This window comes from Harpegnathos saltator, unplaced genomic scaffold (assembly GCF_003227715.2).
Source record: "Harpegnathos saltator strain DR-91 unplaced genomic scaffold, Hsal_v8.6 scaffold807, whole genome shotgun sequence".
NCBI lineage: Eukaryota > Metazoa > Arthropoda > Insecta > Hymenoptera > Formicidae > Harpegnathos > Harpegnathos saltator.
The window spans coordinates 24,784-94,939 of NW_020230657.1; the positions used below are offsets into that span (position 1 = coordinate 24,784).

Here is a 70,156-nt window from a genome sequence, read left to right on the forward strand (position 1 = left end):
AAAACGTTTACAATTTTATAGTCAACCGCGGGTGGACAATAATGCGGCAATCGCGAATTTAGGTACGACGCTTTACAATGTTAGGCCAAGGAAGCGTTCCTGGCGAATTCGGCGCAACAAGTTTAATAATTTTAACGGAGAGTGGCAAACGGGGGTAGTACAATTTTATAATGATAGGTTTTTTACTTCTTTACACTACATTTCTAACGCTTTGATCTAATAACCGGATAATATGTAAAGTTTAGCGAGATGTCGGATGAAAGAAACAAGATGGAGAATTACGACGCGATATGCCTTGTCTTCCATCCGAGATTCCTGAGAGCGAAGCTGGGCCGTGCTGCTAACGCAAAACAGTTATGAGATTCGTAGAATCACAATGCTTATACTGCAGAGTTATAAAGATAACGATTAGGAAAGTTGTTAACGGTTATAACACAACTTTCCCACACTTAATGCTTATTTTTATTGTTAAGAAGCAAGAGATGGGGAAGCTGCATAGTCTGTCCGCTATGATAAAAATAATTTGGAATAATAGTAAGAAATAATAGCCAAACCCTCGCGCAACCGGGCTGTTATTCTTGAGACTACGTAAGCAATGATAAAGCATACGCGCGCTGTGGAAAACGACGTGTCAAATTAACATAGAATAGAAATGCCAAAAAGAAAGAAAACAGAAAAGAGTAACACAATTAATACGTTGAGTCTGGCACATAAAATTTGTCATCCAAAATCGATATATCAAATTAACACACGCCGGTGTCGGAAATTTAACACAAAGTTTTCCATGTACAAAGGAATAGTAAAAGGCATTAAAGCTAACGCATTAACTTGAAATAAAATGCTAGTCACAATTACAGGTCGCCATTACGAATGTCAACATAATATCCTAGTCCATATCGAACGAGGGAGGGGAGAACCGGAAGTTTAGATTGCAAGATGTACCGCTCGATAAGGATAAAAAAAAGAAACAAGAAAAAGGGGGGAAAATAGGAGCTGAGATGTAACAATATGTATACATATATGTATACAATATATATATATATATATATATATATATATTAAACAGGGTGTCATAAAAGTCCGGGAAGAGCAGAATAACTCGAAAAATATTAATCCTAGAAAATATGTGAGGTACAGGGTTTTTATGATATTTTCCTGTCTATCTGACGGTGACCTTGGATTTGACCTTGACAGTGACCTTGAAGATCATTTCAAGGTCAGGTCAATTTTTTTAAATGGGACCCCATACTTTTGACCACAGAAATGAAAAGAGCGGAAAATTTTACGTTCGAATATGACCTTGAACACTGCCAAGTTTGACCTCTGGAGGTCATATAAAGGTCTAAGCTCATTGTAGGCTGAAAATGCGAATATCTTCGAAAATGCACTTGCTAGGGAGCAATGTTACGCATAAGAATAAGAATGTAGAGGTCAACGAGGGACATTCAGTCATAACCTTGTCCTTATTCTCAAGGTCATGAGGTAATATTATTATTAAGGTCAAACCGGACTTTTTAGGACTAAAAATCCATACTTTTGACCAAAAGTGTCAAGATTGAAAAATTTTACGTCCGGATATGACGTTTTCAACCTTGACCTTGTTCTTAAGGTTATGTGTCAGTCATATCAAGGTCAATTAATTTTTTTAGGCTGGAAACACATACTTCTACTCGCCCCCCCATATATGAAGAGATTTTACGTACGAGGTCATACTCCGATTGTTGGTAATTCCTTAATATCGGGCACCATTCTGGATCGGTCATCTTAAATTTGTAAAATCCAACGTCGGATTCGATTTCAGAAACGACTTCAAAAACTCCTTAAACGAGATCCAATTTTTGTTATTCTTAAATATCGGCCGCTATCTTGAATCGGCCATCTTGAATTTGCAAAATCCGATGCCGGATGTCGGATTCGGTTTTAACGAGTTCAAAAATCCCAGGATCAGTATCCGAAAAATTTATTCGCCACCGATAAAGTGTATGCTTCAAGGTTTTTATTTGTCTCGATTCTATCAGTGTCAAACAGATAATAGATTGTTTTTGAGTTTTCATCGATTTAACAAGTTTTGATGTCATTCTAGTCCGTTTTGAATTATTATCATATTATTATTAACGATCAATGGTACATTACTTATTATTTTTATTTAAAGGTAAAGAAACCGAATTTTTTATACCAAATTTTTGCAAATTTTTTGTTTTCAATTCCAAATGGCTTCTCTTACAGAGCATGAGAGAGTTTCGCTTTTGATGATGAGAGGATGGGGGGATAGACAAAGGTCATACAGTGAATTGAGATTGCTGTTCAATGAAAACTTTCGTAATAAAGGCGAAGGTATTTCAATATCGACTGTATGTCGCACCATCAGACGATTTGTAGAAATTGGGAGTAATAAAAACCGCCAAAAATCTGGGAGGCCAAAGTCCCAAACGACAGAAGAGAGACAATTTGAAGTAGCCCCATCATTTGTTGAAAATCCCAGATTGTCAATTAGAAAAGCATCTCAACAGCTTCAAATGAGTGTATTGTCAATTTCCAAAGATCTAAATACCATTAAGTTCCACCCCTACAAAGTTCATCTCCACCATGAGTTGAATGAGGATGATTTTGACCGCAGGGTGCAATTTTCAGAAGTTATGATGCAAAGAATTGATGAGCAACCGAACTTTTCGCATAATATCGTTTTTCCAGACGAAGCGTCTTTTGAAATTACTGGTAAAGTAAACCGTTATCATTTTAGATATTGGGACAACGAAAATCCTCATTGGATACTTGAAGCACACGCAGCGACCTCAAAAATTGAATGTTTTGGCAGGTCTTTATGATAATCAAGTGGTTAGGCCTTTTTTTATAAATGGCAATTTGAACTCAGAAACCTATCTGCAGCTTCTAACAGTCCAAATTGTTCCATCAATACAGGAGATTGTTGGTAATAATTTTGATGATGTTTGGTTCCAGCAAGATGGGGCATCGCCACATTATGACCGCATTGATCGGAACTATTTAAACCAGAGCTGGCCACGATCTGCATATTTCGGGCGAAATTCAGTAGGTGACGCCTACTGCCTCCCTCGCACCGCTTCGCGCTCAGCGGCCGGGGCGACAGTCGCGGTACACTCAGGCCCGTCGCTGTATAAGAAATCAGCTGGGGCGTCACATTATCATTAAAACTGTTTCTTCGTTTAATAATCACGTTAAAATATATATGTTTATGCATTATATATGTATGTATGTATGCATATATATATATATATATATATATATATATATGTATGTATTAATTTCCGGAGAGGAGCTCCCCCGGCCGCAGGGACTTCTTCGCCCTCGACCGGAGGGAACTCCTCCCCTAGGAAAAGCCATTCCTACGTTTGTGTGGCGGACAATTCGTCCGTTACACGCGCACAAGGAGCTGCACTCCCCCCCGCCCGAGGGACGCTGGCGTCCCAGAGCGGAGAGAAGTGCACCTCCTTGTTCCGCCACAACTGCGCAGCAGAAGCTTCCACCTTCCGCTTCCTTTTCTTTGCACACCTCGGGCCAGCAAAGGCCGAGGGTGGGTCCATACGACCCACGCTCGGCCTCAACCGGTCCAAGAGTGTCTCCCTACGGGCGGTAGCCGGTTCGGGTGGTGTGCCCGCCTGGCACACACCACCTAGCCCGTCGTATGGTGAAAGGTGTGTGAGGGTCCCTTTCGGGAGCCCCTCCCCCTCGGTGAGGAACCGAAGGGGAACCTACAGCGCCTGCCCCCTTGGAGGCAGATCTTCCCTCCCCAGAGCTTCCTTCGTCTCCATATCAAGAACCGCAGACGGGGTTCGCACCCTGGGGAGGGGCTATTTCTCCTGGTGCGGGGGTGTTCTCATAAAGGGTGGGCCCACCCCCGACTGCTCCTACCTGGCCCATGGGTCCCAGTGGGGGGGCCGCCAGTGGCCACTATCCCACCGGCAGATCCCATGGGCCTGGGATGGGAGAGTGTGCGGGGAGAGCAACACCACGCTCTCTACGCCGCCCACTTCTCCCATCCCTCCTCCGCCAGGAGGGTGGCCGAGGTCTCAACCTCCATTGTCTCTGCCTCGGAGACCCCCTCGGCCTATCCGCCGAGGATGGGTCCGGCTCTCCTGGAGCAGCCGTCGCTCCTTTTGCCGCCGGTTCTACCTGTATCATGGGTGGCGGAGGTTGAATCACTCCAGCCTCCGTCACCCCCTTCTCTATCGTACCGGCCTTATCCGGGCCAGCGACAGGGGGTACAGCCCCTTCTATACTTGATGCGGCGGCACCAACGGTCGGCGGTGGCTGTCCACCAGCCCCAGCCTCCCGCTGTGCCGCCTTTTTCCTCCGCCGTTTTCGCCGCGGGGGAACGCTCCCTCTCGGGGCAGTCCGGGGGACCGCCCTACATGCCCGGCCACCCATTCGGTGGCCGGCTTCCCTCCGTTCTTTGTGGCACAGGGGGTAGCGCACCGCTGCGGTGCACCCCTGTGCCACGTGTTCGGACCCTACGCACCTGAAGCAGCGGCCAGTCAGACCATTGTCGGTCTGGCAGGCCGCTGCCATGTGACCGTAGTGTAGGCATTTATAGCACTGGAGGGGCCGGTCCTCCAACACCCGTACCTGCGCTCGTCCCCAACCTATTACCAGCCCCCCGGCTACCGCTAGTTTTTGGACCGGTGCCAAGGGGCACCGGATCCAAACTGCCCCTAGTCCCCCAGACGATCTCCTGATTTCCCCGATCTGGAGATCATCCGGGGGACAACCCGAAACCTTAAGTACTGCGGCTCGGATCATTAATTTGGTAATCGAGTCCTCCAGTCCGACGAGGCGGAGCTCCGTCCTTCTTGCCGGCCTGGAGACCGCCGCCACCCCGTGCAAAACATCTTGAATGTCCCTAGACAGGCGGTCGGCTTTATCCCGACCGTCCTGGCCAGGAACCTCCAGGATGATCCCCCATTCCTGGCCCTTTTAATTTTGAGGCTGCCAGGCTCCAGGCCGACCTCCTGCAGGTCGACCTGAAGCCTGGCCTTGGCCATAATCTCCGTGATGGAGGGACCCCTCGGCAACGCGGTCACTGTTACGACCGGGTTGCGCGGGGAGTTCCTCAGCTACGGCTTCTTAGTGGGGAGGGGGTTCTTTCTTCGGGGCTCCCTTCCCCCAGCTTTCCCTTCCTTGGGAGGGGGTGCCGCCTTCTTTGAGGCACCTCCACCCTTTGGTTGAGTGGGGTCAGGCCGCGCCCCTTTCCCACCCTTACTTTCCCCCTTACGGGTGACAACGGTCCACCCTTTGCGCCACTCCCTTGCGGCCGCCGGTTGCCGCGGAGAGGGGTGGGGGAGTGCGGTCCCGCTGCCCGCAACTGCGGGTGCCGGAGAAGGCCAAATCTTCTCCAGCAGCCGCCCTATGCGGGCGATCTCAGCCTTGAGGCCCCGGACTTGAACCTCCAGGGCACCAAAGCGTCCATCCGGACCGCCCTCCTCCACCAGCCTCCTGTAATAGGCGAGGGCCTCCTCGATATCATCGAGGCTGTCCTTCGCGTCCTCATTGAGGGCGGAGAAAGGCCTCCCGTCGTAGCGCTCCCCCGTCCACTTGCCTGGCATAATTAGCAGATGCAGTAGATAATCTACCGCATCCAGTGCATTCGCGGCCAGGTTCCTCCCACACTTCGCCACCAGTTCGGGCTTCCGCACGGGTTGAATGCCCCACTGTTGGCGTTTCGCCCCTCCCGAAACTCCCCCCTCCTGCGCGTTTCGGAGAGGAACCCCTCCAGCCGATGAGGCTTCTTCGCCCTCGACTGAAGGGAACTCCTCCCCTGGAAAGAGTTTCTCCCACGTCTGCGTGGCGGACAGACCTACGTTCCCACCCGCTCGCGCGCAGGGAGCTGCACTCCCCCCCGGGGGACATTAGCGTCTCCGAGGAGAGGGAAGTGCACCTCCGTGTCCTTCCACAACTGGGAGGCGGAAGTTTCCGCCTTCCTCTTCCACTTTTTGGCGCTCTTGGAACCGGCAAAGGTCGAGGGCAGATCAACCCGATCCACACTCGACAGCCGATCCGCAAGAGCCTCCCTTCGGGCGGTAGCATTTTCCGATGATGTTACGCATCATTCCGATGATGCTCGCCTGGCACACATCACCCATCCCGTAGCATGATGACGACGGGGGAGTGCCGGGACGATACGCCCCTCCCGCCGTGCCCCGGCTCCGAGTACCGGGGCGTTTTTCTCCTTTGTCTCCACTACTCCATAAAATGTGGGGGTTTTACGTGCCCCCACACATACGGGTTTGATTTCGGGGTTTTCCTTCCCCTAGACCGGTTGCCTTCACCAGGCTGACGAGCCCGCTCTGCCCGCGCTGTAGGGTCCTTTGTGCCGCACGAATGAGACTCTCTAGCCCCTGGATAAAACCTGGAGACAGCTGCCCATCCAGGAGTATTATGGACGCTCTTAGTCTGGCCCCTCCGTACAGACCACCCCGGCATGGTAGAACCTGCTAGGGGCCAAACCCCGCCGGCACAGCTCTGTATATAATTGGTACACACAAGCTCCGCCATCACGACAAGGTGGCATCCACCGGGAAGACCCTACCAACCTTCTTTTTGTTCACGCAGGTGAAATCCATCATGGATACCCCCGCCCTCTTGGGGGGGGGGTTATCCAAGGGTAGGACTCTTACCGACTAAAACTTCTGCGGGATGTCTACCTGTCGGACTGTGAGGAGGGGAGTTAGGGGAACTGCTCCCGCATTCCCTCCCCAACCCCCCGGCCCCAGGGCTCTATTCTAAGAGTCCCTCGCCTTCTTGTACCGCACCCGCCTTCCCCTTTCGGGGAATTAGTGGGAGAGGTGCGGTCCCCGGCGGGTATCCCCGCCGGTTGGCCTTCTGGTGTCACCTTGGAGAAAGGGGACATCCACCCTTCCTTCTTATCCTCCCCTCTTTAAGGGAGAGGGAGGGATTTTGGGGAGGTGGGCCCGACCCCAATCGGGTTCCCCACCTCCCCCTTTCCCCCCTATCCAATCATTCAGAAGAGTGGTCCGAGCAGGACCCGGCGCTGCTCCTCCCATGCCGCGCAGGCGGCTAGGATGTGCAGCACCGTGTCCTCTTGTTCGGGGCAGTGGTGGCACCAAGCGGTGGGCTCCTTCCTTATCCGGTGCAGGTATCTCCCGAAGCATCCGTGCCCGGTCAATACCTGCACCAGGTGGAAGGACATTCAACGCCCCCTCCTGTCTGTCATTTCCGACAGACAGGGGCGGACAGCCTCGGCCGTTGCGAGACCGGACCCACGGGGGTCGGCTAACAAGCCTTCCCACCGCTCCCGGGTCCGGTCTCTAGCCTGGGTCATCAGGCCCTTTAGGCCCCTGGCCGTCAGCTCTCCCCCCTCGCGGAGCCCCTTCACTCGCCAGTAGAAGATCCTCCTCTCCTCGGCGAGGAGCTCCGCAGGGGGGAGCCGGCCGGGGTGGTCGCCGCCATGTATGATACTGTGCGGAACCCCCGAATCGCCCTGATCATTAGGAGCCTAAGGGCCTGCCTCAGCTGCCTGTTGGCCACCGCGGAGGCCAGCAGCTGAGGGGCCCATATAGGCACTCCGTACAGGGCGATCGAGAGAACCGCACCGACATACAGGCGGCGAGCCTGCCATCCTGGGCCCCCCTGGGCGCGCATCAGCCTGGACACGGCCAGGCCGGTTTTGCGCACCCTGGGGGTCTTGAGGACTACCCTGGCGGCAAGGTAGTCCTGTTTTGCCCCTGTGGCATCCCCGTCTCGTCGCCGGGCACGCGTATACGCCCTTCTGGCGCGGCCGGAGTCACTGCGAAGTCTCGCTATTTCCTTCGACCACCAATACGCTGCACGGCCCCGACGGGGGTGGGAACGGGGCATCGCGGCGTCGCATGCCGACGCCACTATCCCCGTTATCTCCCCGGCCCCTCCAGGGGGCCGGGGTCCCACTCACCTGGCTCTATGTGCCAGGTGGCCACAAGGACAGCAGCCCTGAACCTGTCCACATCTAGTCGACTAAGGGCCCATCTTTTGGGGAGAGGAAAGTTCCTCTCCTCAGGGCGGCGAGCCGACACCTGTTTTGGTTTAGGGAGGTGGAGGGCCCAGGCTATGTATCTATGGTCAGATAATGTCTCGCCCTCCACCTCCATCCTCCATTCGGAGACCATCCTGGCAGACGGAAGGGAGGCCCATGTCAAGTCAATGACCGATGACCCCCCTTCCGGCCTTATACAGGCGTCAGTGGACCCTCTGTTTAACAACAGAAGGCCCAATCCCGCCGCCCAGCCGATGATGACCTCGCCCCTGGGGTCCCGTTGCCGGGGATTACAACCCCACTCCTCAGAGTGGGCGTTGAAGTCCCCGGCAATCACGACAGGTCGGGGATGGCACTTGCGCACCAAATCCCCGAACCTGTCTAGGATCCCCTTAATGCGGGCGGGGTCGCCAAGTCCGGCTTCGTTTCTGTGGTGGGGGAGATATACCCCTACCACAGTTATAGGCCCGTAGTCGATCGCCACGTACGAGGACCCTTTTTCCCTTAAAACACAGGGAGGGGTCCCCGCTACAGGGTCAGCCACCATGGCCACCGAGCCGTCCGGGCTGCCGAATCAGTATTCGCTGTTGATCGGCACCCAGTGCCGCTCCGTGGCCACCCCCAGCCCGGCTCCCAGTTCCCGGACCCTGTGTACCCATAGGTCCTGGGCCCGGGCGCCGCGGCTGAGGTTAGCCTGTAGCACCCGGAGTGGCGTGAAGGCTAGGCTTTACACGTCTCCCCCAGGCTGTCTACCTTCACCCCCTCTTGGGAGACCTCTGGCGGCTGGGCCGCCTCAGTCTCCCCAGAGGGGGCTTCGGCCTTGGTGGCTATGACCTCCTGTGCCTCCTCGTGTGCGGAGGGCGATTGCCTTTCGGGAGTCCCTGCCTGGACCACTCCTTCCTCTGAGGGGTATGAGGAGGAGTCGTCAACAACCACAAAGGGAGAAAGGGATGGATCACCCGCTGTCTCCCCTTCCGCTAGGGTAGTTGGGGGAGAGTCCGCAAACTGCACCCACCTCATCTTAACCGTCGGGTCCTCCTCGGATGATTCGCTGGTCCCGTCCTTCCTGTCTGTCCGCTCGTCCCCTCGCCTTTTCCTTTGGGCCAGCGGCACGATCACCATCGAGACAGGTGTCGAGGTCCTCTCCGGAAGTCCCCACGACGTTAGAGATTCCCTTTCTTCCTATTCCGCTCCCGGAGCATCCTCCTGGTCCCTTGTTGCAGAGGGGCCGGACTGGCCTCCTCCATCAGCAGGGTCCGGTCCACGGGGTCCTCCAGAGGGGTTCGGGCCTCCCCTTCCTCGGCTCCCTCGACCACGGTCGGCAGATCTTCCTTTACCTTCCCTTTTCCCTGCTCTCCCTCCTTTTCATTCCTTGCATTAACCCCCTTCCTCTTCCTGGAGGAGGGAGGTTTGCAGGCAGGCCCTCCGATCTTGTGATCGGAGGGCCTGCCCACCTCGGCGCAGACCGGGCAGCGAGCCGTCCCTTGGCATCCTTTGGCGCGGTGGCCGGGGTTACCGCAGCGATAGCACAATCCGCTGCGGTCGGTGGCGCTGTCGCACCGCTCGCGCACATGCCCCGGTTCCAGGCACCGGTAGCATAGTTTTACGCGAGCGGACAACGCCACCACCCCGGCGCGAGTCCATCCAATTAGGACTCGCTCCGCGGCGGCTACCTTCGCGGCAGCCGCCAACGGACACTGCACCACTACCGAACCAGTCCCCCACCGGGAGATGCTTACCTCGTCGGCCCCGGTTGTTGCATCGAGGCCGGTCAGTCGCAACGCTGCGATCTTAACCGGCCTGCGGATGCGAATACCGGGGCTTTTCTCCGCCGCCAGCTTGCGGAGCTCTTCCGCAAGCCGGTCGGCAGCTGCCCCCGCGGTAAGGCCAGGCACCTCGACCAACATGTCTCTGTTCAGGGCCTGAGTCACCCTCAGAGATTCCTGAATGCCCAGGTCTGTCGGCCTGATCCGGCGCCCAGTCTCTACCATAAATTCCCGATACCGGTCGGGGGGGGAGCAGGTTGTGGCGACGGCCGCGCTCTTCGGCGGCTCCAGCTTACCCGGTCTTGCCCCCTTCATCCCTTTCTTTACTCCTACCTGATTGGTAGGGGGAGGAGTGGGAATCTTCTTCGCCCCTTCCTTTTCCTTCTTCTCCTTTCTCCCTAGCACCCAGGGACTATGCGTCCTCCTTCTTTTCCTCAACCCGAAGTGCCCATCCTAATCCCGCCTCAATTCCCAGCCTTTCCAGTTACTTGGCCGGGATTCCCACTCCTCCTCCCTGGACTAGTTCCTTTTCCCTATCCTTCAGGAACCTCGCCTTCGCCTCCCTCCTCTTCTTCTTCTCCTTGGCTCTCTCTTTCTTCCTGCTTTGGTCCGCCGGAACTTGGGCCTGGGCCTGACCTTCCCTCCTTCCGTGGTCCTTTGCCCCCTCCTTGACTTCCCTAGCCTAGACCAGCGCATGGGTCCCCGCTCCCTCCGCAATCCGGCTCCCGTCCCACTCCCAGACGAGGTGAGGCTTCTGACTGATCAGACCCCTCACCCCGCCACCAGGTGTACGGGCCGCAGTCGCCATAGAGGCGTCAAGGTCCCTTCGCGCTTTTCCCTGCTCGGGTTTCCCTGTTGGAGAAGAAGTCTCATCCGGGAGTCTATCATCCTAGACTGGGCAAACCCCCGGAGGAACCCCTCCCTCCCCTATTTCCCCCTACCTAAGGAGGAAGAGGAGGTGTGGATTCTCGGCACTCTCCTCCTCTTCCTCTTCTTCTTCTTTCTTCTCTCCTGTCTTATCTCTTCCACCGTTGAGGTGGACGTCTCTCCACTGGTCACCTCCGCGTACGTCCTTCTCTTCTTGGACAGATCTGAAAAGGGAGTCTAGGTGGGGATCACCGAGGCCTTGCTGGCTTGAAGTTCTCCCTGGAGCCTCGTATTCTCCGCCCGCAGTCCTCTGTTCTCCTCCCTCAGCTCCTCTGCTTCCCTTTTCGTTTCTGGCCTCTCCTCTCCCCTCTCGTCTAGCTCCGCTACTCTAGAGATCAGGGTCGCCATCGCCGGCTGTGAGGTGGCAACAGCCCGGTGCAGCAGGCTGATGAATGTTCCTGTGAGAGTTCTGGAACGTCTCGTCATCAGCCTTACTGCCCCCAGGGCTCGACTCACCTCACCGGCTAGCTCCGACGACCTAACCTCTATTAGGAGGGGCAAAGCGGAGGCGTCTTTGAACACTTCCTCTGCAGGGCGTTTATTCATCGTAGTGTGGATGCACCCCCTTTCGAGGAGGCTCCACGCCTCCTTTTCCAACCTCCTAAGGTGCTCCTCTCTTCTCTCCTGTTGCGCTTTTTCCCTCTTCTCCTTCATCCCTAACCCCTCGTCGGTTGTGATAGGTCTCCCCCTCTTCTTCTCGGCCGGAATCAAGGTCGGGGTTAAGCCTTCCACCAATTCCACCGACGAGGATCCGCCGCTTGTTGAGGCCCTTGCCCTCTTCGTCCCCCCCAGTGTTGCTATCGGTCATCTGGTTCCGGTGCCGCTCACCTTGGCGACCCCTGGTGGCTGCAGCAACGTTTTCCCCCCTGCTCTCCGAACCTGGAACTTAGATCCCTGGGAGAGGAGGACATCGATGACAACGACCGGCCCCGCGATCCTCGTCCCCGACGCCCCTCTCTCTTTCCAGTCCTTGCGTCCTCCTTCCCCAGGTTGGCCCCAAGTGCCCCCATGTTGTTGTTGGGGGTAGACTCCCTCTGCGTCCTCTTTAAGCAGAGGGGGCCGGGCTTGTTGGCCCCTGGTACCGGTGTCCCCTGGCCCACGGGGACCCTGGACCCCAGGGACATGCCTGTCCCACGTTGGATAGCCGCTCTTGTAATCCTCCGCGAAGAGCTCACCCTATCTATCCTCCGGTGAGGACGGTAACCCCGACTACTGTCGCCAGTAGTCGTTGAGGGGGATGGACTACCCTCTGTTGATGGCCCCTCGGAGGCTAGCCCTCCGAGATCCATTCGCTCTCTCTCCCCGGGGGGAGGGGAGATAGCACCCGCCGGCAGATCTCTGCCCATCCTATTCTCTCCTCTCTCTTCCTCTAAAAAATCACCTGCCGAAGTAGGTAGTGAGCCCTGCGGCGGGTTGCTACACCCACCTTTTCGGTGCTCTGAGTCCGAAGATTCGGAGAAGTTTGGTTTTCTAAATTGTGGATATCTCATTTTTTGCCCCACGAGTTCGGCGGGAAGTGGGCGTCGACCCCGGGTAGAGCCCCCGCATTACCCGGGGTAAGGCTAGTTTGTCCCTTGGGTTCGCGAGGTGCCCAAGGTGAGGAACCACTCGCGGCAGGTCACGCACCTGCCATTCATCCCCTAAGCGTGGCATGCCTCAACCGCAGGATTACGTGGTCTTTTATAGAGGACCCGCCTCGCGGTCCAGCCAATTAAGGCAAGACCCCCGGCGCCAGAGACATGACCTAGGGTTTCGGTATGATAGGCTAGGGTCTGCCGGGGTTGCCTGAGTCCCCTGTACCAGAGTGCCGAAACACCCTGGCCCCTCGCAATTGTGTCAGGTTATACGTCCTGACAAGTACGGGTTTGCAATCAGGGTTTTCCTTCCCCTAGAACGGTTGCCTTCACCCGGCTCATGAGCCCGTTCTGCCCGCGCTGTAGGGTCCTTTGGGCCCCACGAGTGAGACCCTCCAGACCCTGGATAAATCCTGGAGGTAGCTGCCCATCCAGGAGTATTATGGACGCTCTTAGTCTGGCCCCTCTGTACAGACCACTCCGGCATGATAGAACCTGCCAGGGACCGAAACCCCCGCCGGCACAGCTCTGTACATCATAGGGACATGCAAGCTCCCGCACTACGGCAAGGTGGCGTCCACGGGGGAGAGATTCTACCAACCTCTCCGCCATTATCTTTAGTGTATTTAACCTGAAAATTGAAACTCGAACAAGAGTCTCTCTCTGGCTGAAAACCTCCAACTTCTAGGGAAAAATTCAAAGAACTAGGTAGAAAAATATGGTATAAATTACCCCGAACTGCTTTCATAAGCTCAATGAGGGTGGACAAAAAAGGGTCCTCCATACCATACAAGTCCCCTCCTGCCAGTTTCTGAAGAGAGCCATACAACAAGTTTAGATAAGAAATGCGATTTCATAGAAAAGGCTTTTAAAACATATCTGGAAGTTAATAACGGTCTACGAAACTGAAGAGGAAGTTCACCAGCAGGATTCAGCACGACATTCGTGGGCATTAAAGACATTAAGCCCATAGCGATTCTAAGCGCAGAAAACTGCACTTTGTCCAAAGTAAGGGCATCTCGAGGGTCAATATCCAAAAAGGAAGATGAGCCATAATCCAGAGATGACTTGATCCAACCTTTATAGACGGCAATCAGGTTGTGAGATTGTGGGAACCTCAAAAAACACCAGTAATAGCCTTCATTACATTCAATTTTAGCATACGTTTATGTCTAATATCTCTAGCATGAGCTGTCCAAGATAAATCTCTGGAAAGTGTAAGACCCAAAAATTTCACGCTTTTACATAAGGGGACCACGGTGTTCCCAAGGCTCATCCTCAATATTCTCCTTTCTATATAATTCCAAACCCTCCTATGTCTGCGGGGAGAGAAAATGCATAATTTGATTTCTCCGGAGCCATCTGCAAACCCAGAAATCTCAAAGCTTTCTCAAAAAAGGATATGGCTACATTTAAATGGTTGAAAATAACTTTGACTAGAAGAATAAAAACATATATCGTCTGTGTACAGAAGACTTATGTCATCAGGCAGTTCTTTAAATAAGAAGGAAGTGTAAATATTGTACAGAGTAGGGCTGGGCACAGAACCTTGAGGAAGTCCTATAGTCATCTTTCTAGACTCGATCTTATCTCCGTTCACATCCATCTATATGCCTGATAAAGACCATAAACTCTATAAATTTGACAAATTTCTCCGGAAGTTGAGCTTGTCTTAAAATTTGGATTAATGTATTCGGACATACATTATCAAATGCGTCTTTAATATCCAACATGACCGAGCCTGTATGTGCGGATCTGGCAAAACCAAGCCTGACATCAAAAGTTAAATAAACCAAGCTGTCCGACGTAGACCTCCGATGAAAACCAAATTAAGTGGATGGGAGAAGCTGACTATTTTCCGCCCAATATTCCAGCCTTGAATGGATCAGCCTCTCAAAAATTTTGAGGAAAGAATTTGTAAGCGTTATCGGTTTCAAGGATCGTTAGCCTGGCTTCGGAACACAAATTATAAAAAATTGACGCCAATTGTCTGGATAAGTTCTCAAATGAAATATACGGTTAAATAATTTCAAGAAGAATAAAAGAATTGATTCCGGAAGCAGCTTAATAACGTAGTTAGAAATCAGGTCAGGATCATGAGCTGATTTAATTTTCAAGGGTGAAATAATAAAGCAAAGTTATTCTTTAGTAAATGGTTTTACCAGGGTGTCCAAATCAAAGTCGGAAAAAAGCTCATCCGAACAGGAAGAATCAGCAGAAGAAGTGCTCCCCCACTCACAGCTGGGACGAAGTCTTCCCTTAAGCACATAGTCCTCATCAAATAATGGTGTCAGAGGCCTCAAATTCGATATATTCCCAACCAGATCCTTTCCAGAACAAACAGGATCACGAGGAAGAACGACTTTACCGAAGTACAACTCTGTAGGGGAATGACTTTATCAAAGGCCTGTATGGCGGCAATAACAACTTCCGAGCTGCTTAGGGATCTAAAGATTCCCAATTTTCTATTTTTGAACGATCTAAAGATGCTCCAAACCAAGGCCACAAGTGTCAGAGAATTGTAACGGTAAAGCCCGGTGGTCCAGTGCGATCGGTCGCACACCGTCGCGCGCCGTTCGCCGCTCTCGCGACGTTTGTTCGCCGGGCGTCGGTGTTCTACTCGCCGTAGAGAGGAAGGATTTGAATGAACTGGTCAGTAGTTATTCGGTGTAATACTTTGGTCAGTCCTGCGAGGCGACTCGTTTATTTAAAAGTTGCTATGCAATGGATATAAATATATGGGCACGTGCTCGTTGGTGAAGGGTTGCGCCGATAATACGTGTTCTCCTGTGACGTAATTCTGCTTAAGTCGAGGGAGACCTCCCGTCATCCGCGGGGGCAGAGAGGACGCCCTGTTGCCACTATGGTTATTCGTTGTCCCTGCGCCATGACCCTTGTTACTGGTGGACTATGCCAGTGGCTATCTAGATAAGTTGGATATCAGTTATTCAGGGTGAATCACTGTGGTCAACACTAACGGAGGAGCACTTGTAATTCTTCACGCACAGAACTTAGAAAATTAGTCTGTGTCGGTGGCTAACTGCTGCCGACACAGATGCACGAGCACTGGTAAACTCCGCGAACAGAAACTTAGAAATTATTCTATGTCGGTGGCTAACTGCTACCGACGCAGACGGACGAGCACGGTAATTTCGCGAACTAATACTTAGAAACTGTTCTACGTCGGTGGCTAACTGCTGTCGACGCAGACGGACGAGCACTTGTATCCGCGCACAAAGACTTAGAAATTATTCTACGTTGGTGCCTAACTGCTGCCGACGCAGACGGACGAGTACGGCAATTTCGCGAACAGATACTTAGAAACTATTCTACGTTGGCGGCTAACCGCTGCCGACACAGACGGACGAATACTGGTAATTTTTGCGATGATGGTCGATTGACGAGACTCGGCTGCCGGGTCTTGTAAATTTCCCGGTATTTCGGTACGGTACTTGTGGAACTTTACTCACCGGCTGATGCCTTGCTCTTGTCGACTACTCTTGGCCGTTCTTCTGGAGTTCTGCTCTGTAGCTGGTCCCGTTCTGAGACGTCTGACTATCTGTCTGTCCCGATCACTGCTCGAGAGTGGGTTATATACCATTAATTCCTCCCGACGATCGGTGGCCGATAATCGAGGGGCTGGTTCCCCCGATTTCTCGAAAATTGGCACATGCGATTGTGCGAATTATCCCCTTCTGGGGGGCCGATCTCTCCCGACTGTTACGCTGAATTCGACTTTTCCCGGTTGTGTGTTATTTTGCCGCCGCACAGGTGTTCGGTGCTGTCGGGGGGCGGCGATGGTCGTTCGTATGACGACCGGTGGTCGTCGTCGACACGATAGTAACGAGTCGGTAATTTTTAACCCTCGTTACAGAGTTTGGGCTCCCGCAAAAGTCTCTGAAAGACTTGATTATACGTAGCTCCCTCTTAACCCTTCTGGAAGCATCCTCTAAAGCATTAAAATTATCTAGAGAAGGATTATTATAAAATCGTCTGAATGCACATCTCTTGTCATTAACAAGCTCCTCGCATTTCTTATTCCACCAGGCCACAGATTGTCCGCAGCGAGCTTTGTTACAAGTTTTTTTATAGGCACCGTTCGAAATCAAAGATTCTTTGATCGAGTCTAAAACTTTATCATAAACCTCATCGATCGCTCCAACATGAGCCGGAAACTCCTTAAAGCGTTCCACAAGGCTGTAACGGCCGAACTCCGCGGTTCAGTCGCTGCTACGCGTTTCGCGCGGATACTGCTCGTCGGAGTCCGGATTCGAGGAGGAGTAAAGCAGCGAGACACTTGATAATGACAATCGAAATAACTTAGCTTTATTGTATGCTTATTGAGATACAAGAGTTCGGCCCCGAAGGCGGTGTCGCGGGTTGCGTCTATAAGGCGCGTCGGTACGGTACGGTGCGGTGCGGTGAGCAGTACAAGCGCTCGTACAGACGGATAGGCCGTGCGGAAGGCGGGGCCTATTGCGCGACGCGTGTAGACGGTAACGACGGTAACGACGCGGTGATCGGTCTCGCTTCGCGACGCTGGGCGTCTCGGACAATTATCGTCCAATATTCGTCTCGAAATCGCTCGCGTATAAATGGTCGCCGGACCGGAGATTTCGATTCTCGATCGAACGCACACACGCGAGTCGCGGGATACGCGAAATGATTTCGTCCGTCGGGGCCGAGGACTCTCGACAGAGAAGGCGTACGCACCTTCCCTTTTCCCTACGTTCGCGGAGGAAAGCGACCAAGTGCTGCGGACACTCAGCGGAGACGGCGGACACACCGTCCCGGGTTCTTGGTCGCTAGACGGATCGCCTAAAGGCTGAGTATGCTCAGCAGAGTTCGCCGACGGACGAACCCCTGACTCGAGGCGGCGGGTAAAGGCGAGAGACTGTCGAGTACGCTCGACTGAGCACGCGTACGCACGAGCCCAGGAAGACGGGAGACGGCCAAGTATCGAGTACGCTCGATCGAGACTGCGGACGCACAATCCCGTGTTCTTAGTCGCCGGTCGGGTAGTTGGAAAGCGGAAGGCAGAGCGAAACGGTCCGGATATTCTCTCTTTCGGCATAAGGCGTCTAGATCGAATCGGCGGTACGGATCGGTCTGGTGACTAGAAGCTCGATCGCCGCCGTTTTATAGTTGATCGCGCTACGATTGATACGGCGGCGATCGAGCGGTGCGCCTATCGGCGCGAGGCACGGTGACGGCGCGTGATCGCGGCCGCGCGCGCTAGCGGCAGCGCGTGATCGCCGCGGCGCGCGATAGCCGCGGCGCGTGATAGCGGCGGCGCGATCGTTTCGATACTTTAGGGTGGCGCAAAGCGCCGTTCTTCAGCCCGACAGGTGATCGATCGGGCCGGTAGTAACGAGGTGCATCTGCGCCTCGTTACAAGGCAAGATCGGAAACCAATCTCGTCGAGGTCGGCCAAGGATAAGGAGGGTCTGCATGGAGAAAAAATGGTGTTGAAACAATTTACCTTTATCTCGATAATGAAATAATCACTGCCATATCTGTAATCGGAGGTGTTGACAACCACATTGGTGGCAAAACTCGAGGAAACTAGAGTCAAGTCGATAACACTGGGTCGATAAGTCCGATGAAGCCCAAGTGTATTTCCCGTCGTTAAGACAAAGCAGATTAGAGGATTCGATAGCTAATTCAAGAGAAGTCCCCTTACTGTCAACCTTACTATCGGCGCCACCCCATAGACAACTGTGGGCATTAAAATCTTCCATCAGAATAAAATCGCCAAGATAATTACAAAAGTCAAACAACTTGGCTCAGAAAATGACATCTCTACGGTCGGACGTATTCGCATTTAGACTTGGAGGATTGTATAATTCAATCAGAAACAAACTCTTGCCTCTAAGGTTGCTAATGCAAACAAAAAGGATCTCAACCCCATGGTCTTCACACATCTTTTCCACATCGGGGAAAGATGTATTCTTAAAATTAATGTTGTTATGAACCAAGAATCCAAGATCACCGCCATGATTAGAACGGCCTCTTCTTAAAAATTTATAGTTATTAAATCTGCATGGAACATCGTCAAAAATCTTAATTTCGATTAAGCACATAATATCCAGTTTTTAATTTTCTAGGACAAAACAAATGTCCGCGTATCATGACCTAACAGAATTCACATTCTATTGTGATATATGTAGATTACTAAAAGAAATTGAGCTGAAGTCAAATAGATAATGCTTATGATTATTAATTGTTTAGGAAAGAAGAGGTTTCGTTTTTTTGATTACGGAGAAATACAATGAAATCTGTTAGATTGGAATGTGAAATACACTTGTTATCAAAACTGATAAAAACACTATCGGAGAAAGTAAGCGGTTCAGTTGTATACTGAGATTCATGTTTCTTCTTGACAAAAAAGCCCCTAACCAGTAAGTAGAAAGGATTATATATATCGTTTGCATAATCGGCAAATAAACTTAGAGCTTTTTTGAATAGCATACTCTTTAACCGTTCGGTCAGTTCCAACATCGTGCGCGGCGCAATCAGAGCACCAGGAACGTCCAAAGACACCAAAGGGGGGTCCCCCAAACCAACCTCCGGACCGAAAGGAACCAAAGAAACGTAACGAACGGAAGTACCAGCTTCGAGATCCTCCGGACCCGGCTCAGATAGCAAGACCTTATTTATATTTCTATAGTTATCAATGGTAATATCACTAATAACTTTAGGACCCTCTTACTTCTCAAATGAAGGTTTCGCTGAAGACCCCTCAACCACGGTGGGATTAGCAATGCTTGGAGCAGAATTCCCTGTCCCGGACGTATCCCCTCTTTTTTAAGAAGGCAAACGAAAAAATTTGTTTTCCCCAGTTAGAAGATCCTAGTAAAATTTGACAACAGAAACCACTCTATTTTTTGCCTTGGAGATAGGACCACTGATGATAAGGTTGCGAGCTCTCCTTATGGCCAGTAAGAAATCCTCTTTAGGAAGAGGCTTGTCCTCTAGGACCCTATGGGCAGGGGGATTATTGGCAACTTCTAAACTAATGTCATGAGAAGAAGCTCTAGATTTATCTTTATCTTTATGTCTCGTATTCTTTTGAACTGCTTTAGCATATGACCTCCTAATAATAAGAATGCCTCTTAGTAATAAAAAATCGTCAAAGTTGGGAGGGGTAAAGATCCCCCTCAACATATTCATTACCTAGAGAGGTAGGTCCCTTATCTTTCAGGAACATATCCGTCTCCTCAGGAGAGAAGCAAAAGTGGCCATAATCTTCTTTTTTAATTTTTGCTCAAGAAAAACAGGGCACCTAACGTCTGTTTCCCTGTGCATCAAGTCACCTAATACGCTCTCCTTTCATGGTGGATCCCCCCTCGGCGCGTTGCAAAACGTGTCCAAGCGCCCAGGGGTAGACAAGAAATGGCGTCGACCCCGGGGCTTATTGCTATGATTTGCACCGGATAAGGAGGAGTAACGGTGGAGGCTAGCATACATGGACAGCAGGTCTTAAAGGATAGCAACCTTTGACTTTGAGAGACCAGCAGCTTATACCACTGATACAAGTAACAATATCTCTTTCTGTAGTCACCGTGCGCTCGGGATAGCATTAGAGATGTCGCTTCCGAACGACATCTCTTAACGTTATCTTGGGAGAGCAGAATGTCATAAGCGTGGAGTGTCAGGTAGCTCAATAGTTTATAATAGTTGCCCGGCAAGCGAAAAAACCGGGTTCGATTCCCGGCTTAGTGATTACCGCGCTCCTGATATTTTTCTCTCTCCGGAACGAAAATAAGATGCAGGTCTCGAACGCACGGCGTCCCGCCGCCACCTAATACGCCCTCCTTCTTTTATGATTATCCTGCCGTTTCAGACGGAGACAATTGATGCACTTGACCTTATCAGAGGAACATTCGTCGTCCGAATGTCCAGAGCCCGCACATTTCGCGCAAGTTAATGGGGACCGACGTCCTCTGCAAACCCTGATAGAATGGCCAAATCATTGGCAATGAAGGCATCTGATGACTTTCTGGATAAAAAGAATTAAATAAATTCTTTTACCAATTTACAGAGAATAATTTGGTAAAGTTATTAGGTGCGCAACTAAGTTCCCGCTGTTTTTCAAGAGATGGCTCCAGTAGTAAGTGCTGGTCGATTGTGACATAACCAAAACGTCATGAACCAAGCTTAGACATATGGTAAACAAACCGCTTTGATACATTAGTGATTTTGTTTTTGCGTCATATACTTTTGGTTGTGTGAAAATGTCTTATTTTGTGCCAAATAATCGTCATTTGCGGAAAGTGTTGCTTTTCTTCTTTCATTCGAAGAAAACGGCGGCTGAAGCGCATCGAGAACTCCAAAAAGTTTACGGAGATGTTACTCTAAGTGAAACAACGTGCCGTGATTGGTTCCGTCGCTTCAAAGACGGTGATTTCGATGTTGACAACCGTTCGCGTGAAGGAAGGCCAAAAACCTTCGAAGACGCTGAATTGGAGGCATTGCTCGATAAGGATCCGTGCCAAACGCAAAAAGAGCTTGCTTCAGCATTAGGAGTTACCCGCCAAGCCATTTCCAAGCGATTGCATGCGTTGGGAATGATTCAAAAACAAGGAACTTGGGTTCCTTATGATTTGAAGCCAAGAGACGTTGAGCGTCGTTTTTTCGCCTGTGAACAACTGTTCCAGCGGCAAAAAAGGAAGGGTTTTCTTCATCGCATCGTTACGGGTGATGAAAAATGCATTCATTACAGCAACCCAAAGAGAACAAAATCATGGGGACTGCCCGGTCATGCTTCTACGTCGTCGGCTCGGCCGAATATTCACGCTGCGAAGGTTTTGCTGTGTATTTGGTGGGACCAGGGCGGTGTTATTTATTATGAGCTGTTGAAACCGAACGAAACCATCACTGGGGAACGGTATCGAACTCAATTGATGCGATTGAGCCGAGCACTGCGCGAAAAGCGGCCACAATACGAGCAGAGGTACGAAAAAGTGATTCTACAGCATGACAACGCTCGGCCTCACGTTGCCAAACCCGTTAAAACCTACTTAGAAACGCTCAAATGAGAAGTCCTACCCCACCCGCCATATTCCCCAGATATTGCGCCGTCCGATTATTACTTGTTCCGTTCGATGGCACATGGTCTGGCTAATCAACAGTTCCGCTCATATGAAGACATCTCAAAATGTCTTGATTCGTGGATAGCCTCAAAAGACGAACACTTCTACCGTGACGGTATTCGAGCTCTGCCAGAAAGATGGGAAAAAGTTGTCGCTAGCGATGGGCAATATTTTGAATGATTCATTTGTAACCATTTTTTCACAATAAAGTTGCATTTTCATAAAAAAAACAGCGAGAACTTAGTTGCGCACCTAATATATTAGGAAAAACCGCTACCACGTATCTATTATGGAACTCATCGGAATCGATTGCGATGGAATTTACTCCGTTATTTCCTAGATTTATATTGTCTTTCCTAGGGGAAACGGAATTATTCCGACCGGAATCGATTCCGACGGGTTCCATGATAGGTACGCTGGACGAGATTTGTCATCGACACTGAAATCATCACTTTTGAAACGTTGAAACCATTCTCTGCATGATTTATCGGTGGGAGTACTTTCACTATAAGCTTCTACGAGCATTCGATGAGCTTTAGCTGCTGTTTTCTTCAAATGAAAACGGAAAATGAGAACTTCCCGGAAATGATGCCCTTTTGGCTCGAATTTCGACATCTTCGAATCAGATAAACATGATGTTATTGTTACAAACTTAAACGTTTATCAACTTATTATTGCGAGAATATTATTGCGAGATATCTAAACTAAAAAATAAAGCCTTTTGCAGACATTAGAGGTTAGAAAATTACATAGTACAGCAATTGACTGCCAGATGGACCGAATTAATTCACATTTAATATTATCAAATCCAAAATCTGTATCATCTACGTCCTTTAAGATGACTTTCTTTGTCACCTTATAATCCGGCACAAAAGCCACCCAAGTTTCTTCTTTAAAAAGAGGTTCTTTTTTTTTACCAAATGAATTAACTAATTCATTTGCCAAATCAAACGTGGACAAAGCGATATAAAATCTATTTTTCCAGGATTTTCTGAAATTATTAGGTGTACAACTTTACTTCCGCCATTTTTTTCCGAAATTCGAGGCTTTATTGTATAAAACTGGTTATATATTTATGATTCAAAGTATTGTCCATCGCTGGCCACTACTTTCTCCCATCTTTCGGGCAGCGTGCCAATCCCGCGTTGAAAAAACTGGTCATCTTTTGAAGCGATTCACGAATCGATCCAATTTCTTACTTCTTCATAAGACCGGAAATGCTGGTCAACCAGGCCGTATGCCATTGATCGAAACAAGTGATAGTCAGAGAGAGCAACGTCTGGAGAATACGGCGGGTGAGGTAGAACTTCCTTTCAACGTTTCCAAGTATGTATTGACCACTTTCGCAACATGGGGTCGAGCATTGTCATGCTGCAAAATCACTTTATCGTGTCTCTCGTTGTATTGTAGCCGTTTGTCTTTCAATGCTCGGCTCAAACGCATTAATTGCGTTCGATAACTATCGCCTGTGATTGTTTCAGTCGGTTTTAACAGCTCATAATACACTACGCCGAGCTGGTCCTATCAAATACAGAGCATGATCTTGGAGTCGTGAATATTCGGTTTGGCCGTCGACGTGGAAGAATGGCCGGGATATGCTCATTATTTTCTGCGCTTGGGGTTATCGTAATGAACCCATTTTTCGTCCCCAGTCACAATGCGATGCAGAAATCCCTTCCGTCTTTACCTTTCAAGCAACTGTTCACAAGCAAACAAACGCCGTTCAAAATCTCTCGGTTTCAACTCGTACGGCACCCAATTTCCTTGCTTCTGAATCATTCCCATGTCTTTGAGGCGTTTTGTAATTGCTTGTTGAGTCACTCCCAATGATCGTGCCAATTCTTCTTGACTTTGAAACGAGTCTTCATTAAGTAATGCCTCCAATTCTGCATCTTCGAAAACCTTCTCTCTTCCACCGCTATGCCGGTCTTCGACGTGAAAATCACCGTTTTTGAAGCGTTGGAACCACTCACGACACGTTCTTTCACTAATAGCGGCCTCATCATGAGTATTTGAGAGCATTCGATAAGCCTCAGCCGCATTCTTTATATTGAAGCAGAAAATTAAAACCTCCCGCAAATGACGAGAATTTGGCTCGTAAACTGATATTTTCAATCGAGAATAACTTTATGATGCAGACACAAATCGACTAATGTTTCTATGGGGTTATGTTGACAGATGCCCAAGTTTATTGCATGATGTCTATAATCTATTTATTTCGACCACTACTTACCGCTAAAGCTATCAATAGGAAAACGGCAGAAGCAAAGTTGTACACTTAATATAAGCTACAGTAAGGATATGTTTTAGGTTATACAGGGTGTCTCATTTTAATGTCCCACCCCAAATAACTTTTTTATACTTGGTTGTAGAAAACAATGTTTCAGACAAAACTTGTATGGTTTTGAGGAAAGCATAAGATGATGCCATTAGTTTGACATTAAATAGTTTCTTGAAGGTCACATGAAGGTCATCTTCAATCTCATCAATTTCTTAAATGGAACTATCTACTTTCCATTATATTATATTCTATTCATTATATTATATTTCTATTCATTATATTATATTTCATTATATATTCTTCTAGCTTACATCGAGAGCTTTCCAAAACCCTATAATTAAGTACCTTTTCGTTAATTACTTTTTAAGTTATAAGGCAAGATCGAAAGCACAATCCAGCCAGTTAAGGCAAGTTCGAAAGCACGTGTCATTTTCAACCTAAAATTCAAAAAATCAATTTCTTGGATTTTTGAACTTTCGATCCAATTTTGACTATGACAACCACGTTTCGACCCGAAATATACCCCATTACCCAAGTATACCCATTACTCAAGTATACCCCATATGTACGCTAAAAAGCATCGATATTTTCTTGGCGAATGTAATATTTTGAGCATTGTTACGAAATTTTTTAGTAGTCCTGTAATTATGGCTTATTATCCGCCAAACGAAATAGTCGATATAATTCGTATTTTGGATGAGGCTAGAAATAATTATAGTGCAACGGAAAGGCTGTATGTTGAGAGGTATTCTAATAGACATCATCTGTATAGAAAGACAATAAAATAACTCATCGAGAGAGCACAGTAGGGCAGTTTAAAAAGGATATGATAAAAATCTGGGTCAAGTGACGCAAATTCATTGTTTGTCTTGAGTGCCGTTGTATTGAATCCCCAAATTTCCACCAGACAAATCGAGAGACAACACGGTATATCGAAATCGACAGCAAATCGTATACTTAAAATAAATAGATTTCACCTCTACCATATTCATCTAACCCAGAAATTAGAACAGAGGGATTTCGAGCGACACTTGCAATTTTATAACTAGGTCTTAAATCAAATTCGAAGAAACCCACATTTTATCGCAGAAATGCTCTTTTCTGATAAAGCCACGTTCGGTAACAGAGGAAAGCGTTAATAGACATAATTATCATTATTATTCTAATCAAAATCCTCATTGATAAAGGAATCAAGAATTTCAAAGTCAATAGTCTATTAACGTTTGGGCAGGTATTCTTGGAAATGACATCATAGGCCCATACTTTTTAAACAGAATCTAAACGCGCACTACTATTTAGCATTTCTTCAGAATGATCTGCACAACTTTTGCGACATGTCAATAATGACTTGCTCAACCGAATGTGGTTTCAACAGGATGGAGCACCAGCTCACAGGTCCCGAAATGTTACAAATTATTTAAATAATAGATTTAATAATAGATGGATTGAAATGGATAGTCAAACTCATGAATGGCCATCAAGATCACCTGACATAACCTCTTTCAATTTTTATTTTTGGGGATACGTGAAAGGAAAGGTTTATGCGGAAGAGCCTACAACAGCGGAAAACATGAAGGAACGTATTCGAGAGACATGTACGAACATAAACGTAGATGTCCTTCAAGAAGTGAGGGATGATTTTCGCCGTAGATTGGACATATGTATCCAAGTAAATGGCGGTCTTTTCGAACACCTAGAATAATTGTACATGCCCCGATCTTGACCTGCCGGATCGTACTTTCGATCTTGCCTTATAACTTAAAAAGTACTTAACGAAAAGGTACCTGGGTAATTGGGTATACTTCGGGTCGAAACGTGGTTGTCATAGTCAAAATTGGATCGAAAGTTCAAAAATCTAAGAAATTGATTTTTTGAATTTTAGGTTAAAAATGACACATGCTTTCGATCTTGCCTTGACCGGCCGGATCGTGCTTTCGATCTTGCCTTATAACTTAAAAAGTAATTAACGAAAAGGTACTTAATTATAGAGTTTCGAAAGCTCTCGATGTAAGCTGGAAGAATATGTAATGTATGTAATGATAAATAGGTAGTCCATTTAAGAAATTAAAGATAACCTTCATGTGACCTTCAAGAAACTATTCAATGTCAAACTAATGTCATCATCTTATGCTTTCCTCAAAACCACAACTTTTGTCTGAAACATTGTTTTCTGCAATTAAAAATAAAAAAAGTTATTTGGGGTGGGACATTAAAATGGGATATCCTGTATATATTAAGCAGAGCTCTTCCCAGTTTCAAGACTCCGATCTCCTCAGAGTTGCAGGAGTCTTTTGAATCTATAACCAGTTTTTCTATGAAAACAACAAACGGACCTTGATTAGTCCTATCATAACGATTCTTGAGCATGCCAGCGACAACCAGGAAATCATCTGAAATATCTATACGAGCACTGACACCACCAACCTTTGACTTTATGATGAAGTCATTAACAGTCCCCGTCAACAGGAGGTACAGAACCCTGGCGAAAATAAGAAGTTACATGAACGTTTGTTTAGTGTTTACGTGAGCGTTTGCGGAAGTTCGTTGAGAGTTTAGAAACGGTCAGTACAGAGTTTATAAAAAGGAAATTGCAACGCTGCAGCGTTTGAAAGGCGTTTTTATATAGCGTTTCTGAGACTTTGCTCAGCGTTTACATGACGTATGCTGCTAAGAGTCTGCCAAGAGTTCCTTAAAACGTTTATAGAATCTTCTGTTAAACGTTTAAAGGACATTTACTCTTGTCGTTGGAAACGGCGTAAAGAGCGTTTGCTGTGAATTTATAAACATTTGTAGCGTTCAGTAATTCGTCGCTGCCGTGGAAAAAGCTTCTATGTGCATTTTTTGTGCATTCAAGATATTTATATCATCATATGTAAAATTAAATTCTGAAATCGAGTATTTTGAATGCATCTGCCCATTCTCATTTCGAATTTTCTATTTTAGCAACCAATCACGGTGTAGGGCTGTAAAAAAAGAGAATCAAAGCTTACAGTATAATCTAAAATTATTACCGGATAAAAAAATTCCATGTGAAACTGTTACTCACTTAGCTACCATGAGAAAGTTTGAAGGAAACCTCTCGTTCTCAGTATGTTTTTTGTTGATTCGCACTCTCATAAGGTGCGCTTTTTCACCGAAAACTCCTTTGAGCAAAGCATATGCCCAGTCAGCGTGGCTGTCTTCCACATTTACCAATGCGTTATACGCAGTTTTGAAGCAGAAAACTCCATCTCCAAGAGGTACCTAGTAGAGGTAGGGAAAAATATATAAGACTAATAAGAGAAATTTAGTAGGTAGGAAGAAAATAAAAAATAGTCGCAGACAAACTCCTTTAAACTTACTCATTCCGGAATGGCATTCAACTCACCTTTTCCTCTGTGTCTGACAAAACCTCACTAGTGGAGGTGGCCGAACTTATACAAGATAGCGGTGACCTCGTTTCTATAGCATCAATAGATAACGCAAATAAATAATAGTGGTGCCCATTTCTTTATTTCACGAGAATATATTTTTCATAATAACTTCATGTGCAAAGTCACACATGAGACAACTTTGAAATTTTAATGTAGAAAATAGCTTTAAAGCCTTAATTCTTTACAAATACATAAAAATATGTGAGACAACACTCAAACATTAACCAAGAAACCCTTAGAGTAATACATAGTGTGCTGTGTATTAAATATATATAAAAATAAAATAAAATAAAAATATGCCACTTATATTCAGTACACAAGAAAAGCATAAGATTGCAAACTATATCTTAAGAACACCATCTTGTTAGCTCAAAGTGGAGAAGACCTTCAAATAAAGTTAGCGAGAAAACATTCAAATAAAGTTAGCGAGAAAGCGAAGCTTAATTTAATCAAACAATTTATTAAGACCGTTAGACGAAACCCATTGCAATTGAAAGTTACATAGACAAAAACGAACCAAATCTCTGATCAAATGCCATGATAACATGCGGTGCATTACATTGCACAAAGACTCTTACCTCTGCATGTTGAAATGCATCGTGTAAGTGGTCCATATTCAAGGTTGTCACATATTTCATATTTTTAAATTCCCTGATTTCTTCAGGTCGGTGACAATTTTATATTTCTTCTATAATATTTGTTTCATTTTACAATAGTACTTATATAGGAGTAGTCTTGAAATTATGGTTTCAACAGTTGTGACGCTTTGCCATGACAATGTCACAATCAGCAATAAAGTAAATTTTTAAATTATAGTTATATTGGATATTATACTAATTAATAAAAAATTACAAGAGCAATCATTCTCTATGACTACATGAAATTTCATAAAATACAGAAATATACATGATTAGTTACTGTATAGAAAATATAAATTAAAAATTATTCTTCTATTGGTCATTACATTAATCAAAAGTGCTTCAATGTTATAAATAAATTATTATAAATTATGCTGTAATTGTAAGCTCCATTATTTTGCAACATGTCCATTTTCAGGCAAATAGTTCAACCAATGTACATACTACGGATGAGGCTGTGAGAACATACTTATCGAGTCCTCTATATTTGCCATTTTTCTCTGCAACTCCACTAATTTCTTCAAGTTCACCTTTTCTGTACTGTCTAATTTCTTCTGAAAATGATCATTCATTTTTTCAACTTTCTCCTCAATTCTTTGCAAACATTTTTGAAGAGTATAAATATAATCTTTCACTTCTCCAGGTGGATTATTCCGTTCCCTTTCTGTTTTCAATGCAGATTTTAACTCTTCATTCTCTCCCAGCAAACATGTAACTACGTTTTTATCATCTGTGACGCTCACTAATGCATTACATGTATTACTTGGATTCAGACTTCTAGATGCCAGTAATTTTGTATGGATTGCATCAGAAGCATCTTTTTTGGTTTTTTTCTTATTTCTCTGAAAAAAAATTTATCAATACAATTGCCATATGTCAAACATTTGCAAAAATTACACTTACGTGCTCAATTCAAATCACGATTACTAGTGATAGTCATATTAAATGAATCCAACATAGCATCATTATCAGTTGAGTTTGGTTCTAATTCATCATGTAACATGATAGGCCAACTGACTCAACCATGGTATGCTCCAACGCCTTGTAACGTCCCACCATATTAAAATTCCCTATCTTCTCACCAAAACTCACCATACCTTTTCCTACCCAATCAAATCCTTACCTATCATCGACTAATCCAACTGCAACGCCTCCTACAAACACTTCTGCAATCAACAGATACTTCTGCCGTCTTTTATCGTTAATATAATATAATATCATTAATACTCGAAACTATTTACTGAATCATCATCTATCTTCTTCTTTCTCTCTCTTCCTTCTACCTTCTTGCTTTGTTTAGTAAGCGATAGATTATTAAACAACTAAATAACATAAAAATAATCATAAATAGTATATTTTGAAATAAAATTAACATTAACATAGGACTGAAGCAGACATCGACATAGTAAATATATAAAATAGGAAAAGAGAGAATAAGAAAATTTAAGAACTAAATTTAGAGCTAGCTTATAAATTCATTTGTCTCGGGGACTAAGAACGATTTCATTCGGGCACAGCCGCGCCCATATTGGAATGTATTTATGTTATAGATATCATCGAGTGATAGCTGTCCCACATACTGCGAACCAAACAAAGACCTGAAACAAAGACTCGAAGAGGAAAATAATTTCCTCTCTTTCTTCTATTTTCCTTCTTTTTTAAATGATATTAAATAATTGCCATCATATTTCGCAAATAATTCCTCAAATATTATTGTCAAACCGCCTATCCTAATGTATATGCGCTTTAGAATTGTAAGAGGATCTATTCGTATTATTTAACTTTAATGATTACTACGCCCGAATGAAATAATTCTTTTAAGTTTTCAAATTCTTATATTATACCAAAGGAAATCAATAACAACATTTCCATTTCTTAGTAAAACATAATTTTATTAATAAATCAGCCAACAACGAGACAACTGAATTACCAAACGCTACATATGATTAAGTATAATTTTAATTACTAGATAATAACATTTTTATCTTTTTTAACCAATAAATAATGAATGGTGAATTAGGAAAAAACGCTCAATTGATATCCATAGTGTCGGGCTTGGGTATAAAAAGGGCTCGGCCCTTCACGCGCAGGCAGTCTCTCGGCAGTCTCTAAGCAGTCTCTCGTCAGTCTCTAAGCAGTCTCTTGTTAGCCTCCAATTAGCCATCAGATAGTCTTTCGCTGAGCCTCTTGTTAATCGATTGCCAAAGGGTCTAGAGCCTGGAATCAAAAGGTCGGTATTAAAGATTATTGTTCTTGGGACTCCGTCTGCAAATGCTAAGACGTTTGTTAAGACGTAAAATCCAAATCATTAAAGGTCGAACGAGCCTCTTTTCCTCATAATGATACTATAGAGAATCATTTCTATTACTTGAATAAGTATTGTATAAGTATTGAATAAATATTAACTACATTAAATTTAGTGTATGAATTTTTAAACTAAACAATATAGAGTAATTTCATAATATATATATATATGTGTACAGATTTCTTTACCTCTCTTCCCTCTTATCATCTTCAATCTTTTTCCAGAACGCCGTGCTTGAACCACAAGCACCGTTCTTCTTTTCTTTACCTTAAGAGTGTTGTGCTTGAACCACGAACACCATTCCTCCTTTTTTCCCAGAACGCAGTGCTTGAACCACAAGCACAGTTCTTCTCTTCCTTACTTTAAGAGTGTTATGCTTGAACCACGAGCACCATTCGCCTTTTTATTCTTCAAACTTAACCATGTCCCTTCCATCTACTCTATTATAGATATTGTTAAAATAAATATTACCTAAAAATCTCTCATGCCGAAAAGAACAAGAAGAGCCGGACGGCGGATTCAATTTAGACGTCTGTTGAAAAGTTATTATAATCCAGGCACGTTCGACCTGGCTGTTTTCAAAACAGATCCATCTAAATCTTCGGTCCCGAGAATAAAATCTGAAATAAAGGGAAATATATTTGAAGTTAAATTCAACACTAGCGAGAATACTATTATTTTTAAACCTAACAGTAACCCATCTCCAAAGGAAACAGATTCAAATAATAAGGATTTGGACAAGAATAGCGCTGATCCGAAGTAAACTAAACAAATCTAGACATTGCATGTTCTATGCTTGTCCAGGACGTAACAGCCTCTCGAGATTCTGTAAAACAAAAAGACTAAATTAAATTGATCTTGTAAATCGGAAATAAATGATTCCAAGGACTACTTTAGAACAATTTCAGGGATAAAAAATGGTACTACAGTGGCCTCAACTATTTCTGCACAATTCATCATCATTTTTAGGTTATGGTTTCAGGTTAGGTTTAAAGAAAATATTATATACCAGCAAGCAAGCCGATTATAGCATACCACTTGTGCTCTTTTCCGTCCTCGCTGCTATGCGTAGTGTTAACGGTGTAGAATTTTGTCTTATCAAAATCCGTTAAAGACTTCGGATTGAATGCTACTCGTTGACCTTTTCCGACTTTCACTCTAATTTTATGCACTGGCAATACTTCTGTTATATTGCCACTCTTATATTTCACCAGCGCATACCACTTGGAATTATCCACTTTACTCATAGTGAAAATTAAAATAAAAGAAAACAGATATTTTTTTAGTATAAACCTAACTTATCAGATACCGGCAAAAGTTTGGAACACAAACGAAACGTAATGGTGGGTGATATGGCTCCCACACACAGAACGCGGCAACGCATTGACCAATCAATATGCAGCTTTTCCGTAAGAGCTAGAAGATTATTATGGAAAGCAGCATATTGATTGGTCAACGCGTTGCCGCGTTGACGCGTTGTCGCGTCCTGTGTGTGGGAGCCAATATACAAGTAAAGCGGGAAGCACACACTTTTGCATTAGAGCATAATTATGTCTTTATATAAAAGTGTGTGCTTCCCATTTAAACGAATACAGTGATGGTAAAGGCAATTGGTCTGTTCTTTTTAGTTGCACCGCTGAACTGGTGCAATAAGCTAGAGTGAGAAAAATATATTTGTCTCATTCTAACTTATTGCACTAGTTCAGCAGTACAGCTAAAAAGATGGTGTCGACCAGCAATGTAGGAGCGCTTTGTTTGACAATCCAGGTCTTTGCTTTTTTGATTCAACAAACGTTTCGAGACGAAAATAGCGTAAAGTGAAAAGCACTTGGTAATAGATTAGAAACCGTGGTTTTCCATAAGAAATTTCTTCGCTAATTTAATTTGAAAACCATAATCTAAGATGGGACGTTACAAACGTTTTTTATACACTGCAGAAAATATTCCTCGCTCCACAGCTTACCGTAGGCAACAACGAGCTGCTTGCCAAAGAGTGTCGTTGAAAGATCGAAATTCTCACAACTCTAACCAGGTATTATTATTTAATCCTGTCGCTTGCTCGAAGTTTTCCTGTTGAAGCAATACTAGGGTCATTCTATATCAGGTATATAAAAAAGTCGACCTCTTCTATTTTATTTCTATTTAATACACACAACATATATATAACACCTTAATATAATTAGTTCTTACGAACTTCAAAAGTGGTGGTTTCGTAATGTTTCTGGTATACACTTGATATCAAATGACCTAAGTAAAATTATTTGAATCGACTATTTCTTTTGTGTGGAAATTTCATTGTATAGCATTTTTTCCTTCTTTTGGAAATGTTATTTTATTTCAGAATACGTCATTTGCAACAACGTCCACATCACAGAATTATGTTGAGAGGACAGATATAGTATCACAAGACAATTTTATGTCTATCAATAGAATTCCTGATGATTCATGTGCATCATATTCTTCGCAGGTATGCAGTAAAATTTTGGAATTATTCGAAATATTATATTTTAGTACAATAAGAATGCCTATTTTCTCAATGAATGCTTCGTTTTCATCTTGCATTTTATTTTTTTTCAGAATAACTCTATTAGAATACATGAAGACATCACTAATACGACAGACTCAACTGAATCTGATATTCCATCTAACAGTAATAAGAGACTTACAGAGATTGCCTCGGACTTATCATCAGAGAATTCAGATTCTATCTCATCATCAGAAAGAGACTTAAGGTCTACGTCAGAGGTCTACGTCCTCAGAAGAAGATTTCTTGACCAATGATGCCTCATCAGATCCTATTGATCACAGCAATGTAGGGACAAAGAATAAGATATTGTTTGAGAGATTATGTGATTGTACAAATACTACACTTGGTGATGTTGTTTTCATGTGCCTTATATTAGGGGTGAAGCATAATATAACATGGGAGGCACAGCTTGACATACTGCGAATGATCAAATCAATTTACAATAAGGAAAATATTCCAGAAGCAAAATACATGTACTTAAAATACATAGAAAAGGAAAAGGAGAGCATATCTTATCACATTTATTGTCCAACATGTGAAGTGTATTTAGGGGAAAAGAGTTGTTTGTTAGAATATGTGCATTGTTCTTATTGTATTAGCGATGTTGATGTGTCCAAGCCGTCAAACTTTTTTCTGTCCATATCATTAGAGTCACAATTGCAAAAATTTGTTAATAATTCACATATAGCATCCTCATTGTTAACCCACAGATTTAATCGCAAAAAGGAGCATCCTGATGCTTTTGAAGATATATATGATGGAGAACAGTATAAAAAGCACTGTAGTTCTGGAGGAATACTCTCAAATCCTTTCAATTTTTCATTTTCTTTCTGTACGGATGGTGTATCAACTGGGAAGTCAACTGGTAAATCATTGTGGCCTATTTATATAACTATCAATGAACTTCCGTTTAAAGACCGCAGCAGATACATGCTACTTGCTGGGCTATATATTGGACCTAAGGATCCAAATCAAATGGTTTTCTTGCAACCCTTTGTTAAAGAAGCAAATAAACTTTCCTCTGAGGGCTTTTCTTGGATTTATAAGGGAGAAAAGGTTGTCAGTAAGGTCATCCCTTTATGTGCTGTAATTGATTCTGTTGCACGATGCCAACTTCTCAACATGCAGTCTTTTCATGCATTTTATGGCTGCACATTCTGAGAAGCAGCAGAAAACAGGCCCAAGATCAAGGTGCTTTAATGTTCTCTCTGAGAAAGCAGATGAAAGAACGGCAGAATCTACTTATCAGGATGCAAGGAGAGCTTATGAAAAGAAAGATGAACCACGTACAGATAAAAGGCATTACAAGGGTGTCAAGGGCCCGTCTATTTTGATGAATTTACTCTATTTTGATTTAATTTCGGGTTTTGTCGTCGATTATATGCATGCCATTCTTTTGGGTGTGGTAAAATCTCATATGGAATACCTGTTCAATTCAACTAAAAATAAATGTTGGGTAAACATGACCGATAATATTGCTTTAAAGGATTTGACTGACACAATAGATAGCCGCCTTCTTAGCATACAACCTCCAACAGGAATAAGTAGAAGTCCTCGTTCAATTGAACATTGTTCTAAATGGAAAGCTTCAGAATGGAGATCATGGCTTTTGTTTTATTGCATACCATGTTTGCAAGACCTACTTAAAGACAAATATTTGATCCATCTCGCCATGCTCTCCCGAGCAACTTATATTCTCCTTCAACATTCTATATCTCGTATTGAAATTGAGGAGGCGCACAACCTGTTTCTTCAGTATTGCTATTACTTTCAAAAATATTTTGAACCTAAACATACAATCTACAATCTTCATCTTCTTACCCATGTGTGCAAATGTGTTATAAACTGGGGTCCCTTGTGGACACACAATGCATTTTGCTATGAAGGGCAAAATAGACATTTATTACAATTATATCAGAGTCCATTTCAAGTTATTTCACAAATTGCTCGTAAGTTTCTAACATTGAATTCATTATCTATCCTATGTGAGGAACTTGTGTCATCTAAAAGCACCATTGATTTCTCGGAAAAGATTTTGAATAAGAGGCTTAAACATTTCGTGCGTTCTGATGGAGCATTTCTCTTAGGGAGAAGACAGCATAATATTTCGGTTTTACCTGAAGAAGAGCAGTGCTTTGTTCATTTTGGAAATTTTGACATGAAGAATTTCACATTTTTTCATAGATTATTATACAATGGAATAAGATATACCTCCTCCCAATATATCGGTAAGAAGAAGAACAATGACTCTTATGTTATCCTAAAAAATGGGAAAGTTGCGAAGACAAAACACATTGCCATGTCACCGTTGGGGGAAATTTTACTTCTTGTACAAACGTTTAAATGCTATAGACGTTTTTTGGTACAAAACAATTACGTGGCTCTGAGTCATGTTCTTAAAATTAAAAAACTTGATAAAATGATATGCATTAATCTGTCTCTCATCAAACAACCCTGTGTTGTGATGAAGTTACACAGTAATATCCATATATGCGGATTGCCTTTTGGTTGCCATCGGGATTAAGAAAATTAACTTAGGTTTAGATATTAAGGAGTTTTATTTATATTTATATTTTATTATGCAAATAAAGTGTTATTTAACTTTGAGACAACTTCACTTTGTTCTTTTATTTTGACCTCCCATGTGAATAAAAATTAGAAAGAAGCTTCCTAAATAATTACGTAATTGAAAAAAAAGTCATCATAAAAAGTTCAATGCCGCGTGAGCTACGCAATTTCAAACCATGAATAAATGCAAGAGTTTGTTTTTTTACAGAATTACTAGAACGTTCATAAATTTCCTATGATGACAGTATTTCTTCAGAGTTCCCAAGTCATTAGCATAAATACCCTGCAATTCGCTTCATTAGAAAAAACGTTAACATTTACTACGTTGAAGCAACGCTTTTCAGAGCACGCTCAATATACGCTGATACACCTTCGTGTAAAGAGTTTGTTATCAGACTTTCCAAATATTTAGCAAACGCTTTTCCCAACGCCATAAGACAAGCGTTTTCCCTCCTTTCAGCAAACACTATTTAGAAAAGTGTTGAAACAAACGTTTACTTAATGTTTGGAAAATCTGATAGCTAAACTCTATATAAAGGTATATCAGCGTTTATTGAGCGTGCTCTGAAAAGCGTTGCCTCAATGTTGTTAACGTTTACGTCAGCATTTACTGAAAGGAGGGAAAACGCTTATCTTATGGCGTTGGGAAAAGCGTTTGCTAAATGTTTGAAAAGTCTGATAGCAAACTCTATACACAAAAGTGTATCAGCGTTTATTGAGCGTGCTCTGAAAAGCGTTGCCTCAACGTTATAAAACTTTCACGAAACGTTATATACAGGATTTGATAAGCGTTCCGAAAGCGTTCAAAACCAAACGGGTTTTGTAAGCATTTGTATAAAGTTTGAAAGCGTATAAACTCTCAGTAAATCTTCAATGAACGATTGTTAACGCTTTATAAAGCTTCTTATTTTCGCCAGGGAAACGAAAGAAGCAGAAATAGTAGAATCCACATTGACCTTGTAGATGTTATCTGAATTATCCTTGTTAGGAGTTAGCCGCCCGCCTTCATTTCCTCCAGCAGATTGTAGGGGCTTGAAGGAACTCTGAGAACTCATAAATCACTTGTATAGCTTGTTTGTTATTAGAAAGGTCGACGAATTCAAACACTGATCACGCATGTCCTCGCTTCGCATCACGTGGCGCTGCTCTTCCTTCACATCATCCGAACAAAGAGCCCTTTGTTTCTCAGGCACAGCATTAGACTTATTCTTCAAACTATTCCTTTTGTGTGACACATGTGTGTCTAACAAATTTTCTTCCGCCTCAATATCCAAGATAATATCCATAGGATTGGTCTTCATACCGATAAATAAATCACTCAAACATGAGTGGTCACATATACACCACAAGTCACCAAAGTAATTAAGCCTAATGTACGGGCAAAAACATTCGTAAACGAAAAGCCCAAAAGAACTCAAATAAAAGTCTGTCACAAACCAGAACAGAGAAACCAATCGAAAAAACTAGATGAGGAAGCCAATTGCACCGGTAAAGACAAAGAAAACACAACTATACAAAAACAGGTGTGACTCGTACCGTTGCACCGAGACTCCGCGGGAGCGGGTCGACCGCCACAAATGTTCCATCGGAAATATTCATCTCACATTTCTTCTGTTAGAGGCGCTGCGAATCCATCGTCAGAGGCGCCACGAACAGATTCATACATTGTCAGAGGCGCCATAATTTGAAAGTTGTATACAAGTATGTTTGACATATGTAGTGATATTTGAATGCTATCAGAAAAAGTGGTGATCGGTGATTAGCTCATAAGAAAAGCCGAACGAGAAAACGAGGAAGAAAGAGAGGAAATCAAGCTAAGCGTAATATACGTGACGGAATTTTACTGCACATTAGAACAGTCCTTATGAAAAAACCCTCAATTTTGGGTGTAAATACTGAAATTTGGGTGTTTACCATGAAAGTTGAATGTTAACCGTCAATATTCGGTATTAATTGAGTGTTGAGCATCAATGTTGAATGTCGGTTGGGTGTGACTATCAAATTTTCGGTATAAGTTTAATGTAAATTCTCAATATTGAGTGTCAATTGGGTGTGACCATCAATATTCGTTATTATCTTGGTGTAGATACTCAATATTGGGTGTCGGTTGGGTGTAACCATCAATATTCGGTGTATTGGTGTAGACACTGAATATTGAGTGGTTAAGCATTGGGCATCAGTATTGGGTGTCGGTTATGTATGACCATTAATATTTAGTGTTAGTTTGATGTAGATATTTAATAGTGTGTGTCGGTTAGAACGGTGCAATAGTGCGCGCGTGCTAGTGGTTAAGAAACCTATATTTTGAATAAAATATAATGTTGAGTAATTAAGTCTTTTATTCTTCATTTTTCAGAATATTTCAAGTTTGCAGTGGACGACAATATATATAAATGAAAGTATATTTTCGTGAAATCCTTGTTTATTTATTGTATTCTCATTTAATAACTTGTAAATGAGGTATTAATTGAATAACTAGATAGGCTAAATATACTTTCATTTGACTGTTACACATTCATTTCGATGGTGTTCCATCAACTGGGTGTAATACTCGAATAAAGATATATACCCAATAAGCAAATTGAGCGCAGATTGCACGCAAGTTGGCAGCAAGTTCGATCAGAAACTCATACCAAAACCGTAGTCATCTATGTCCGCATTTAGCTAAGGTTTTGATGACAGAGCCTGCTGCTGGGCGCCACACTGGTGTTGTGCGACTAGGTGGGCTACCGCCACCTAGTCGTTCCCTCATTAGGAGGGTCCCGAGAATCCCCGCCCAAAACCCCACTCTCTTCCCCGGCGGTTACGAAAGGAAAAGATCCCCTAGTCGCCGGGGTCTCTCGCCTGAATAGGCAAAGGAGAGTTGTCATCCCCCTTATCAGGCCCACAGGGTGGATGGGCTATTCAAACAGGGGGGGAGAGGTGGTTTTGGTGTTGACAGATGTCATCCCACTCTCCCCGCCCCTTTAGGGTCATCCGGTCTCCGTTCTGGGGACCAGTGATAGACTGGGAGGTGGATGGTCGGCCCCCCGCTTACTCGCGCCGGTTGTTCGTGGCGCAGGGGGTTGGGGAGGGAATGCCCTCCTCCCTTGCCTTCTCCCTCTTTCTCTTCTCCTTTACGGTCTTCCACGAAGTGTTGTTCCGCAGTCATGGACCTGCCTCCATGGTGGAAGCACCGACAGTAAGCCCATGACTGCCCTTCCCTGATTCTCCTCCTCCGAGGAGGAGTCCGCATCCTCGCTGCCGAGACGCCGATAGCAACGACGGCGCTGTCGTCGACATTGCTTCCAGCCTCGACCTTCCGCTTCATGGCGAGCCTGCACCGCCTCTTCTTTCACCGCCTCGACTTTCATCACCCGGTGGCAGAAAGTCTCGAATCCTCCCAGACCTTCTCGCTCCCCAACATAGTCCTAATGACTCTGGGGAGCGAGAGATCCCGGCCTATCTCGTTGACCATGACTCCGCGCTCCGCTGCCCAGAGTTGTGTTCATAAAGTTTACTCTGAGTAAAGTTAGAGTAAAATTGGGTTAAGTAGGAGTTAACTCTATAAGCATCCAACTTTGTGTGACTTTGTGAACGGAGTTGAATTGATGACAGTAATGGCGATTAATGGCCGTTGTCTAAATATTTTATTAGTAATCATAACTCAAAAAGTTAAAACTATAAAACATCTCATAAACTTAATTTCAGAAAAATACCTTATAACATGGCAAGAAACGTGAAGAAAATAATTTGTTTTTCTATATTTTCTTTTGCAAGAAATTTAATGCTGAATATTGAGGTAAATATTATATATAATTATATAATGCTTTAATGTATATGCTTAATATAATAATGCATCTTTCTTTTATAAGTAGAAAATTTAAATAAGCTATCATTATTAACAATTTGTAAAAAATCTTTATATTTATCAGTAAATATCTTAACATATTTGATAACATTGTTTATATATATTTATATTCTATATTGTATGTATTATTAGGAAGAATCTGACGATGAAGACTATGTAATGTTATTAATTGGGACACATTTAAAAGAGAAGCTTAATCGTATTGTTGGATATATGGAAAACGTAGCAAACTCTACAAGTACAGAGTTTCAACGTCATTTCAGATTATCCTTTGAAGCATTCGAGTATTTACTGGGACAAGTTGGCCCGCTATTAAACTCTACTGGAGATAAAAGTAAACAAACTGGTCGTCCGCCGATAGACCCACGAAAGCAATTACTTTCAGTTATTTGGATATTGGCTACACCGGATTCGTACAGGTATCTGTTTATATTTGTTTATTTTATATTTTGTAATTTATGAAATATTCTTAGCACATATTCGAATTATTTGTTTTATTTTTCAATGATTACTGAAATTGTTCAAAGGTAAAAATTATTAGGTGAAGGTTAAATATTTACTTCTTAAGGAATGGACTAATTTGCCTATCAATTCTAAAAATCTCTTAAAAGTTAATATTACAAATCAAATTGAAGTATTAAAGTATATGAATTGTAATGTCTTAATAATTTTTTAGATCTGTCAGTGAAAGGTTTGACATGGCAAAATCATCGCTATCGATATGTTTTGTGCGATTGATTAATGCTCTGCACAATTGTCCCTAAAATAATAAAATGGCCACGATGAACAGAAATTGACGCAATTACAGATAAATTTAAAAAAATTTCAAATATTCCTAATGTTATTGGTGCAGTTGACGGATCATATATTCCAATCAAAGCTCCAAAAGTTAACGCAGACAGTTATATAAATCGGAAATGTTTCTATGCTATTACATTGCAAGGAATATGTGATGCATCAATGAAATTTATTGATTGCTTTGTAGGATACCCAAGTTCTGTGAGCGATGTCAGAGTTTTTAGGAACTCAGACATATATATGAATATAATGTCTGGTACAAATCGCTATTTCCCCAGCAATGAATTTTTATTAGGAGATAAAGCTTATCCTATATTACAATGGCTAATATCACCTTATATAGATAGAGGAAATTTAAATGCCGTTAACAAGCGATTTAATGAAACTTTATTAAAAGGTAGACAGATTATTGAAAGAGCATTTGCTCTCTTAAAAGGACGATTTAGAAGGCTTAAATATTTAGATATGAATCGCACAGATTAATACCAGCGACAATTTTAGCTGCATGTGTCATACACAACATGTGCATAGATCATAAAGATATGAATATCGAAGAATATATAAACGAAGGAATGCAAGTTAATGACAATATGGGTGAAAATATTAGAGGCCCAGTTCTAAATTGTCATTATGAAATTTGTGGTAATCAGAAAAGAGGTGCTCTTGCTGAATACCTTTATCGCAGAGTGTAAATATATGTAAATTTTCTGAAATATATATTTTATATTCTTTTAGTGAATAACTGAGTTTTATGTCAATTTCTAATAATTGATATTGATTGTTTGATATACATTATTGAGAATATGTTAAGTAAATAAGAATAATAAATAATGTACTTTTATATTACTTGAATCTGTATTTTATTTATCAGATTTAACATATATATTATAATAACTACAATAAATAAGCAATACACTTATTTACTTTAGATAGTTTCGTTAATAATTATTAACTTAAAAAACAACGAAATACATAGATGTGGAGCAGACTATAAGTATCACAGTTTTGCACTCCTCGTGCATTAATACTTAAAAAAATCTACTTTAAATAATTATAATAAGCAATAATTATATTTTAGAAACAATTAAGTGTAGCGTAAACAAAATATTATATTTAAACGTTTGAACATTTTATCTACGTTCGTACAATAACGTAACAATATTTGAAAATGTAATAAAACTTGCTTATTATGAAAGGAATATTACAACTTATCGATTAATTTGTCCATTTTTTCACTGAACATCTTTATTGCATTTTCTTAAATGGCGATGAGTTCTTTGTGTCTTATATACCTTTCCTCTTCTCTTTTCTCATTAATATTATCAAATTGCAAAAGTATTTGATCTAATTTACTTTTTTTAGGAACATTTTTTTTTACTTGTGTTTCTCCGAATGAAGCACGTCTTTTTATTTTGATATTCTCTTTCTTTTGTTCATTAACATCAACATCCTGCAAAATATCTTCTGCGTTTAAATCGGTATTCAACTCTATTCCCTGGCCTCTAGAAGATAATGCAGTTGCGAGGGGAATAACATTGGGTTTGTATCCTAATATTTCGTCGAATAAATCAAAATATTCAAATTTTATAGCAGCTGCACCACTTGCTGTTGCTTTCATATTATCGATTTTTGCATGATACTTTTTTTCAAATTTTTAAATTTAAATTCACACTGCTTCGGTGTGTAATCAAAATTTTGCTGGGCTAAATTCGTCGAAATTATTTTCCATATCGTTTCTTTTCGTATTGTAGATGATTGAAACATATTCATTTTATTTTTATATTCGTATATTAATGCCACTATTGCATTATGCGACCATTTACTGCTCTTTTCATCGGTGCTACTATGTTGAGATGAAGAGCTTGAACAGCTTTTATTAGTGGCGGATATCTCTCCTGCTGTAATTTCAGCATAGATTAAACTCTTGTCTGAAAATAAAATTAAATAAAATATAATACATCAGGAACAAGGCAAATTAGAGCACAGCGCATTTGAAGTGGCACAAACCAATTTCGATAAAAACAACTTCTATTTATTAAAAATTAATAAATAGAAGTTGTTTAAAATTAATAAATGAAAGTTGTTTTCATCGAAATTGATTTGCGCCACTTCAACTGCGCTGTGCTCTAATTCGCCTAGTTCCTGACGTAGTATTTCTTGGTTATACCCAGAGCTGGTCCAATCGATAAAAAAATATATTATTGGTACAATTTTATATTGTATTTATGTTGTAAAAAATTAATAAATTACAAAAATTATAATAATTATCTGAGAGAAATCATCTATAACTATTTTATATTTGTTCCGTACGGCACGAGGTGCCGTGCGGAGGATCGGTTCGCGGATCAGCGCTGCGGGGCGGGCGGCCTAGCCCCCCGGGGTATTCTCGCGAGCGGCGAGGAGGCCGGTCTCTCGCGGACGAGCGCGTGGGGCTCCCGCTGGCACCCCGCGCCTGACGGACAGTTCCGACTGTGGCCGCGACGCGGCGCGGCCCGCGATTCTGCTGCCCGCAGACAAGATTCGGCCGCCCGGCTATATAACCGGGCGCGCCGTGCCTTGTTTTTTGCCTTGTCTCCTGCCTGGCCAGTTTTAGGTAGCAACTTGTGCTAGGTTTTCGTACATCGTTGTAATGGTGATTACCGACGCGCTTTCTAGGCTTCCTAGGGCGATCGGTCTTTCGTCTCAGATTCGAACCACTGCTCTATACACTCTGCTGAGTTGAAGGTGGCGCCGATACACCCTGCTGGGTTGAGGCTAATGGTTCGAATCTCGTCTTGTGACCTCGTGCTCACGGCGTTGCCGTGATTTAGGAACGACTCGATCGTCTTCTCGGAGCTTCGAGTCCCTTGTTTTCCAAGCGTCCGTCGGGGGCCTTGGCGATTTAGGAGCGGTTCGGTCGCCGTCCTAGAGCTTTCGCGCTCTTTCTTCCAAGTGTCCGTTGGGAACTTCGCTTTCTCGCAGGAGCGACTCGGTCGTCCTGCGAGCCAGAGTTCTCAGAGCTCATTTCCCACGTGTCCTCGGGACCGTGGCTGGCTATTGGCCGTTACGTCCGGAAGGGCAGGCCATCCGAAACGACGGAGGAGGTTTCGTTACACGTACTTGACGTGCTCCGGGTGCCGCGCACCGTTGACGTCACAGAAGTCAAGTGATCGAGGAAAGAGGCGATCTCTCGCCCGTCACTTGCAATACACATAAAATCCATGACAAAGTATCGTGAGATACACGAAATACGATTTCCCGACGTGGCTGGTCGCAATGTTGAACTAGCATCGGGAAATGCACGAAACGGTGGTATACAAGCGAAGAGGTGTCAGAACACACGGGTACCAAATGCCTCGTCATCTGATCAGTGACGCAAACGAGGATAAACTAAATTTATACCCATCATTCCCATCCAGGGGAAGAGTAAACTTCGAACAATCGAACGACCAATAGCACAAGTTGCAAAATAATGGCTCAAATTGTTAAGCATGGCGAAACAAAGACTTAAATATGATGGCTCAAATGGAATTGCTCAAACACTTCACAATGAAGATGTTATAAGGAAACCGCAAAACTAAGCTATATAGCATCCAAGGAAGAAAGACAGGAAGGCGGGGTCTGGTCTGCAAGAGCTTGCCTGCTCGTAGCCGGACACCCTACCAGTTGTTTCTCTAGGCATACGTACATACGGAGGAGGGAATTAAAGTCGTAGGCTCGAAGAGATATGGTGGACCCTAACGAAGGGGCAGTTACCCACACCTTTCTCGGGAAGCCGCAGCCAGCCTCCGTGTGTGCGTAAGAGACAACTGAAGGGCGCAAGAGCCAAGGAAGCGGAGGGGTAACCCGCGACCTAGCTCGAGCGCCATGGGATTAACGTTCCACAGTGACGTTTCTCATTCAGGTACTTAATGGTACCTGCCTTCCATACCATACGAAATTCGTATGTAAATTTGTACATAATTCGTACATAATATCAAATATAGCTAATATACATGAGCAATACATTCCTATCAAAGAGCCTCGTTAGAAATGAAAAGCAACACGCCGCAATTGGACTTGGAAAATAAACTCTGACTCTGAGCAAAGGCATGCTACCCAAAAATATTCGAACGAGCTTGCAAGGAGTCTCACACAAATGATGATCTCCACGGCAAGCGAAAGTTTACATTCGGGCTGAATAACCAAGTGGGAAATGATACGTCTGACCTCGAAGTATTCAGCAAGAAGCATGGCAATAAACGACGGAGCGTGTAAACACTGACGTCTTAGGGCAAAGCACACGTGCGTTGATTGGAACCAAGTATACCACATCAAATGGAGATAAGAGCTGAGATCTCCAAGTGTACAGCACGTGTGCATCGAACGAAGTCCAAAAAGACGAGAATCCCACATGGCAGGGACTCTCAGATTGAGAAAGTAAAGTAAAATGCCCCATGACACGACGAGCAGTCAAGCGTCCAAAATAGCAAATGATGCTGTGGGCGCCAAAGAACTCACCAAAGCAGAGAAGCGAATCTGGGGATGACCGGTTTCGGCTGGCGTCCTACGGACTGCTATCGCCATGCGTGACATGGAACGGGGCGACCTGGGCATTGTCCTGGGGCCCCGAGTCACGTTATGGACTCTGGTATATGTGCGGTACTTGCACGAGTGATGGAACTGACGCCCAACGTAGCAAACTAGGACAGCGAAGAGTGTTCAAGCAGAGAAGCGAAACTGGGGACGATCGGTTTCGGCTGGCGTCCTGCGGACCGCTATTGCCATGCGTGACATGGAACGGGGCGACCTGGGCATTGTCCGGGCGCCCCAAGTCACGTTATGGACTCTGCCAGATGTACCGGGACATCCATGGGACTCATGCGAGAGCCCTCTTAAAGCCAACAAGGAAATCGTTAATAAGGACACTGCCCGGGTAGATGAAGGTAGACACACGCTCTGTTGAAACGGGAGTCGCGATGCGAAATCCAAGTCTTCCCATTGCGATGCAACGAACCTGATTGCCTCGGCCTGGGAAACCGAACCAACAGGGGTAGCGACTGGGAAAGACGAATCATCGAGACAGGGAAAATACCAAAATCGAACAGGCAAACAGCGTTGTAGACCGCTCTAGGTACAACGCTGGGACCGGGTATATACCTACACTCGTGAAATTGAACAAGTCCCAAGGCTAACGTTCGGGTCGCGCCGAAGGCTGAATGACTGTGGGGACGGTAAACATGCACAGTCGCTAGCGACCCCCCGGGAAGACTACGGTTGACCCGCGGTCGAACGAGATCTCAAGCTACGGCGAAGGAAGCGCGCCTAGGGCTGAATGGCTGTGGAGATGATAAAAATCACAGTCTAAAGCGCTCCCCCAGAGGACCTGTCGACCCCTCTGCGGTATCTCAGACTTGGTAGCAGTTTTCATACTGTCCGCATTGTATTAGAAAGGTGCGGGACTGCCTCCGCAAAATCTTCGGGTGACGAGCAGCAGCCACAGAAAAGTTAGGATCTCTTTCGGAGGCATCTGCGTTTCCAAAGAGGTAGAGAGAATCTGCCCTCAAGGCTCAGTTTTAGGCCCAGCTTGCTGGACAGTCATGTTCGACGGCATCCTCCGTGAACATGACAGAGATAAGCAGGTCATTCATCGCGCATGCCGACGATCTGCTGGTCACAGTCGAAGGCGACTCCCGTTGCGAAATTGAAGAGCGAGGGCAGCGCACTGTTGACTTTATCAACAAAAGGTGCAAAAGGGCAAAAACTCCAGATCTCTTTGCTTAAGACTGAGGCGGTTATCCTCAAGAGTACATTGATCAGCAGAGCCTGATAGGTATAAAGGGAGAAGCATGTATAAAACGAAAGGCAGATAGAGTCGAGAGATTTAACCTTGCGGCGCGAGACCACCGACCATCCGATCAGGGTCAAAGAAAATTCAATCAGAAAGTTAGGCATCTGGGCATTCATTTGGCAAAGGAACGAGAGTATCCTCCCATTGTAAAATACGTGCGCGGTAAGGCCGGACCGCTTTTAGCAATTTAGCTAGAGCTAGGGCTGCGGGATGTCAATGGGGGCCGCACTTTAGCGCGCTCTCGACGATCTATCGGGATGTGTTCACTCCGACGGTTGGCATATGCCACTGCCGGATGGATCGACCGATGCGGAGAGGGGCGGCCTGAAGGATCTCCGGACTCTGCAGCGCCGGTGCTCATGTTGGCGATTGATGCATATCGCACGGCGTCAGCGGGGTTGCTTTGTGCTGCTGCAGGTGCGGTCCTAGTTGATATCCTCCCTAACGAACATAAGGCGTGATATTCAGCTAGGAAAGAAAAAAAGAGAAGAAACGAATGCCAGAATAGGGAACGTCATAATCCCGTTCATCGGGAGTAATCAGAGACCAAAGGTCTCTAAGGAAGAGGTGCTAAACGTATACAAGCTCGATGGTCTTCTTCGAGCAAAGGCTGTATAACAAGCACATTCCGAACAACGTCCGGGACAGGGTGACGCCGAAGGTACAGCGGTGCGTCACCTGATGAAATGACCGGACTTCGAGCCATAGAGTAAAATTCTGCGGCAACTTGTTCCAGCCGAAAACTGGAAATGGCCGGAGACGACACATTTCTTCGTGGCAATTCCAGAGGTCTATTCCATGTTTGCGGCATTCTGTAGAGGATTCCCTTTTGGTTAAAGGGTCTACGTTAGGCTTCCAATTTCACTTTCATTTTCTTCTACTCTCTTTTCCTTTCGCTTTTCTCTATACTATTCTAGAATCTTTCACCCACTTTATAACTCTAATCTATAACCCAGTCCGCTAAAACCCACCTACCGTGTCATATATTCCTCCCCCGACCTATCCCATTCAAGGGTCAGAGCGTGTGTCCGGGCTCGGGACACAAATGAGCGGGCCTCCCCGTGGTTCCCCGTGGACGCGGCACGCGAGGCGACTCCCTCACGGGAGTCGACGCACGTGTCGCGACTAAACCGCTCATCCTGCGAAGTACGACCCACGCAGGCGCTGCTGGATTTTTCCGTTGTCCGTTTCAGTGGTAGAGGACAAATCGCTGGATAGTGGAGTTGTGTTGCGTGTAGCTTTAACAAGCTGAGGTAGCAAGGCGCGGCACCCCCAGGGTGTCGTGCTACACAATAACTGACGTCACAGACGTGTGACCTGCGGAACTTTGCGTTGGCGACGTTGTTCGCCTTGTACATTGTTGCGTCGTTATTCTGCGTTATTCCCTTTGCGTTTATACTGCGTTACTTCTGCGTCACTCTATTGCGTCTACTGCGTTCGTTGCGTTTTACATCGCGGGCGTCTCTGCATCATTGCGTGCGTTTCCTCCCCTTCTCTCTCTATCTCTCTCTCTCTCTCGCTTCGCCGCCGTCCCTGAGCGCGGTGCGTCGGCGCGCGGTGTTGCGCGTTCTGCAAGGTCTGTGGCCGCCTTCCGAGGCTCCAGACATCAATCAGGGCGACCGGTCGGTCGTCGAGCGGACTTGAGCGGCCTGGACGCAGGCGCTCTGCGATCCAATCCTACTAGCCAGCTCTCCGGAGCTATCATATGTTCGGTCTTGTTCCGAACAATATTATTCATTATTCTACAAGCCATGAAAGGTAAAATAATAATAATTGATTTAAAATGTCTTTATTAAAAGATAGAAGATAAATTACCTGCAACATTTTGTACTAATCTAAGGCCATTTTCATTTACAATTCTTTGTCCTGTTTGGTCTGTCACTATCATATAATTTTCCATTCTTGAAAGAATACCACTTATAGGTTAAGTTTTATTTTCATTACAATATTATCAACAGCACCTATCATTAACTGCGCATGTCGAGTTATTTTTATTCACCTCTGCACATGAGTTAAGAAAGTTAACTCTAGAGTTAACTTTGTCAAATTTATGAACACTTTACTCTGAACGTACTTACGGTTATATTTGAGTTTCTAAACGTTATAGAGTTAACTCTAGTTAACTCTGAGTTAAAGAGTAAACTTTGTGACTCCCCCATGGACGCGACCTTGCCGTGGTGGAGCTTGCGGGTCCCAGTGATGTACAGGGCTGTACCGGCGGAGTTTCGGCCACTGGCAGGTTCTACCGTGCCAGGGTGGCCTGTACGGAGGGACCATACTAAGAGCGTCCATAAAACTCCTGGATGGACAGCTACCTCCAGATTTTACCCAGGGACTGGAGGGCCGTACTTGTACAATCCAAAGGTCCCTACAGCGCGGGCAGAAGATGCTGGTTAGCCTGGTGAAGGCAGCCGGTCTAGAAGGAAAACCCCGAAATAAAACCCGTGTGTGTGGGGGCACGTAAAACCCCCACACTTTATGAGTAATGACAAGGAGATAAGAAGTACAACGTCCCGGGTCTCGGAACTGGGAAACGGCGGGAGGGGGAGTATCGTCCCGGCATCCCCCCGCTGTCATCATGTGACGGGCTAGGTGGCGCGCGCCAGGCGGGCGGTATCAATGGGGGCTTCCACCCGTGCGGAGGCCCTCACTGATGGGCAGGGCTCTGGCCTCCGAGGCTATCTAAAGTGCTCGTTACTTTCGGGAGCTGCAGGTAGAGCCGGGCAGGAAGGCAGCGGGGGGCTACGTGGGGAAACCCCTCGCTTGCCTTAACGATATGGCCAATGAGTGCCTCCACGACGTAGAGGAGGCACTCATGGACTATGAGAGGATAGTGATAGAGGGTAGTCCGGATGGACGTCTTGAGGCTCTGGAGATTCAGGTCCGAGGCCTCAAGACGGAAATCACCCGTATGGGGCGGATATTGGAGAGGGTTCTTCCCTCTCCGGTACCCGCAGCTACGGGCAGCGGACCCGCCCTCCACCCTCCTCCGCGGCAGCCGGCAGTCGCTGGGTGGGGACGAGGAGAAGTGTGGACAACCGTGTCCACCCGTAAGGGTATAGGCCTGGGGAAAGAGTCTCGACCTGAACCCCTACAGCCCAGGAGGGGGTGCCGCAAAGGCGGCACCTCTCCCTAAAAGAGGGAGGGTTGGAGAGAAAGAGGCTCCGAAGAAGGGACCCCCTCCTCCTCAAAAAAGGCCTCAAATACGGAACCTCCCGCGTAACCCGGTCGTTACCGTGATCGCGTTGCCGGGGGCTCTATTAAGGAGATTATGACCAAAGCCAGGCAACAGGTGGACCTTCAGGAAGTCGGCCTGGAGCCTGGAAAGTTCAAGGTCAAGAGAGGCAGAAACGGGGGAGTGATCCTGGAGGTCGCTGGACAGGACGGTCGGGATAAGGCCGACCGCCTGGCTAAGGATCTCCAGGACGTGTTAAGCGGGGAGGCCGTGGTCGCCAGGCCGATGAGGCGGACTGAGCTCCGCCTTGTTGGCCTGGAAGACTTGGTCACCCCCTGATGGTGCGTGCAGCCATATTAAAGTTAACGGGCTGTCCTCCGGATGATCTCCAGATCGGTGAGATTAGGAGATCGTCCGGAGGATTAGGGGCGGTTTGTGTCCGGTGCCCGTTGGCACCGAGCCAGAAAATTGCGGCAGCCGGGGGACTTGTCGTAAGGTGGGCTCGGGCACGAGTGATGATCTTGGAGGAACGGCCCCTCCAATGCTTCAAGTGCCTAAGATATGGGCATATGGCAGCGGCTTCCCGGTCCGAAGATGGACTGGAAGGCCGCTGCTTCAGATGTGGAGGGGCCGGTCATGTGGCACGGGGGTGCACTGCAGAAGTGCGGTGCCCCCTGTGCTACAGCGAGGGTAGAGATGCCGGCCACCGTATGGGTGGCCTGGCGTGTAGGGCAGTCCCCCGAGTTGCCCCCAGAGGGGGGATCCCATCCCGACAGAAAAAACGTAGGGGGGGAAAGGCGGCACGTGGGGAGGCTGGGGCTGTTGAGCAGCCTCAGCCCGTCGGCAGTGCCGCCGACAAAGGTATCGAGGGGACCTCGATCCCCACTGCGGCCCTAAGGCCAGGGAGGTAGGGAAGGGGGTGGCGGAGGCTGAGGTGAATTAACCTCCACCACCCACAGATCCGGCAGGGCCGGTCACGAAAGGAGCGACGGCCGCTCCAGAAGTGCCGGACCCACCCTCGGCGGTTAGGCTGAGGGGATTCTCCGAGGCGAAAGTCTCGATGGAGGTCGAGGCGTCAGCCATCCTCCTGGCGGAGGCGGGATGGGAGGAGTGGGGGCATAAGAGCGGGGAGCTCTCCCCACACACTCCCTCATCCCAGGCCGATGAGATATGCCGGTGGGGTAGTGGCTACTGGCGGCCCCGCCACCGGGACTCATCGGCGAGGTAGGAGCGAGGGAGTGGGCCGCCCCTTTTAGGGAACACCCTCACCCGCGCCAGGAGCGATATCTCCTCCCCAGAGTGTGACCCCCGTCTCCAGCAGCAGCTCGGTGACGAAGGGAGCCCTGGGGGAGGGGGAAGACCTGCCCCCCGGAGTACAAGTGCGGTAGGGTCCGCCTCGGTTGCTCACCGAGAGGGGAGTCTGGGGGTCCCCGAAAGGGGACCTCCACACACTTTCCCCGATGTGGTGCCACCTTGTCGTGGTGGAGAGGCTCAAACGATCCGTTGATCCACCTGGGCAGTACCTCCGGTCAAACCGGAGGGAGGGCCAAGTGGGGAGGATCGCTTGCCAAGAGCACCTCGGGTTCAGGGAAGGGTAGGCTTTTGGGGTGAGGGGATAGGAGGGAAGAGGGTGGGCGTTAGGTGTCAGGGTGTTTCCTGGCCTACTACACTATAACCCTAGGTCATCTCTCTGGGGACGAGGGTCTTACCTTAATTGGCTGGACCGCGAGGCGGGTCCTCTATAAAACAGCACGTAATCCTACGATTGAGGAATGCCACGCCTAGAGGATGAATGGCAGGTGCGAGACCTGTTGCGAATGGTTCCTCACCCGTGGCACCCGGCGCACCACGGGGACAGGTTAGCCTTACCCCGGGTAATGCGGGGGCTCTACCCGGGATTGACGCCCACTTCCTGCCGCACTCGTGGGAACAAGAATGATGACTCCCAATAAAATTGTGAAACACACTGAGTCTTCGGACTTAGAGACCCTAAGGGACAGGCGTAGCAGCCTATCCATGGGCTCATCACCGGATGGTGAATTTTCTGACGTGGCTGGTGGACGCGCGAAGGAGGTGGTAGGGAGCCAACAGGCAGGCGCTCTCCTTCCCATCCCCGGGGAGGAAGTAGCGGCGAACCCCAGCGGACTAGCCGCTGGGAGGTCGTCTGAGGACCGACCACCGTCCTCCCTGACAGATAGCCAGGTGCACCGCCCTGACCGAGGGGCTGGTGCGGTGAGTCCGTCGGGTGAAAAGGGCAGCCACCCAACGGGGAACCACGACCTCCGGGGTCCACTTGCGAGAGTGGTACCGGAAGTGAGTAGGCTTGGCCCCCTTTGCAGAAAGGGGGCACAAGATATAAGCCCCCATCCACCAGGGGACACAGAAAGGGGATCCCGTAAATAAAAAGGAGTGGACTAGGGAGGAGGGAAGAGGGACGCGAACTGGAGGAGGAGATAGAGTGTCGGGGCGGGCCACTGGAGGTCCGGTGATCTGCTCCGACGTGTTGTTAGGTCCCCAGGTCCGAGTCGTAATCCGGAGGATAGACCCACCTCTGAAGGATGCCATGGTCACCGGCAGCGGCAGCAGCGGGAAAGCTTCCGCTAACAAGATTGGTGGTGGAAGGAAGCGGACGAGAGGGGCTACATCAAGTAGCGGAGGCTCCTCAGTAATGGAGGTTCCTGTCCCTATCCTCGTGCCTGAGGCGAAAAAGAGAGGGAGGGCGAAGGTTACGGGTGAGAAAGTGGGGATCTTGGAACGGAGGCAGGAGAGGGAGAGAAAGAGAGAGGAGGAACGGCTGGAACAGGAGGCCCGGAGCCTTCTCGACGTAGGGATTTTCAAATCCCTTAGGGACAAGCGCTCGGCGGAAGAGGTGTATAGGGATCCGGCATGTAGGGCGGTAATAAGAGAGGCAAGGCCGTCAGAATTTACGGAGGTGGGTCGTGCATTGGGCGCGATTAGAATGTTGGCACACAGGTCTAGGATCTTAAAGGGAACTTTCCTGGCTGTCATCAACGCCCTGACCACTTCCGAGGTCTATCGACGAGTACTATCGACGCTGATCGCAAGGACGGCCGCCAAGGATGGCAGGGAGGATGAAATTGCGGAGGTGTCAAAGGAGCTTGAAGAACTCCGGGAGGAGTCAAAGGCGCAGAGGGTGGAGATACGACGGCTCCGGGGGGAGCTGGAGGCGGCCAGGGAGGCCCCCATCGTGACCACCCTTGACCCCCTCCCCTTTACCCCCGAAGAGGAGGACATACGCGGAAACTGCGGGAGGCAGTGCCACGTCTGCGAAGGAGGGGACATTGGAGGCCAGAACGGACAGGATGATGGTAAGGAAGAGGAGGAGGAGGAGAAAGGTAAGTAAATACCCCTCCTCCTCCTTCACCTCAGGGATGGAGGAGGGAAAAGGGAGGGGGGGACCATCCGACAGGACGCCAGTATATGACGACAATCTGCCGGATGAGGCCCCTCCCCCAAGAAAAGGGCATTGCGGGAGGTGGAGGGGGATTTGTACGCCTCCATGGTGGCCACGGCCCTCGCTTTCGGCGGCGAGAAGTTGCGCGAGCTACAAGGTCAGCTCGATGGTATCGCTGCCGAGATTAAGGATGTCCAGGCGGCCATGAGAAAGGGGACCTTGATATCAACCTGGACCCAGAACCTAAGGAAGAGAGCCCCGACCTAGGGCCGGGAACCTCGGGGGGGGGAAGGGAACCCCAGCCCCAGCATCTACAGTACCACCACTACCTGCGGAGCTGAAGGAGAAGGGGAAGAAAAAGAAGGAGAGAATAAGGGAAAAGAAGAGGAGAAAGGAGAAGGAGAGGCTATGCAGGGCAGTGGGAGGGGAACAAACCCAGAGAGAAGGGGGAACAGGGTCGGGGATGACTACCTACGCGGGGAAAAGAAACGACCAAGGACAGGCCAGGGCTCCTGAAGGATGGGACCGATCACAGAGGGAACTATGGAAGGCTCTCCAACCAGAAGTCCGGCAGCAGACAACCGGGAAGGAGTCCTAGTCACAGGTTGTCGGACGGAAGTGTGGCAAGAAGAGACCGCAGGAGGAGGAGAGGGAAACGACCGACTCTTCTTCCAGAAAGGCAGGACACAGGGGGGCGCAGGAGGCGAGGCAGGGTAGGCCGAAGCCGCCGAGATCGGCGGCTGTCACCATTGCGTTCCCCCGCAAAAGGTACCATGAGTTCATGGTAGAGACCAGGTGCCGAATCAGGCCGGCGGACTTGGGGATAAACAGATCCCTAAGAGTTCGTCAGGCCCTGAATGGGGCCATGCTGGTAGAGGTGCCTGGCGTCAACGCGGGGGCGTCCGCCGACCGGCTTGCGAATGAGCTCCGTAAGCTGGCGGCGGAGAAAGGCCCTGGTTTTCGTATCCAGAGACCAGTATCCGAAGGTCACGGCTTTGCGACTCACCGGTCTGGATGCGACAACCGGTCCCTTCTGCAACGAAGGACCCTGGAAAGGGGGAAATAGGACTGCTCCTCTCCCCAATGAGGGATCCAGGGAGGGAGGGGACTGGGTCGGTCCCCTCCCCGACGGGGGACCTGAAATCGGGGGAGACTGGGTCGGTCTTCTCTCAGGCGAGGGACTTCGAGGTGGAAAAGGGAAGCCCTTTCAGCCCATGCAACGCAGAGGAGGTGGAGATGTCTCCGCTGCCGCAGAGGAAGAGGGGAGAAGTGGACGCGACTCCGTCATCCACGGAGGAGGAGGAATCCCCCAACACAAGGCCGAACAAAAAGGTGAGGAGGGTGGTATCCTCACTCCCAACGACCATAAAGGCAGGGGAGTCGGTGGGCTACCCCAGACTCCCATGGAAGTCGACTCCCCTCATCCCCCCGAGAGAAGGACATCGTAAAGGTAGGGACTCCCGCGACTCCGACGATGCTGCAGAGGCACCTGCGATTGAGGCCACCACGGCCGAAGCCCCCTCTGGGAAGACTGAGGCGTCGTTGACGCCAGAGGTCTCCCAGGAGGGGTGGATGTAGGCAGTCCGGAGGAGGCTTAGAAGGCTTCGCCTTGAAGCTCCGGGTCCTATAGGCCAATCTCAGTCGTGGCGCCTGGGCCCAGGACCTCTAGGTACAGGGTAACCTCCGGGAACTGGGCGCCGGGCTCGGAGTGGCCGCCGAGCCGCACTAGGTGCCGATCAGCAGTACATGCTGGTTCGGCAGCCTGGGCGTCTCGGTGGCCGTGGTGGCAGACCCTGCAGCGGGGACCCCTCTGTATACTCAGGGAAAGGGGATCCTCGTATGTGGCGGTCGGTTGGGGGCCCATAACTGTGGTGGGGGTGTACCTCTTCGACCGCAGGAACAAGGCCGATCTCGGCAATCTCGCCCGCATAAAGAGGGTCCTCGATGGGATTGGGGAGAAGTGCCATTCCCGGCCCATCGTAATTGCCGGGGACTTTAATGCCCACTCGGAGGAGTGGGGCTGTAGTCCCCGGCAGAGGGAACCTCGGGGCGAGGCTGTGATCGGCTGGGTAGCGGGGTTAGGCCTCTTGTTAATGAACATGGGGTCAACCAGCACCTGTGTGCGGCCAGGAGGGAGTCGGTCATTGATCTGACCTGGACTTCCCTCTCGGCTGCCTGGATGTTCCATGAGTGGAAGGTAGAGGCGGAGGGCGAGACACTGTCTGATCATAGACATATAATGTGGACCCTCTGCCTCCCCGAACCCCCACAGGTGCTGGCCCGCTGCCCAGGGCAGAGGGACTTTCCTCTCCCCAAAAGATGGGCCCTCAATTGATTGGACGCGGGCAGGTTTCGGGCGGCCGTCCTTGTGGCCACCTTTTTTTTCTTTTTGCTCACGCAGGGGAAATCCATCATGGATATCCCGCCCCCTTGGGGAGCGGCGGGGGTTAAGTCGGACTCTTACCGACTAAAACCCCTGCGGGATGTCTACCTGTCGGACCGTAAGGAGGGGAGTTAGGGGAACTGCTCCCGCATTCCCCCCCAACCCCCCGGCCCCAGGGCTCTATTCCAAGAGCCCTTCGCCTTCTTGTACAACACCCCCCTTCCCCTTTCGGGGAACTAGTGGGAGAGGTGCGGTCCCCGGCGGGTATCCCCGCCGGTTGGCCTTCTGGTATCACCTTGGAGAAAGGGGACATCCAACCTTCCTCCTTATCCCCCCTCTTCCTTAAGGGAGAGGGAGGGATTTTGGGGAGGTGGGCCCGACCCCAATCGGAATCCCCACCTCTCCCTTTTTCCCTTATCCAATCATTCAGAGGAGCGGGAGTTGCCCTTCCCGCTCCCCTCTGAATGACGGAGCCTGGCCCGAGGTGGCCGAGGGAGGCGCCGACCCGTGTAGGCCGGCGCCCTCTCCTCGTCTGATGCCACCTCGGGGCCGCTTCCGACTCCCCCTCCCTCGGGGGAGCGCCGGCCCCGCCGTCCTCTCCGACGGCGTTTGCCAGGCCGGCGCCTCCACTCGGCGGCCTCTTTCCGGGAGGTTACCTCCCCGTAGAAGGAGGCCGCCGCATCCTACGCTCTCTCGTTCCCGCACATGGCTCGCACCAGGTACGGGAGCGAGAGATCCCAGCCTTGGCAGTCCACCGTCCCGAGCAGGACCCGGCGCTGCTCCTCCCATGCCGCGCAGGCGGCTAGGGTGTGCAGCGCCGTGTCCTCTTGTTCGGGGCAGTGGTGGCACCGAGCGGTGGGCTCCTTCCTTATCCGGTGCAGGTATCTCCCGAAGCATCCATGCCCGGTCAATACCTGCACCAGGTGGAAGGACATTCCACGCCCCCTCCTGTCTGTCATTTCCAATAGACAGGGGCGGACAGCCTCGGCCGTTGCGAGACTGGACCCACGGGGGTAGGCTAACAAGCCTTCCCACCGCTCCCGGGTCCGGTCTCTGGCCTAGATCATCAGACCCTTCAGGCCGCTGACCGTCAGCTCTCCCCCCTCGCGGAGCTCCTTCACTCGCCAGTAGAGGATCCTCCTCTCCTCAGCGAGGAGCTCCACAGGGGGGGAGCCGGCCAGGGTGTCGCCGCCATGTATGACACTGTGCCGAACCCCTGAATCGCCCTGATAATTAGGGGCCTAAGGGCCTGCCTCAGCTGCCTCTTGGCCACCGCGGAGGCCAGCAGCTAAGGGGCCCATATAGGCGCCCCGTACAGGGCGATCGAGAGAACCGCACCGACATACAGGCGGCGAGCCTGCCATCCTAGGCCCCCCTGGGCGCGCATCAGCCTGGACACGGCCAGGCCGGTTTTGCGCACCCTGGGGGCCAGCAGCCTGAAGTGTGAGCCGAATGACCACCGGCTGTCCAACGTCAGGCCGAGATAATTCATCGTCGGCCCGACGCGGACGTGGACGCCATCGACTAGGACCCGGGTCTCCAGCGGCGCCCGACGCCGGCCGTGAAAAAACAGCCTGAGTCTTCTGGGGCGCCACCTTGAGACCCAGGTCTCCGATGGCTCCCACCACCGATGCCACTGCCACATCCGCGCGGAAGCGGGTCTCCTCCCAATTCCCCCCTTCGGCCACCACTAACGTGTCGTCTACGTAGCAGACGACGTGGCAGCCGTCGGGGAGCGGAGTGCGAAGAACCCGGTCGAAGCCGATGTCCCATAGCAGGGGGCCGAGCACTGACCTCTGCGGGACACCGCGCTCCATAGTGCGCCAGCCTTGTACCCCGCCTTCTTTGGTAAAGGCGAGGTCTCTGTCCCCGAGGTAGACGGACATTATCTGCCGGAGATAGGCGGGCACCTCGAAGTGCTCGAGGGCCCGTCCTATCTCCGGCCAGTGTAGGGTGTTGAAGGCATTTGATATGTCTAGCAACACAGCCAGCAACACCCCGCCCCTTATCTCTACGACTGCCCGGGTCAGGTCCCGGACCCACTGGATCGCATCCAGTGTGGATCGTCCGGGCCTGAACCCGTATTGGCGGTCGTGGAGGTCCAGCCCACTCGAGGACATATGCTGGACGAGTCGGTCGGCAATGATGCGCTCCAGCATCTTGCCCGCCTCGTCCAGCAGGCAAATCGGCCTGTAGGCTGATGCACTTCCGGGCTCCTTGCCCTCCTCCACTCTGGGGGGAAGACCCCCTCCCTTAAGCATCCGGTCATGACCATGCACATGGCCGTGGACAGGTTCCCCTCGGCTAGCGCAAGAGCCCAGGTATGGCACGGAATCGCGTCGGGGCCAGGGGCTTTTCCCTTGCCCCCGAGCTTTCTCCGGGCCTTGGCAAGCTCCTCTGGAGTGACCTCCAGGCCCTCGTCCCAGTCTCCCTTCCCCATCTCTGGAGGAGGCATCACCGGGGCGTCCCCTTCCGCTCTTGGAAAAAGGGCGTCCAGGAGCCTATCGAGGGCCTGGTGGTCTAACGTTTCCGTTTGCGGGGGCGCCCAAGAACGGATCTTTCCCATCGTCCTTTTGTATGGGCGCCCCCACGGATCGTCAACCAGGGAGCTTACCAATTGCTCCCAGGCTTCGCGCTTGGCCTTCTTGATGGCCGCTTTGAGGATTATCCTGGCTGCAAGGTAGTCCTCATTTGCCCTTGCGGCATCCCCGTCTCGTCGCCGGGCACGCGTATACGCCCTTCTGGCTCGGTCGGAGGCACCGCGGAGTACCGCCATGTCCTCCGACCACCAATACGCTGCCCGGCGCCGACAGGGGTGGGAACGGGGCATCGCGGCGTCGCATGCCGACGCCACTATCCTCGTTATCTCCCCGGCCCCTTCCTGGGGGCCGGGGTCCCACTCACCTGGCTCTATGTGCCAGGTGGCCACAAGGACAGCGGCCTGCCTTAAATGAGGGGCCAGGTGAGTGGGACCCCAGCCCCACAGAAGGGGCTGGGAAAGCAATGGGTATCGTGGCGTCAGCGTGCGACGCTGTGATACCCCGATCCCACCTCCGCCGGTGCCGGGCCACCATACTGGTGGACGGAGGAAATAGCGGATCTCCGCGATGCCTCCGCCCATGCCAGACGGGTATATTAGCAGGTCCGGCGACAAGGCGGGGATGCCGCAAGGGCGAAAGAGGGCTACTTCCGAGCGAGGAAAGCCCTCACGGCCGCCATTGCTGAGGCCAAGCGAGTAGCCTAGGAGCAACTGGTGAGCTCCCTGGACGACGATCCATAGGGGCGCCCGTACAAGAGGACGATGGGGAAGATTCGTCCTTGGGCGCCCCCACAAACGGAGATGTTGAGCCACCAGGCCCGAGGGGCTCCTGGACACCCTCTTTCCGAAGGCGGAAGGCCCCCCCCCAAGATCCCGGCCCCCGAGTTGGGGGAGGGAGATTTGGAAGAGGGTCTGGAGGTGAGTCCAGAGGAGTTCGCCAGGGCTAGGAGAAGACTAGGGGCCAAGGGGAAAACCCCTGATCCCGATGGAATCCCTGGCCGCGCCTGGGCTCTCGCACTCGGTGAGGAAAACCTGTTCGCGGCCACGCGCAAGGTTATAAGCGAGTGCCTTAAGACGGGGGTCTTCCCCCCAGAGTGGAGGAGAGCCAAATTGGTTCTCCTCCCAAAGGAGGGCAAGACACTCGGGAGTGCGTCGGCCTACAGGCCGATATGCTTGCTGGACGAGGCGGGCAAGTTGCTCGAGCGTATCGTTGCCGACCGCCTCTTTCAGCACCTGTCCTCGGAGGGGCCGAACCTCCACGACCGTCAGTATGTGTTCAGGCCTGGAAGGTCGACGCTGGACGCGATGCCTCAGGGACCCAGACGATCGTGGAGAGGGAGGGCAGTGTGTTACTGGCGGTGTCATTAGACATAACTAATGCCTTTAACATCCTGCCCTGGCCGGAGATTGGACGGGTCCTTGCGTATCACGATGTGCCCGCCTACCTCCGGCGGATCCTTTCGGCGTACTTCGGGGACAAGGACCTTGCCTTCACTAAAGAGGGCGGGGTCCAAGGCCGGCGCACAATGGAACGCGGTGTCCCGCAGAGGTCGGTTTTCGGCTCCGTGCTATGGGACATCGCGTTCGACCGGGTGCTGCGCACCCGCTCTCCCCGGGCTGCCACGTCATCTGCTATGCGGATGACACGTTAGCGGCGGCCGGGGGGGAGAGCTGGGGGGAGGCCCGCTTCCATGTAGAGGCGGCACTGGCATCGGTGGTGGGAACCACCAGGGACCTGGATCTCAAGGTGGCGCCTCTGAAGACTGAAGCCGTGTTTTTTCATGATGGCAGTCGAGGAGCGCCACCGGAGACACAGGTCCTGGTTGATAGCGTCCACATCCGCGTCGGGCCGACGATAAAATATCTCGGCCTGACGCTGGACAGCCAGTGGAGCTTTGGGCCTCATTTCAGGCAGTTGGCCCCCAGGGTGCACAAGGCCGGACTGACGGTAGCCAGCTTAATGCGCACCCAACTGGGCCTAGGTTGGACGACTCGCCCCCTGTACGTGAGTGCGGTGCTCTCGATCGCCCTGTGCGGGGCGCCCATATGAACGCCGCAGCTTTTGATCAGTAGCAGCGGGAAACGCTGCATGAGGTAGGCGCTGAGGCCTGTCATGATCAGGGCAATTCGAGGATACCGTACAATATCGTACATGGCGGCGACCACCCTGGCTGGGACCCCTCCCGTGCAGCTCCTCGCTGAAGAGAGGAGAATCCTCTACTGGAGGGTGATGGAGCTCCGCGAGGGGGGTGACTTGTCGGCTGGAGACCTGAAGGCCCTGAGGCTCCAGGCCAGAGCCCGGATCCTGGAGAGATAGGAGGACATTTTGTCCGACCCCCGAGGGCCCGGGCTCGCAACGGCCGAAGCTGTTCGCCCCTGCCTGTCCGAATTGACAGGCAGGAGGGGATGTGGAATGTCCTTCCATCTGGTGTAGGTATTGACTGGGCATGGGTGCTTCGGCAGGTACCTGCACCGGATCAGGAAGGAGCCCACCACCCGTTACCACCACTGCCCTGTGTTGGAGGACACGGCGCACCATACACTGGCTGCATGCTCGGCATGGAGCCAGGAGCGCTGTGTCCTCACCAGAGCGGTGGGGTGCCGAGCAGGGGGACTTTCGTTCCCGCACCTGGTAATGGCCATGTGCGGGAGCGAGGAGGCATGGTCAGCGGCGGCCTCCTTCTGTAAGGACGTGATGTCCAGGAAGGTGGCCGCCGAGTGGGAGCGTCGACCCGAAAGGCGCCGCGGAAGGCGGCGTGAGGGTCGGCGCTCCCTGGGGGGATCGGTAGCGGGCTGGAGCGTCGGCCGAGGAGGAACGGCCACCAGTTAACCGGAGGCCGCCCCCTCGGCCGCCTCGGGCCCGACTCCGGACGAGAGGGGGGGATGGCGGGTGAGCGAATTCGCCTGCCCACCCTCCCCACGCGTCGGTAGGTAGGTTGGAGAAGGGGGAGTGGATGCTTAGTTTGGGCTGGCTCCACTCCCCCCTCAATGAGGGGAAAAGGGGGCGCGGAGGGAGAGTGGATGTCCCCTCCTTCCAAGTTGAAACTAGAAGGCCAACCCGGCCAGGGAAGTGGTCGGGAGACCGTGTCCTGGACTCCTTCGGTGGGACAGAGCGCGGTACTCAAGGCGTGGGGCTCCCGGAGAGCCCTGGGGCCGGGGTGTTGGGGAGGGAATGCGGGAGCAGTTCTCCTAACTCCCCTCATCACGATCCGGTTGGTAGACATCCCGCAGGGGTTTTAGTCGGTAGGAGTCCGACATAACCCCCGATCCCCTCAAGGGTCGGGGGTATCCATGATGGATTTTCCCTGCGTTAACAAAAAAAGTGAACTTTGTGAACGCAGCCCAGGTGGACAGTCGGCTAGCGTGTGTTGCGCGGAGTCATGGTCATGCTAGCAGTGCCAGCGCTGCGTTGAGCGCTCTCCTAATGTGACACAGGTACTTGCCGAAGCAGCTATGCCCGGTGAGTACCTGTATCATGCGGAAAGTCAGGTTGCCGTCTCCCCTGCCTATCCAATCGGGCACAGTCTCGACAGTCCTCCTCCCTGCGGTGGAATTTTCCAACCGCCTTTGCCACGTAGTGAGGAGAATCTTCCGAGTTTGGTGCTTCAGCCGCTTTAATCCCCTGGCGAGCGAGTCATTTGCACTCATGTTGTGACGGAGCTCTGCCTCCTTCATGTACATTCGACTGTACATAATGGCTAGGAGCTCCATCGGGGGCATGCCCACTAGAGCTGCATGGGAGATCCTACGATCCTAACCTCTTATTACACGTGTGGACACCGTCCTTTGTGCTCTGCGCAGTATTGCGCAGAGCGGACGGCTGGCCACAAGAGTATCCTCCCTCCCGCATGGACGCCACCTTATCGTGGTGGGGGAGCTTGCGTATCCTAATGAAGTACAGAGCTGTGTCGGCGAGGGCTTCGGCCTCTGGCAGGTCCTACCATGTCGGAGGGACCAGACTAAGAGCATCCATAACACTCCTGGATGGGCAGCTGCCTCCAGGAGTTATCCAGGGACTGGAGGGTCGCACCTGTGCAGCCCAAAGGTCACTACAGCGCGGATAGAGCGGGCTCGGTAGCTTTGCGTAGGCAGCCGATTTAGGGGAAGGAAAATCCCGAATATAAACCCCGAATATAAACCCCGAATATAAACCCGTGTGTGTGGGCACGTAAAACTTCCACATTTTATGGAGTAATGTCTGAGAAGGAGGGTAACGTCCCGGTACTCGGAGCCGGGAACCGGCAGGTGTGGTTGCATCGTCCCGGCACGCCCCCGTCGCCATCAAGCGATGGGCTAGGTGGCGCGTGCCAGGCAGGCGCGTCACTGGAACTGGCTACCGCCCGAAGGGAGGTGCCTGAGGAGAGACCGGGGACGGATCGGTATGACTCGCCCCGGCCTCTCCGAAGGCACTTAAAAAGAGAAAGAGGAAGGCGGAGAAGTCCGCCTCCCAACCTTGGAAGGATAGGGAGGTGCACTTCCCTCCGCTTGGGGACGGTAACGTATCTCGGGCGGGAGGGGAGTGCGGCTCCCAGGGAACGCGAGTGTGGGGCGGTTGACCTGTCCGCCTCGCAGGTGTGGGAGTGGCACTTCCCGAGTGAAGAGTTCCCACTGGTCGAGGGCGAATATGCCTCTGCGGCCGAAGAAGCTCCTCTCCAGAACGCGCGGGAGGGGGGTGCCGGAGAGGGTCGCAAGCGGTGTCAGTGGGGGCTTCCGCTCGTGCGGAGGTCCACACTGGAGGACAGGACTCTGGCCTCCGAGGCTTTCGCAGATGTTCACTATCTGCGGGAGCTGCGGGTCGAGCCAGGTAGGAAGGCAGCGGGGGCTACTTGGGGAAGCCCCTAGCTTGCCTCAATGATATGGCCAACAACTGCCTCCACGACAAGGAGGCGCTGGCCGATTATGAGAGGCTGGTGGAAGAGGGTGGTCCAGATGGACGTCTTGGGGCCCTGGAGATTCAGGTTCGGGACCTCAAGACGGAAATCGCCCGCATAGGGCGGATACTGGAGAAGGTTCTTCCCTCTCTGGTACCCGCAGCTGCGGGCAGCGGGCCCACTCTCCTCCACCCCCTCCGCGGCAGCCGGCGGCTGCTGGGGAGGGACGCGGGGACGGGTGGACAGTCGTGTCCACCCGTAAGAGCAAGGGCAGGGAGAAAGGGCCGCGGCCTAAACCCCTACAGCCCAAAGGAGGGGGTGCCGCGAAGAAAGCGGCACCTCTCACTAAAGAAGGAACGGTCGGGGGGAAGGGGGCTCCGAAGAAGGGGCCCCCTGTTCCCTAGAAGAGGCCACAGGTGAGGAATCCCCAGCGTAACTCAGTGGTTACCGTCACTGCGTTGCCGCGGGATTCTATTAAGGAGGTTATAGCCCACGCCAGGCAACGGGTCGATCTGCAGCACGCTGGAGCTTGGCAAGTTCAGGATCAAGAGGGCCAGGAATGGAAGGAATCATTCTGGAGGTCCCTGGACAGGACAGTCAGGCTAAGGCCGACTGCCTAGCCAGAGATTTCCAGCACGTGTTATGCAGGGGGCTGATCGCCAGACCGGCGGGCGGACTGAGCTCCGCCTCGTCGGTCTAAACGACTCGGCCACCCCTTTAATGGTGAGTGCCGCAATACTGAAAGCGGCAAGGTGCCCTCCGGATGACCTCCAGACTGGAGAAGTCAGGAGGTCGTCCGGAGGACTAGGGGCGATCTAGGTTCGGTGCTCGCTGGCATCGGTCCAAAAGATTGTGACAGCCGGGCTCACGGTGGGGAAACTTTCTACCGAAAAGGTAGGAAGAGGGAGAAAAAGGCGGCACGAAGGGGCGCTGAGGCTGCTTTTCAGCCTCAGCCCATCGGTGTTGCCGCCGATAATGTAACAATGGGGACTTCGGTCCCCACTGAGGCCCTTAAGGCCAAACAGGTAGGGAAGGGGGTGGTGGAGGCTGAGGTTAATCAGCCTACAACCTACGGATCCAGCAGGGCCACTTATCGGCAGAGCGACGGCCGCTCCACCTGTGCCGGACCCACCTTCGGCGGTTAGGCCGAGGGGGATCTCCGAGGCAGAAATGACGATGGAGGTCGAGGCATCGGCAAACCTCCTGGCGGAGGCCGTGGGAGGAGTAGGGGTGTTAGAGCGGGTGGAGCTCTCGCCACGCACTCCCTCATTCCAGGCCAATGGGACCTGCCGGTGCGGTAGTGGCCACTGGCGGCCCCGCAACCAGGAACCATTGGCCAAGTAGGAGCGTGGGAGGCTGCCCCTTTAAGGGAACACCGCCACCCGCGATAGGAGGGATAGCCCCTCCCCAGGATGTGTGACCCGCGTCTCCGGCAACATGGGTCGGTGACGAAGGGAGCCCTGGGGAGGGAAGACCTGCCCCTCGGGGTGCAGGTGCGGTAAGGTCTCCCTCGGTTGCTCACCGAGGGGGGAGTCTGGGGGGTCCCCGAAAGGGGACCTCCACATACCTTCCTCCCTGATGTGGTGCCACTTTTTCGTGGTGGGGAGGCTCAAGCGATCCGTTGATCCACCTGGGCAGTACCTCCGGTCCAACCGGAGGAAGGGCCAGGTGGGGAGGATCGCTTGCCAAGAGCACCTCGGGTTAAAGGAAGGGAGGATTTTGGGTTGGGGGAATAGGGGGAAGGTGGGTGGGCGTTAGGTGTCAGGGTGTTTCGGCATCATGATATGGGGGATCCAGGCGAATCCCGGGGTATCCTAGCCTACTACACCGTAACTCTAGGTCATGTCTCTGGGGCTGGGGGTCTTGCCTTAATTGGCCGGACCGCAAGGCGGGACCTCTACAAAAGACCACGTAATCCTACGGTTGAGGAATGTCATGCCTATGGGATAAAGCAGGTGCGAGACCTGTCGCAAGTGGTTCCTCACCCGTGGAACCTGGCGCACCACGGGGATACGCTAGCCTTGTCCCGGGTAATGCGGGAGCTCTACCCGAGATCGATGACCCCTTCCTGCCGCACTCGTGGGAACAGCATGGATTCTCTATTTTTTAAAACAAAACCAGATTCTTCGAGCTCTGAGCCTTCGGGCTCTAGGATCCTCACGGATAGGCGAAGCAGCCTGTCTATGGGCCTACCATCTGCGCAAGCAGATGATTTTGTAAAGACGGATGTCATTTGTTTAGGGGGGACGAGAATCCGCCGGCAGGCGCCCTCTCTTCCGCCCCCCGGGAGAGTAGGGAGGTGGACCTCCGCGGATTAGCCGCGGAGGGGTCATCTACTAGAGACAGTCCACTGACCCTCCCGGTTCTTCGGAAACGGAAGCACGGCCTTGACCGCGGGGCTTGTGAGGTAAGCCTTCGAGATAGGTCAGATAGGGCGGCCATCCACCGAGGGATTAACCCCGGCGAATTAGTACCGGAAGAGGCACCCCTCCCGGGGGATAGCCTTGGTGAGCCTCCGGTCAACATGAGGCGGTCACCCATCGCTGAAGACACTTCCTCGGATTCAGGATGCGTCCGGTCCCGAAGCTCGAAGGACAGAGAGAAGGGCCCGACGTCCACCAAGCGGCTCAAGACTAAGGTTAATAAGGTGTCCACCACTGGTAAACCAGTGGAGGTCACCGATGTTCGTTTGTTACAGGGGTCCATGATTCCAGTGGTGAGTCTGGGCAGAAAGGTCACCGAAGCCAGGGAGAGCAGAGGAGCAGGGACCACGGTCACGATCATCAGGACGGCGACGAAAAGGGTAAGAGAGGGGAATCTTAGCAGTGGGAGCTCCAGCCCAAAAGTGGTAGAACCTAGGTAGGAATCCAGGCCAGTACATAAACTGGTGCCGGTAAAAAGGCCTAGGGGGAAGCCACCCACAACCTATGAAGGTATAGGTATCAGAGAGAGGAAAGAAAGAGAGAGAGAGGGAGGAGAAGAAAAAGAAGGAGTTAGAGGAGCTGAAGCGGGAGGCCGAGGACCCTCTTAACAGAGGCCTTCTCCGAATGGAGATGGATGGCCGTCCTGCTGAGGTCTTCAAGGACCCCGCATCCAGGGCCCTGCTCCGAGAAGACGGGGCGCCAAAGCTGGCCTCCGAGGTTGGTCGCGCACTCGGCGCAGTCCGATTAGTGGCACGAAGGTCCACGACGTTAAAAGGGACCTTCATGTCACTATTGAAACGGGCCGTCGCGACCTTGGAGGCTGCTCTAGCAACCCTGATAACAAAGGTGGCAGCACAGGACCAAAGCAAGAACCTCCTTCTCGAGGTCAGGCGGGAAATGGGGGGGCTCCGCGAGGAGCTCAAGGGTATAAGGGTGGAGAGCCGGTAGCTCCAGGAGGAGCTCGCGGCCATGAAGGCTGCCGTCGGCTCCATCCATGTGCCTGCACCCCTGTTTCCGGGTGCCTTGGGGTGAGGACCTATGCTCAGATGGTGAGTTCATCGTCCGAGGAGGGAGTGAAGACACTGTCGCCACTGCTAGGTCCATCGCCGGCTAAGGTGCAGAGGACCAGGAGGAAGAGGTACACAAAGAAGATGAGAGTCATTGCTGTGTTACGTCCTGGAGGAGGAACGCAACTTGACGCTTGCTTTCGCAAGCTCCGACGTACTCGCAAGTCTGCGGAACAGATCAAGGATCGGAATGACCCCTTTGTCTGGCGCAGACGTACGTCGGTGGTCTTTTATTTAGGTCAAGGAACTGAATCCTTTTACCTGGGATAGGACCGTGAGCGACAGTTGAGGGAAGGGAGAATTTTTGGTTGAGAATAATTATTTGGAAAACGTGATTGGTTTACAATTACAAACAACTTGTTTTATTAGTGATTAGTTCACAATGAAATAAAATTTGTAAGATTTTATAATGTGTCCGTATACATATGTGGTTAACAATCGCGCTCAGAACAATGATTCTCGATTACTCAGAACAATATTCCGTGTTCGTTATGTCCGACTGTGATCGAAAGGATTGGGTCACTGACATCGGATTTTACTATTAAGGAGGAATGCCAAGGGGGATAGAAAACGGAGGTAAAACGAAAGGAAAAGAAAAGAGAGAGAAGAAAGATAAAAAATGAAACGAAAGAGGTCACTAAAAGAAAATATAAATAACTTACTGCTGGACTTCTCTGATCTTAGTAGACAATGAAAGGTGTGGTTGCTGCGTCTCTGTGAGGATAGATGGCTCAAGTTCTGCGCTCAAGGACAGACAGCTGGTTTCGGCAGAATCGCTCTCAATGACCCAAGAAGGCACAAGATCGTTGCACCGAATAATTAACAAGTGAAGAATACTGGTCGGTCTAAGCTACAAGTTGGCTTGATTGTTAAGAAACCCTGAAGGGGTGCTGGAGAGAAGCGTATGTCCTGGGTGCTGGATCGGCGAGAAGTGAGTGAGGCTTTTGACTTTTCTCAAAAAGTCAGCTCGGTTGAGAGAGTGGGGTTTTGGGGGAAATGTGCCAGATGATTATTTTATAGGAGATAAGATGCATGTGGCAATAAGAGGATTTCGAAAGTCTTTTGTAAATAAAAAAAACGTGGCAGCTATCTTAAGAAGTAAATATCGATATTTCTAAGAACGATGTCGTGGTACTGTTATCAATGATTAAGAGCGTAGGAAACAGGATAGGAGTTGATTCAAGATTGTTAGTATTTTCGGGGCATCGAAAATTCCAGAGATATCGTCGTGTGGTATCATGCATGAGCGCATTCGGCCATATGATAAGTAATAATAAATTCGATTTCCCTTATTTATAAAAGAAGCATAGGGTCTGCTGAGTCAGCAGGACGTAACAGCTGACTTGTCCACATCCTCGGAGGAGGATAGGAAGGAGGAACAAGTTGTCGGAGATCCGGAGGTCTACGACAACTTACCGGAAGTAACATCCCCTCCTGCGTGGAGGCCGTCGATACAAAATGTTATCAAGGAGCTGGATGACTCCTTGGCCAGCACAAGGACGATGAGACCGAATATGATCGTCTATCGGCCCAAATCAGCGGTTTTATTGACAAGAGGGCGAGGCTTCAGACCGATGGGAGGGCGAGGGCCTTGGGACAGGATCCGACCCCGAACCAGGTGCCGACCATCGCACCAGGCCTGAGGTCTTCCACTTCCACTGCGCGGGAGCCTCTGTCTGGGAGACAGGCAGAGGCTGGGGAAAGAGGAGGGAGGAAGACAAAGACGCAGGTCAGAAAGGATCAGAAGAGGAAGGAGAGGGAAAGCCCTTCAGGAATGGAGGTGGCACCAGGAACAACAACTGCAACTGGTCACCGGGAGACAGCTCTCAACACCATACCAAGGAGGATCCAAGCCGGTCCCGACGAAGCTGAAGCAGGCTGAGGTAGGGAACCGGGAGAAGAAAACGGGGAAGGGCCAAAAGCCTGATCAGGAGAGACCAGGCCTGTATCTAGTGCAGAAGGCCTTACTGGAGGCCCTGCAGCCCAGTCAGCAACGACCGCTACCAGCAGTAGTTCCTCCCCAGGAACCATAGTCGAAAGTCCTGAGGAGGAAAGAGAGAAGGAAGGTGAAAGAGGTGGAGAAGAAGAAGGGAGCACCTCTCCCTCCAAAGATACGGAGAATAGGAAGAAGGGGGGTGAAGTATGGTGACACGGTTACCGAAGCCAAGACCTCCAAGATCCGTGGCCGTTACGGTACTATGCCCCCAGGATAGGTACAATGAATTTCTGGTGGAGGCCAGGCGCCGCATTAAACCAGCGGACCTTGGGATTGAAGGCTCCCTCAGGGTCCGTCAGTCCCTGAACAAGGCTCTGCTGATGGAAGCGCCTGGCCCCAATTCGGAGGCAGCCGCCGACCGACTTGCGAAAAAGCTCCGCAAGTTGGCGACGGAGAAGGGCCCCGGTTTTAGGATCCAAAGGCCAGTCAAAATTGCATCAATGCGTATGACTGGCCTGGACCTGACAACCGGGGCCGACGAGGTAGCGGCCGCGGTGTCCTTCGCTGGGGGCTGCTCGCTCATGGAAGTTTTCGTGGGCGAGATTAGCCTATCCTAGCGGGGGACAGCAGCGGTAGTGGTGCGGTGTCCGTTGGCGGCGGTCGCGAAGATCGCCGCCGCGGAGCGGGTCCAGGTGGGCTGGACCCGTGCCGGAGTGATGGCGCTACCCGCTCGCGCATCACTGCTTCAGGTGTCTGGAGCGGGGCCATGTGCGCGAGCGGTGCACGAGCGCCGTCGACCGCAGCGATTTATGTTATCGCTGTGGTAACCCCGGCCACCGCGCCAAGGATTGTAAGGCGACCTCGGCACATTGCGCCGTATGCGCTGAGGCGGGCAGGCCGGCCGGACATAAGATTGGCTAGCCTGCCTGCAGACCCCCTTCAAAGAGGAGTTTGAAAAGCGGTAAGAGGGAAGGTAAAGCACAGGAGCAAGGAGGACAGGCACGGGGAAAGGGGAAAGCCTGACCGACCTCTTCCACAACAGGAGACTTGGGGACATTGGCGGGGGACTCCCAAACCTGCGCCGAGAATCCAGCGGAACCCGTACCGCACAGGAAGGGGATCGACCAGGTCTCTTCTCCAACGAGGGACCTCAAAAGGGAGATGACCGCAATGGTCCACTCCCCACCGAGGGACCCAGGAAAGAAGGGGACTGGACCGGTTTTCTCCTCAACGAGGGACCTGGAAAGGGGGGCCGGGCCGGGCCCCTCTCCAACGGGGAAACTGGAGATGATGGAGACGGAACCGATGCCTCTACCACAGAGGAAGAGGAAGGGAGAGACAAAGGAGACATCGAGGGACCATGAAGAGGACCTCCGTGAAGCCAGGCCGGACAAGAGGGTATGGAAGGTAGAGTCTGAGGACGCACCCCCAACTGCCGTAGGCAGAAGGGGAGCCGGTGGGCGCACCACCTTCGACTCCTCCAATGGGCGACTCCCCGGGTCCGACGACGAGACGGGGATGCCGCGAGGGCGTGGGAGGCATATCTCGTTGCGAGGAAAGCCCTCAAAACCGCCATCGCTGAGGCAAAGCGAAGAGCTTGGGAGCAACTGGTGAGTTCCCTGGATGAGAATCCGTGGGGGCGCCCCTACAAACGAACGGTGGGTGAACTCCGTCCGTTGGCGCCCCCGCTTATGGAGACTCTAGACCACCAGGCTCTCGAGGGGCTCCTAGACACTCTCTTTTCGAGGGTGGAAGCCCCCCTCCTAGATCCCCGTTCCCGAGTTACGGGACGGGGACTGGGACGAGAGCCTGGAGGTCGATCCAGAGGAGCTTGCCGTGGTCAGGAAAAGACTCGAGGCCAAGGGGAAAGTCTCTGACCTCGATGACGTTCCTGGCCGCACCTGGGCTCTCGCCCTCGGGGAAGGAAGCCTGTCCGAGATCATGCGGGTTCTCATGAACAGGTGCCTCAGGGAGGGGACATTCCCCCCAGAGTGGAGGAGGGCCAGGTTGGTCCTCCTCCCGAAAGAGAGCAAAGTGCCCGGCGGCGCGCTGACCTTTAGGCCGATATGCCTGCTGGATGAGGCGGGAAAAATGCTCGAGCGCATCATTGCCGACCGCCTCATTCAGCATCTGTCCTCGGAGGGGCTGAACCTCCACGACTATCAATACGGGTTCAGGCCCGGACGATCCACGCTGGATGCTATCTAGCACGTCCGGGTCCTGACCCGTACGGTCGTGGAGGAGAAGGGCGGAGTGTTGATGGCGGTGTTGTTGGACATCACCAACGCATTTAACACCCTGCCCTGGCCGGAGATTGGACGGGCGCTCGAGTATCATGGGGTACCCGTCTATCTCCGGCGCAACCTATCGGCCTACTTCGGGGGCAGGGACCTCGCCTACTCGGAGAGAAGGGGGGTCCAAAGTCGGCGCGCTATCAAGCGTGGTGTTCCGCAGGGGTCGGTCCTCGGCCCCCTGCTGTGGAACATCATGTTCGACAGGGTGCTTCGCTCTCCCCTCCCCCCTGGCTGCCACGTTATCTGCTATGTAGATGACACGTTAGTGGTAGCCGGGGGGAGAGGCTGGGGAGAAGCTCGCCTCCGAGCAAAGGCGGCGCTGGAGTCCGTGGTAGGCACCATCAAGGGCCTGGGACTGAAAGTGGCGCCCCAGAAAACGGAGGCCATGTATTTTCATAGTCCCCGTCGAGGGGCGCCACCGGAGTCCCGGGTCCTGGTGGATGGAGTTCGCGTCCGCGTCGGGCCCACGATCAAGTATCTGGGCCTGACATTCGACG

The 70,156-nt window shown here is 49.5% G+C and overlaps 5 protein-coding genes across 15 annotated transcripts; 2 read left to right on the forward strand and 3 right to left on the reverse strand.

Moving 5' to 3' along the window:
• Positions 1–25,853: 25,853 nt before the first annotated feature.
• On the reverse strand, positions 25,854–27,700 carry LOC109504293 (uncharacterized; the record flags this gene model as incomplete). Its single annotated transcript, XM_025306852.1, has 4 exons — positions 25,854–26,611; positions 26,695–26,891; positions 27,016–27,089; positions 27,640–27,700. Coding segments are annotated over 4 exons (345 nt in total), but the record flags the coding sequence as incomplete, so codon positions are not given.
• LOC112590436 (uncharacterized) lies at positions 27,660–28,794 on the reverse strand. The gene is made up of 3 exons (XM_025306854.1): positions 28,714–28,794; positions 28,169–28,541; positions 27,660–27,749 (listed from the first exon to the last, which is right to left on the reverse strand). The coding sequence occupies exons 1-3, from the start codon at positions 28,792–28,794 to the stop codon at positions 27,739–27,741; spliced, it is 465 nt and encodes a 154-aa protein (XP_025162639.1). The 3' UTR covers positions 27,660–27,738.
• Positions 28,795–29,815: 1,021 nt separating this feature from the next.
• Positions 29,816–31,337, reverse strand: LOC112590440 (uncharacterized). 7 transcript variants are annotated; one of them, XR_003114214.1, is made up of 5 exons: positions 31,014–31,337; positions 30,696–30,830; positions 30,476–30,624; positions 30,193–30,380; positions 29,816–29,916 (listed from the first exon to the last, which is right to left on the reverse strand). XR_003114214.1 is itself a non-coding variant. In XM_025306866.1 (3 exons), the coding sequence occupies exons 1-2, from the start codon at positions 31,249–31,251 to the stop codon at positions 30,551–30,553; spliced, it is 312 nt and encodes a 103-aa protein (XP_025162651.1). In that variant the 5' UTR covers positions 31,252–31,337; the 3' UTR covers positions 29,816–29,916; positions 30,476–30,550. The 7 variants fall into 7 exon arrangements, 3 of the variants coding, with proteins under 3 accessions (XP_025162651.1, XP_025162652.1, XP_025162653.1); XR_003114211.1 differs by lacking the exon at positions 30,696–30,830 and having other exon boundaries at positions 31,040–31,262; XR_003114212.1 differs by lacking the exon at positions 30,696–30,830 and having other exon boundaries at positions 30,193–30,286; positions 31,040–31,253.
• A 139-nt stretch (positions 31,338–31,476) lies between these two features.
• LOC109503949 (uncharacterized) lies at positions 31,477–35,100 on the forward strand. Of its 5 annotated transcripts, none has more exons than XM_025306861.1 (4): positions 31,477–31,514; positions 31,963–32,036; positions 32,346–32,471; positions 32,582–35,100. In XM_025306861.1, exon 4 carries the CDS (start codon positions 33,667–33,669, stop codon positions 35,053–35,055), a length of 1,389 nt encoding a protein of 462 aa, XP_025162646.1. In that variant the 5' UTR covers positions 31,477–31,514; positions 31,963–32,036; positions 32,346–32,471; positions 32,582–33,666; the 3' UTR covers positions 35,056–35,100. The 5 variants fall into 5 exon arrangements, with proteins under 5 accessions (XP_025162646.1, XP_025162647.1, XP_025162648.1 ...); XM_025306862.1 differs by lacking the exon at positions 31,477–31,514 and adding an exon at positions 31,528–31,604; XM_025306863.1 differs by lacking the exon at positions 31,477–31,514 and having other exon boundaries at positions 31,683–32,036; positions 32,582–32,816; positions 32,908–35,100.
• A 3,184-nt stretch (positions 35,101–38,284) lies between these two features.
• On the forward strand, positions 38,285–40,438 carry LOC109503950 (uncharacterized). Its single transcript, XM_019841888.2, has 3 exons — positions 38,285–38,880; positions 39,082–39,368; positions 39,626–40,438. Exons 1-3 carry the CDS (start codon positions 38,806–38,808, stop codon positions 39,711–39,713), a joined length of 450 nt encoding a protein of 149 aa, XP_019697447.1. The 5' UTR covers positions 38,285–38,805; the 3' UTR covers positions 39,714–40,438.
• The last annotated feature ends 29,718 nt before the right edge of the window (positions 40,439–70,156 follow it).

Coding starts and splice junctions, on each gene's coding strand:
- LOC112590436 (XM_025306854.1), bottom strand. CDS start 28,794: ATGGTGAGTTTTGGTGAGAAGATAGGGAATTTTAATATGGTGGGACGT. Junction 28,542..28,713: donor AGCATACCATGGTTGAGTCA/GTTGGCCTATCA, acceptor ATTTTTTTTCAG/AGAAATAAGAAAAAAACCAA.
- LOC112590440 (XM_025306866.1), bottom strand. CDS start 31,251: ATGAGTAAAGTGGATAATTCCAAGTGGTATGCGCTGGTGAAATATAAG. Junction 30,625..31,013: donor TATAATCGGCTTGCTTGCTG/GTATATAATATT, acceptor CCTTTATTTCAG/ATTTTATTCTCGGGACCGAA.
- LOC109503949 (XM_025306861.1), top strand. CDS start 33,667: ATGCATTTTATGGCTGCACATTCTGAGAAGCAGCAGAAAACAGGCCCA.
- LOC109503950 (XM_019841888.2), top strand. CDS start 38,806: ATGGCAAGAAACGTGAAGAAAATAATTTGTTTTTCTATATTTTCTTTT. Junction 38,881..39,081: donor ATTTAATGCTGAATATTGAG/GTAAATATTATA, acceptor ATGTATTATTAG/GAAGAATCTGACGATGAAGA. Junction 39,369..39,625: donor GCTACACCGGATTCGTACAG/GTATCTGTTTAT, acceptor ATAATTTTTTAG/ATCTGTCAGTGAAAGGTTTG.